The sequence below is a fragment of the Coregonus lavaretus genome (genome assembly GCF_964263955.1).
Source record: "Coregonus lavaretus genome assembly, chromosome: 38".
Lineage (NCBI taxonomy): Eukaryota > Metazoa > Chordata > Actinopteri > Salmoniformes > Salmonidae > Coregonus > Coregonus lavaretus.
In genome coordinates this window covers 22,580,159-22,652,247 of record NC_140025.1, presented here as the reverse complement: position 1 = coordinate 22,652,247, position 72,089 = coordinate 22,580,159, and the positions used below count along the sequence as shown (strand labels likewise).

The 72,089-nt window shown below is 41.6% G+C and overlaps 2 protein-coding genes across 4 annotated transcripts; both read right to left on the bottom strand.

The window, feature by feature from the left end:
- Window positions 1–12,376: 12,376 nt before the first annotated feature.
- Window positions 12,377–40,937, bottom strand: gucy1b1 (guanylate cyclase 1 soluble subunit beta 1). 2 transcript variants are annotated; one of them, XM_084155696.1, is made up of 13 exons: window positions 40,825–40,937; window positions 40,394–40,467; window positions 38,574–38,674; window positions 38,251–38,369; window positions 37,600–37,797; window positions 35,911–36,141; window positions 35,556–35,672; window positions 34,992–35,125; window positions 32,365–32,562; window positions 27,001–27,238; window positions 19,805–19,945; window positions 14,103–14,257; window positions 12,377–13,856 (listed from the first exon to the last, which is right to left on the bottom strand). In XM_084155696.1, exons 1-13 carry the CDS (start codon window positions 40,825–40,827, stop codon window positions 13,724–13,726), a joined length of 1,842 nt encoding a protein of 613 aa, XP_084011822.1. In that variant the 5' UTR covers window positions 40,828–40,937; the 3' UTR covers window positions 12,377–13,723. The 2 variants fall into 2 exon arrangements, with proteins under 2 accessions (XP_084011822.1, XP_084011823.1); XM_084155697.1 differs by lacking the exon at window positions 38,574–38,674 and having other exon boundaries at window positions 40,825–40,914.
- An 8,389-nt stretch (window positions 40,938–49,326) lies between these two features.
- On the bottom strand, window positions 49,327–63,911 carry gucy1a1 (guanylate cyclase 1 soluble subunit alpha 1). Of its 2 annotated transcripts, none has more exons than XM_084155398.1 (8): window positions 63,855–63,911; window positions 63,009–63,070; window positions 62,532–62,626; window positions 61,487–62,277; window positions 56,889–57,374; window positions 54,158–54,301; window positions 53,102–53,256; window positions 49,327–50,292 (listed from the first exon to the last, which is right to left on the bottom strand). In XM_084155398.1, the coding sequence occupies exons 2-8, from the start codon at window positions 63,038–63,040 to the stop codon at window positions 50,097–50,099; spliced, it is 1,899 nt and encodes a 632-aa protein (XP_084011524.1). In that variant the 5' UTR covers window positions 63,041–63,070; window positions 63,855–63,911; the 3' UTR covers window positions 49,327–50,096. The 2 variants fall into 2 exon arrangements, with proteins under 2 accessions (XP_084011524.1, XP_084011523.1); XM_084155397.1 differs by lacking the exon at window positions 63,855–63,911 and adding an exon at window positions 63,344–63,841.
- Window positions 63,912–72,089: the final 8,178 nt, after the last annotated feature.

Here is a 72,089-nt window from a genome sequence, read left to right as displayed (position 1 = left end):
TTATTATTTGGATTTCATGTAATAGACATACACAAAATAAACCAAATTGGTGAAGTGAAATGAAAAGAAGAACTTGTTTCAAAGAATTCTAAAAATAATAAAGTGGTGCGTGCATATGTATTCACCCCCTTTGCTATGAAGCCCCTAAATAAGATATGGTGCAACCAATTACCTTCAGAAGTCACATAATTAGTTAAATAAAGTCCACCTGTGTGCAATCTAAGTGTCACATGATCTCAGTATATATACACCTGTACTGAAAGGCCCCAGAGTCTGCAACACCACTAAGCAAGGGGCACCACCAAGCAAGCGGCACCATGAAGACCAAGGAGCTCTCCAAACAAGTCAGGGATAAAGTTGTGGAGAAGTACAGATCAGGGTTGGATTATTTAAAAAAATATCAGAAACTTTGAACATCCCACGGAGCACCATTAAATCCATTATAAAAAAATTGAAAGAATATGGCACCACAACAAACCTGCCAAGAGAGGGCCGCCCACCAAAACTCACGGACCAGGCAAGGAGGGCATTAATCAGAGAGGCAACAAAGAGACCAAAGATAACCCTGAAGGAGCTGCAAAGCTCCACCGCGGAGATTGGAGTATCTGTCCATAGGACCACTTTAAGCCGTACACTCCACAGAGCTGGGCTTTACGGAAGAGTGGCCAGAAAAAAGCCATTGCTTAAAGAAAGAAATAAGCAAACACGTTTGGTGTTCGCCAAAAGGCATGTGGGAGACTCCCTAAACATATGGAAGAAGGTACTCTGGTCAGATGAGACTAACATTTTTGGCGAGTCTCCCACATGCTATGTCTGGCGCAAACCCAACACCTCTCATCACCCAGAGAACACCATCCCCACAGTGAAGCATGGTGGTGGCAGCATCATGCTTTGGGGATGTTTTTCATCGGCAGGGACTGGGAAACTGGTCAGAATTGAAGGAATGATGGATGGCGCTAAATACAGGGAAATTCTTGAGGGAAACCTGTTTCAGTCTTCCAGAGATTTGAGACCTGGACGGAGGTTAACCTTCCAGCAGGACAATGACCCTAAGCATACTGCTAAAGCAACACTAAGGGGAAACATTTAAATGTCTTGGAATGGCCTAGTCAAAGCCCAGACCTCAATCCAATTGAGAATCTGTGGTATGACTTAAAGATTGCTGTACACCAGCGGAACCCATCCAACTTGAAGGAGCTGGAGCAGTTTTGCCTTGAGGAATGGGCAGAAATCCCAGTGGCTAGATGTGTCAAGCTTATAGAGACATACCCCAAGAGACTTGCAGCTGTAATTTCTGCAAAAGGTGGCTCTACAAAGTATTGACTTTGGGGGGGGGGGGGGGGGGGGGTGAATAATTATGCAGGCTTATGTTTTCAGTTTTTTTGTCTTATTTCTTGTTTGTTTCACAATAACAAATATATTGTATCTTCAAAGTGGTAGGCATGTTGTGTAAATCAAATGATACAAACCCCCCAAAAATCAATTTTAATTCCAGGTTGTAAGGCAACAAAATAGGAAAAATGCCAAGGGGGGTGAATACTTTCGCAAGCCACTGTAAGTATTTCATCCATAAACTAATAAATAACAGTTCATAAACTACATTTAAACCCCTTTATAAATGTTTTTTTTTTTCAATCAAGTAAACCTTAAAATGAACTGTTTCCAATCGCCTCAAATTATTTAATTTAATATTTTACTATTTCTTCCTAATCATGTATATTTATTCAAAAGCACAATGTGCTGTATATATATATATATATATTATGTATTTATTTTACATTATGTATTGTTTATATTGTCTCTTTGGTTTGTATTGTATGTAGTGGGCTGTCACCCTGCCTGCAGATCAAATGTACCTAAATATATGATGACTCTATATAACTAAAATACTTCCTCAATGGGTCTCCTTGTTGTGTGTGAAATTTGGCGTTAGTTATTATCAAGGTACCATGTCACAATAGAGCACTTCCCAATACTGCCCATTCTGGCCCGATATACCCCAAAATTCCTAATGTATCAACTTTACCCTGTGGGGCCCATGGAGAATTCATTACCATTCCAATTGTTTCATACCTTATTTTGTGTTGTATTATGACTTATCAATACCTTATTTTGAGAAGATTGTTGTCTTATAATAAAACATTTCATTTCATACCCTTAATCCTGTTGAAACAAATAACCGCATTGGGGTCATAACATTAATGCAGTGATAACCACAATTTAGCTACCTCCGAAAAGTGGTTATCATACTAAAATATAACCCACAGACATTGACCTCAATAAAAAATATTTTTAGACTTTGGCCGCCCAGAGTGGACCAATATGTGAAATGTTCCCCTCTGGCCCAATGACTATGGAACAATAAAGATAAATGTAACCTTCATGAACTTGAAATTGTTCTTGTCTTTTGCTCGTGTGTAGCCAAAACATAACCCATAGACATGGACCTTAATGAAACTCATCATTAGACTATGCCATCCCAGAGTGGACCAATATGTGAAATGTGGCCCTCTGGCCCATGTCTTATAAGGGACAATAAAGATCAACATAAACTTTCACCATGAACTTGACGTCATTCTTGCCTTTTGCTCGTGCGTAGATAGCGCTGCCTATTTTTCCTTTTGTCTATGGACGTCAGATTCTTTTCCCACTGGTTCTCTGTGGCAGACCACCTAAACTGAGGGCACTTTAAGAAGCACATCTGCTATTCTCCTATAGGACAGTAAAGATGTCATGATAAGGACAGTTATCTGTTAGGGACTAGTTCACATCGGTGGCCTTGGATCTTAACCATTGTCTCTCTCTTGCCTATCTGAATCATCTGCATCTCTGATAAAGTTTGGTTCTATTAAGACTTTAACCTTAGTCTTCCCACTACTTGACCGATACATGAGGACCTTTGTAGTTGTCAGTTAATATTGCACAGGGATAGTGTAAGCCCTAACAGATCAATTATTGTGACATCTTTACTGTCCCATAGGAGAATAGCAGATGCTCTTTTCCGTTAAAGTGCCCTCAGTTTAGGTAGTCTGCCACAAAAAGAGCCATTGAGATTTATTTTTTGTACCTTTATTAAACTAGGCAAGTCAGTTAAGAACAAATTCTTATTTACAATGACGGCCTACACCGGCCAAACACGGACGACGCTGGGCCAATTGTGCGCCGCCCTATGGGACTCCCAATCACGGCCGGTTTTGATACAGCCTGGAATCGAACCAGGGAGTCTGTAGTGACGCCTCAAGCACTGAGATGCAGTGCCTTAGACCGCTGCGCCACTCGGGAGCCCTAATCTGACGTGTAGGAGAACATTGGCTGTAATGAATGGATTGGTTTTTGTGTGCCACTTGGGTGCTGTGTTTCTACTGTTCATTTCTACAAATTTGTGTAGCTTTCTTTAAAATGAAAATATAGGTTAATAGATGGAAAAATTATTCCATATCTAGCACCATTTCAACTTTTTATGCTACCTACAGTATGTCAGGTTTTTTCCCACTAAAGAATTGTACCATATTCACCATGGTACACAATGATTCATTCCAGAAGTCTCGAAATGAATTAATTAATGAATTAATGTGTACTGTGCAGTGTGCAGACATGACACAACTGTCATCCTAAGAGATCCTTCTGGACACCGTTTGCCATTAGCAAACTTCACATGACCTTTACATACACCTCAAAGAAGCTACTGTAGCTCCAATGTTGACTTTGGAAGATGCCTTTCTATTTTAGCTGTAGTGATGTAATCAATCAAGGGAACATTACTCAACAACGTAGATGTGGGAGGTTAATCATTAACAGCATTATACTCAGTAGTAGTGATAGGCATCAATGTGGAAAGGCCATATCGATATCTGTAAAAAAAAAAAAAAATTACAAATGATTTGATATCAAGCATCCAATTGCATTTGAGCACGGCACATCAAAAAGCTCAGAAGAAAGGTCAAGAGGACGCCACGTAGGCTAAACTTGAATAAAATAAGCCATACTAGCAAGAACAGTGTGCTGGTTTCTATTTTCTTTTAAGTGAACGAATTACTCCCATGAAAACCTACAACGAGATAAGTGTGAGTGCTTTTTAAAATTGTGAATCACAGCACATTAAAAATTAAATTGCAACATTCATAACATAATCATACTTCACATGAATGTTTGTAAAGCTGATAAAACTGCACATCTGGTGAAAAACATTTTACTCTTTTGGTGAATGGAGAAAATACTAAGGTCACTATTCAATCCGATCGCGCTTTTTCGACAACGCGCAATTTAAAGGTATTTTCCGATTGTGCCAACATATGCAGAATTGACCGTGAATGTGGTCTCTGCAAATGCGGGAACATTTTCTTTAAAGGGTTCATTGTCGACAAGGCACGATCGGAATGAATCATAGCCTGAGTTACATTATAAAAGTATTCCTATTTGAAATTCGGGCCTGCCATCTTGATGTGCATCCTCTAAAGAAGAGAAAGTAAACCTGCTAGACTAAAGGCTAAGCAATATGACTGAGACTGAGAGACCACTCAGGCTCTCTTTACTTGCTAATGGATAACATCAGATACTCAACTTCAGGGTCACAACCTGAGTCACACATCAGCAGGGCTAAAATATGTGACCCCTTTCAGAAAGGCCCCTCTATTTCTATATGTACAGTGCATTCGGAAAGTATTCAGACCCCTTGACTTTCTCCACATTTTGTTCTGTTTCAGCCTTATTCTAAAATTGATTAAATGTTTTCCTCATAAATCTACACACAATACCCCATAATGACAAAGCGAAAGCATATTTAAAAAAAAACTTATTTACAAAAGCATTCAGACCCTTTGCTATGAGACTCGAAATTGAGCTCAGGTGTATCCTGTTTCCACTGATCATCTGTCACGATCATTCATAGACGGGTCAGACCAAGGCGCAGCGTGATATGCATACATGTTTATTTAAACTTAATAAACACTCAACAAAACAATAAACGAAACGTGAAGTCCAAGGTAGACACAAACAACATACCTTATACGGAACAAGATCCCACAACTCAATAGTGCCAATAGGCTGCCTAAGTATGGTCCCCAATCAGAGACAACGAGCGACAGCTGCCTCTGATTGGGAACCACACCGGCCAACATAGAAATACCCATACTAGATAGAAAACATAGAACTACACAACATAGAATATACACACCCTGACTCAACAGATAAGCGTCCCCTGAGTCAGGGCGTGACAGTACCCCCCCCAAAGGTGCGGACTCCGACCGCACAACATAAACATAACAGGGTAGGGGCCGGGTGGGCATTCCGCCTCGGAGGCGTATCCGGCTCAGGGCGTGACGACCTCTCACTCTTCGCCTCCCTGTTTCGCCCCTGGTCTGGTCTAGACCTCGGCGCGTTGCTTCCCCTCTCCTTCCTCCCACGATACGCCAGGCCCAGTCTGGACCCTGGTGTGGGAGACCCCGAACCTGGAGAGGGGCTGACATCATGGTCTGGACTGGAGCCGCTGACCGGAGCTGGACTGGGCACCGGTGGAGCGGACTGCTATTTCCTCAAGGCTACACAAGTCACCACTGTGTAGTGCCAATAGCTGTGATTGGATATAATGGGAGTTGTCCCTTCAATGATCATACAATATGCAAGGGTATTGTTCCGACATCCTTTGCCCTTTACTATCACATAGTTATTTGTGGTTGCAGATCTGTTTACAAGGGCTGTGCTTCGGATGTACAGGATAGTTCCTTTGTTATAAAAAATTAGTCACTGATTTCCATCTATTTAGTAGAGCAGTACTGCTGCTGCTCCTACTCCTACTAGAAGTAGTAGTAGTAGTAGTAGTAGACAAGTAGTAATAGTAGTAGTAGTAGTAGTAGTAGTAGTTGTAGTTGTAGTTGTAGTAGTAGTAGTAGTAGTAGCAGCAGCAGCAGCAGCAGCAGCAGTAGTAGTAGTAGTAGTAGTAGTATTAGTAGTAGTAGTAGTAGTAGAGTAGTAGTAGCAGAGCTCAGTAATTTAACACCTGGGAATCATCTGATCACAACCTCTGAAAAACAAACATCAGATATTAGTTACAATTATGTGTGTGTGTGTGTGTCTCCAAACCCCACTTTCTCACTCTCTCGCTCTCTTTTAGATCTGAAAAGCAGATCTTGCCTCTTCCCTGCCCCACTTCTCTCTCTCTCTCTCTCTCTCTCTCTCTCTCTCTCTCTCTCTCTCTCTGTTTCTGTCTCCTACTCTCTCTCTCTCTCTCTCTCTCTCTCTCTCTCTCTCTCTCTCTCGCTCTCTCTCTCTCTCTCTCACACACTCTTTTAGGGTCTGTTGGTTATTTGTGCTGAAAGGGGTCTAAAGTGAGAGATGAGCAATTGAAAATTGAAAATGTGTGGGACTAACTTTCAGAAAGGAGTCAAATCATTATATGTTTGGTTATATGTATATCATTATATACTGAACAAAAATATAAACGCAACATGCAGCAATTTCAAAGATTACAGTTACAGTTCATATGAAGAAATCAGTCAATTTAAATAAATTCATTAGGCCCTAATCTATGGATTTCACATGACTGGGCATACAGAAATGCATCTGTTGGTCACAGATACCTTTAAAAAATGGGCCTCACAATGGGCCTCTGGATCTTATTATCTTATAATAATAATAATAATAATAATATGCCATTTAGCAGACGCTTTTATCCAAAGCGACTTACAGTCATGCGTGCATACATTTTTGTGTATGGGTGGTCCTTATCAATTTGACATCAGCAAACCGCTCGCCCACACGACGCCATACACGTGGTCTGCGGTTGTGAGGCTGGTTGGACATACTGCCAAATTCCCTAAAACGACATTATGGTAAAGAAATGAACATTCAATTCTCTGGCAACAGCTCTGGTGGACATTCCTGTAATCAGCATGCCAATTGCACGCTCCCTCAAAACTTGAGACATTACAAATGATTTGATATCAAGCATCCAATTGCATTTGAGCACGGCACATCAAAAAGCTCAGAAGAAAGGTCAAGAGGACGCCACGTAGGCTAAACTTGAATAAAATAAGCCATACTAGCAAGAACAGTGTGCTGGTTTCTATTTTCTTTTAAGTGAACAAATTACTCCCATGATAACCTACAACGAGATAACTCAGAAGTGTGAATTTTCCGATTGTGCCAACATATGCAGAATTGACCGTGAATGTGGTCTCTGCAAATGCGGGAACATTTTCTTTAAAGGGTTCATTGTCGACAAGGCACGATCGGAATGAATCATAGCCTGAGTTACACTATAAAAGTATTCCTATTTGGAATTCGGGCCTGCCATCTTGATGTGCATCCTCTAAAGAAGAGAAACTTAACCTGCTAGGCTAAAGGCTAAGCAATATGACTGAGACTGAGAGACCACTCAGGCTCTCTTTACTTGCTAATGGATAACATCAGATACTCAACTTCAGGGTCACAACCTGAGTCACACATCAGCAGGGCTAAAATATGTGACCCCTTTCAGAAAGGCCCCTCTATTTCTATATGTACAGTGCATTCGGAAAGTATTCAGACCCCTTGACTTTCTCTACATTTTGTTCTGTTTCAGCCTTATTCTAAAATTGATTAAATTAAATGTTTTCCTCATCAATCTACACACAATACCCCATAATGACAAAGCGAAAGCATTTTTAAAAAAAAACGTATTTACAAAAGCATTCAGACCCTTTGCTATGAGACTCGAAATTGAGCTCAGGTGTATCCTGTTTCCACTGATCATCCATGCCATGTTTCTACAACTTGATTGGAGTCCACCTGTCGTAAATTCAATTGATGGGACAGGATTTGGAAAGGGACACACCTGTCTATATAAGGTTCCACAGTTGACAGTGCATGTCAGAGCAAAAACCAAGCCATGAGGTCGAAGGAATTGTCCGTAGAGCTCCGAGATCAGGATTGTGTCGAGGCACAGATCTGGGGAAGGGTACCAAAAAATGTCTGCAGCATTGAAGGTCCCCAAGAACACAGTGGCCTCCATCGTTCTTAAATGGAAGAAGTTTGAAACCACTTAAACTCTTCCTAGAGCTGGCTGCCCAGCCAAACTGAGCAATCGGGGGAGGTGACCAAGAACCCGATGGTCACTCTGACAGAGCTTCAGAGTTCCTTCCAGAAGGACAACCATCTCTGCAGCACTCCACCAATCAGGCCTCTATGGTAGAGTGGCCAGACGGAAGCCACTCCTCAGTAAAAGAAACATGACAGCCCGCTTGGAGTTGGACAAAAGGACTCTCAGACCATGACAAACAAGATTCTCTGGTCTGATTAAACCAAGATTGAACTCTTTGGCCTGAATGCCAAGCATCACGTCTGGATGAAACCTGGCACCATCCCTACGGTGAAGCATGGTGGTGGCAGCATCATGCTGTGGGGATGTTTTTCAGTAGCAGGGACTGGGAGACTAGTGAGGTTGAGGGAAAGATGAACGGAGCAAAGTCAAATCAAATCAAATCAAATTGTATTTGTCACATGCGCCGAATACAACAGGTGTAGACCATACAGTGAAATGCTTACTTACAAGCCCTTAACCAACAATGCAGTTTTAAGAAACAATACCACAAAAAAATCACAAAAAAATACAATATAAAATAATACGAAATAAAAGTAACAAATAATTAAAGAGCAGCAGTAAAAATAACAATAGCAAGGCTATACACAGGGGGTACCGGTACCGAGTCAATGTGCCGGGGCACCGGTTAGTCGAGGTAATTGTGGTAATATGTACATGTTGGTAGAGTTATTAAAATGACTATGCATTGATAATAAACAGAGAGTAGCAGCAGTGTAAAAGAAGCCTCTTGGACCTAGACTTGGCGTGATCGGTCCTCTTCTTTTTCCTGTAGTCTACAATTATCTCCTTTGTCTTGATCACGTTGAGGGAGAGGTTGTTGTCCTGGCACCACATGGCCAGGTCTCTGACCTCCTCCCTATAGGCTGTCTCGTCGTTGTCGGTGATCAGGCCTACTACTGTTGTGTCATCGGCAAACTTAAGGATGGTGTTGGAGTCATGCCTGGCCATGCAGTCATGCGTGAACAGGGAGTACAGGAGGGGACTGAGCACGCACCCCTGAGGGGCCCCCGTGTTGAGGATCAGCGTGGCGGATGTGATGTTACCTACCCTTACCACCTGGGGGCGGCCCGTCAGGAAGTCCAGGATCCAGTTGCAGGGGTAGGTGTTTAGTCCCAGGATCCTTAGCTTAGTGATGAGCTTTGAGGGCACTATGGTGTTGAACGTTGAGCTGTAGTCAATGAATAGCATTCTCAAATAGGTGTTCCTTTTGTCCAGGTGTGAAAGGGCAGTGTGGAGCGCAATAGAGATTGCATCATCTGTGGATCTGTTGGGGCGGTATGCAAATTGGAGTGGGTCTAGGGTTTGTTGGATAATGGTGTTGATGTGAGCCATGACTAGCCTTACAAAGCACTTCATGGCTACAGACGTGAGTGCTCTGGGTCGGTAGTCATTTAGGCAGGTTACCTTAGTGTTCTTGGGCACAGGGACTATGGTGGTCTGCTTGAAACATGTTGGTATTACAGACACTTGCCAGTTGGTCAGCGCATGCTCGGAGTACACGTCCTGGTAATCCGTTTGGCCCTGCGGCCTTTTGAATGTTGACCTGTTTAAAGGTCTTACTCACATCAGCTACGGAGAGTGTGATCACACAGTCGTCCGGAACAGCTGATACTCTCATGCATGTTTCAGTGTTATTTGCCTCGAAGCAAGCATAGATGTAATTTAGCTCATCTGGTAGGCTCGTGTCACTGCACAGCTCGCGGCTGTGCTTCCCTTTGTAGTCTGTAATAATTTGCAAGCCCTGCCACATCCGACGAGCGTCAGAGCCTGTGTAGCACGATTCGATCTTAGTCCTGTATTGACTTTTTGCCTGTTTGATGGTTCATCAGAGGGCATAGCGGGATTTCTTATAAGCTTCCGGGTTAGAGAAAGCGGCAGCTCTACCCTTTAGCTCAGTGAGGATGTTGCCTGTAATCCATGGCTTCTGGTTCGGGTATGTACGTACATTCACTGTGGGGACGATGTCATCAATGCACTTATTGATGAAGCCAGTGACTGATGTGGTGTACTCCTCAATGCCACCAGAAGAATCCCGGAACATATTCCAGTCTGTGCTAGCAAAACAGTCCTGTAGCTTAGCATCTGCTTCATCTGACAACTTTTTTATTGACCGAGTCACTGGTGCTTCCTGCTTTAGTTTTTGCTTGTAAGCAGGAATCAGGAGGATATAATTATTATCAGATTTGCCAAATGGAGGGCAAGGGAGAGCTTTGTTTGTGTCTCTGTGTGTGGAGTAAAGGTGGTCTAGAGTTTTTTTCCCCTCTGGTTGCACATTTAACATGCTGGTAGAAATGAGGTAAAATGGATTTAAGTTTCCCTGCATTAAAGTCCCCGTCCACTAGGAGCGCCGCCTCTGGATGAGCGTTTTCCTGTTTGCTTATGGCCGTATACAGTTCATTGAGTGCGGTGTTAGTGCCAGCATCGGTTTGTGGTGGTAAATAGACAGCTACAAAGAATATAGATGAAAACTCTCTTGGTAGATAGTGTGGTCTACAGCTTATCGTGAGATACTCTACCTCAGGCGAGCAAAACCACGAGATATCGTGCACCAGCTGTTGTTTACAAATATACATAGACTGCCACCCCTTGACTTACCAGAGGCTGCTGTTCTATCCTTCCGAGAGATCCTTGATGAAAATCTGCTCCAGAGCGCTCAGAACCTCAGACTGGAGTGAAGGTTTACCTTCCAACAGGACAACAACCCTAAGCACACAGCCAAGACAATGCAGGAGTGGCTTCGGGTCAAGTATCTGAATGTCCTTGAGTGGCCCAGCCAGAGCCCGGACTTGAACCAAATCTAACATCTCTGGAGAGACCTGGAAATAGCTGTGCAGCGACTCTCCTCATCCAACCTGACAGATCTTGAGAGGATCTTCAGAGAAGAATGGGAGAAACTCCCCAAATACAGGTGTGCCAAGCTTGTAGCGTCATACCCAAGAATACTTGAGGCTGTAATCACAGCCAAATGTACTTCAACAAAGTTCTGAGTAAAGGTTCTGAATACTTATATAAATGTGATATTTCAGTTTTTTTGTGTGTGTAGATTATTGAGGGGAAAAACAAAACAATTGAATCCATTTTAGAATAAGGCTGTAACGTAACAAAATGTGGAAAAAGTCAAGCGGTCTGAATACTTTCCGAATGCACTGTACCAGGCATGTTATTACACACTTCAAAGTGATACAAAGAAGTCACTATACTAATGCCAAACTGGCTAAATTCTACTCCCAAGTTGACCCCTTAATGTCGAAGATGCCAGCATACCACTGCAACTCCTGCGCATATGTTTTGGTTTGCACATATAGCAGACTATTGGGATGCTATTTTTTATGCACTATCATATATAACACAGGTACTTACTGTATAAGTCATGACCCACTGATAGCTATCTTTGGGACAATCTCTGGTAGTCCAGGAATAGCAAAGGCAGAAACAAATGCCTTGGCATATGTCTGTCTGATTGCCAGAAACTTGGAACACTGGAAAAAGCCAAACCCACCATCTTACAATCAATGGGTTAATAGCATGTTACAAAGTCTCACTTTGGAGAAAATGAAATACACAGTAGGTGCATACACAACCTTATTTTTTGTGTGTATTGTTAGGTATTCCTGCACTGTTGGAGCTAGAGACATAAGCATTTCACCACACCTGCGATAACATCTGCAGAATATGTGTACACAACCAATAAAATTAGATTAGATTTATTTTATAGGATATGGCTAGCTTTAATTTATTTTGTTGTCTGATTGATTATGTACCTGAGTTTTCATTTGTATTGATGTGTGTAGATATCTATATGATATGTACCTCAATACTAGGATAGAAAGAAAAGAAAATCATTGAGGATGTAAAAATGTATTTCCTTTTTTGTGTACTCTGTTATTTCAACAAATTAAAGCTATGGAGTGAAGGCTCTGATCTGTCAGTAAGTATCAACAGTTCTACAACTGGCCGCTTGAGGGCGCATTAACCAAGGATGACTTCCTCTGCCTCTGCAAGGTTGACTATTTCAGTTGCGAACAGTGACTTTGTTCAAAATGCATGAACTGTTTTCTAATTCCTCTGCTCAGTTGGTACAGTAGTGTATGTACAGTAGAATTACCTCTTGCCTCACGTATTCCTTGGCAGTCTACCCCTATTCAAATATTTGATACATTTCTCCTATTATTGTCCCAACTATCTAGCCTGGTGGAAGCAGCCCGATCTCTGCTGGTTCCACCAGGCTACCAACAATCCCCATTACATGCCAGCGTGGAAATAAGGAATAAAAAACTAACAAATATACAATACCACAGATCTGGTAGCCTCTTTTTATTCAATAAAAATCATCAATGAAACAAACAGTGAATTAATGTAGGCAAAAACAATAGTCTTCTCCTGCGCAATAGCATGCCACGTTGTGAGGCACTTGCACATTAACACGATTTTTTGGGTGAGTGCAGTTCAAAATAAATGTTACTTCCAGAACAATGTATTGGCAGTGTTCGGGAAGCTACTCTGAAAATATAGTTTACCAAGCTACCAATAGTTTACCAAGCCACCAATTACTTCACACTGGAAGAAGTTAAGCTACACTAAAGCTACCCTTAAGAAAAATATAGTTTACTTAACTAAAGTCTCTTTGAAAAAGTAGTTCTCTACATCCAAATCGTGAAAATTATGATATGTAAATCTGAAATGTCATAGACTACAAAAAGAAAGAAAGGAAATGATTGCCTACTTCACCCATATTTTATTTTATTTTTGCAAAAAGAGTAGTGTTTAGTTCCAGTAGTTAGCTACAGCACTACATGGCAAAGAAAGTCATTAATTACTGAAAACAGGACCTAGATTTAAATTGAGTACATCTACCACATAGCTACTGCAAAATGTACTTAAATTACTAGTTGAACTACATGTAGTTCACTACTCCACAACACTGCATATTGGTGTTAAAATTTATTTGGATGGTTAAGTGAAATCTTTCATGTGTTTAATACATTATACCAAACGTTCAGTGTGTCCTACAGAATATGGAATTCACAGTTGAGATTATGATTTGGCCTATACATTTTGGCCTATACATGTATATTATACCACAAATTAAAATAATAAATAAAATCAGTGCACAGATACAACATTAGTGAATAAATACATAGAATACAGAATACCTTGAGGGTAAAATACTACTTCAAATGCTGGAATGGATAGAGAAAAAAAATACAGAACATTGGATTACAATACATGCCCGTACCTACAGTTTATCCATAAAAATAGGTTCTTCATCTGTGTCATATCATACTAAATTAAACCTATAATCGACCTTATTTGTCACTTGAAACAAACATACATACCAACAATAAAAATAACTGTTGGTGAAGGAGAGAACAAGGTATATTTCTAGATCGTAAAATGGTTATGTCTTCAGATACAGCAGCTTCTTGAAACTGACAAGTGACCCAGTGAGCAAAATTGGTCAGGCATAGGTTATGGCCCGGTTTTATACTGATTGTAAAATGTATTTTTAGCGACCAGAAAATGACATCTTCTCTTGGTTCTAATTTGGTTATCTGACATCTCTTCAACCCCCAAAAAACAAATTAGAACCCAAAAATTACACCTTTATGCATTTTGCCCACTGGGGAAAGGGGAAAACTTTTATGATCAAACGTCGCTTTCAGTACTTTTGCGAGACAGAAAGTACACATTCATGGGCTCCTTCTTGCCTTTCATGGTGATGGGTCCTCGGTACTCCAAATGAAACTGGGGGTCAGCATTCTCTGCCGACTGCAAACACCTGAAATCAAAGGTATTTCCCACATTTTCACAGAATTCAACAATTTGTTGTTTCCAAAGGCTGCTTCAAAAGAAGAAGACGTTTTTTTTTTTTTTGCCCAACCCCCAAGACACACACACATACGGAGAGGTTGAAGGACAGGATCAGCAACAGTAATATACCATGCCATGTACGATCTTACAAAGAATGGATCAGCACTTCACAGCAATGTCTCATTCATCTAAATAAAGCCATTATTATCCTTACCTGTAAGTATATTCTGAAATGTTGATTTTTCCCTTCTCTCCTGTGGTTTCTGTACGGCTGGTGAGGTTGACAGTATTTCCAAACAGGCAGTAGCGGGGCATCCTTTGACCTATGACCCCAGTTACCACCTCTCCTGTGTGGATCCCAATGGTTATCTAGAGAGAGAAGGGGATGCTCAAGAAAACGGGGTTTCCCATACAGAGCCACGGTCGAGTAAGTAACACTCCTGGACAGCATATGTACATGCCGCCCCACTGGAGACCAGGGTTTGATCCCCATTTCAACCCTACCTGCCTGTGTCCCACCATCTGTTTTATGTCTGTCTAATAAAGCATGAAACATACTAAAGGAAGAGCGGGATTAACCTCTGTTTAAAAAAACTTTTTTTAAATCCCTGGATTCCCATAATATTGGCACATGCTGAACAGTGTGCATGAATCTATCGACTTCATCAAGCTGTTTGGACTTTTCAGTGGCTGATCACCTGCCATGTAATAACCCATTATGCATCAGATAATTCACACAACATTCCTACCATTATAACTTCCATATAGCTAACCATTTTGGAACCGACTGTCTATAGTAAATGTACTGTTTACATACGAGGCCGATACACCCACAATGACATTTACATCTTTGTAACCAAATGTTAAGCCAACGTTAAACAATAGACAGGGTTGATGATTTGTGTTCCACAAAGACATGGATAAACACCAGAGACAAGATAACTAGTCGTTGGTCATGGAATGTTTAACAATGTATCTGCTGTAATGTTGTTGTTTTTAACATCTCTGCCATGTGTCTAAATGTGAGCAGGTTGAAACAACTGCGACCATTGTTTTTCTGGAACATTAGTTTGGAGGTGTTACAAGGTCAAGCTTTCTCAGGATCTCTACAGTTCTCTACAGCTCTATGGGACTCAGGGCCGGACTACCACATCTGGGGCCCCGGGGCACCTACTTCCAGTGGGCAAATGTTTTTTGAAGGGGGGGGCTAACGTCCTGCAATTCTACACACTTGCTATGGTGCAGAGAAAAATGTGCAGTTTTATAGCTAATGTCATTCTACCCATTTTGCCATGAGGCTGAGGAAATTCTGCAGTTTTAAAGATAATCTCCTGCAATTCCAGACATTTTGCCATGGCTAATAACGTGTTCATATGCTATCTAGGGGGGGCCCGACTTCCAGGGGGCCCCCAACCCTGTGCCCTGTGTGCCCGTTAGGTAATCCGTCCCTGATGGGACTGTGCCCATAGAATTAGGAATTGAGTGTACCAGTCAAATTGCCGTGGTCTGAGTATATTAGTATATTTATATGACTGTGCCAGCCCCCTCCACCCCTTATTGCGCGAGGATCCATTTCATTTGACAAATAAGAAGTCTTTACACTGTTTAAAAGTGGCACTGGCTCTGTGTGCCTAGCCAGATGAGCTCATGAAAAGAGAGAACATGACATACCTTCAATAACTGGTGCCATGATTGAAATTGTTACACTAGTGTAAATACATGTCATTTGTTTACATATGCCTACATAATGTAATGAATTAAAATTCCTCTGCAGTTGGCGGTTGGTGTTTGTCACCTTACGTTGTTTTTTTTACATTTAAAACTATGTGTAAGGTGAAAGGACACGTACAATGAGATGAAATATTTCAACTCTAAATCAAATAACAAACCCATAAACATTCTCGTGAATGTAGCAGACGCTCTACTCGTGTCCCTTACGGTTTCAAGACCTTCAGTGCTCGAACAGTGAGAACACAAGCTGAACACTAAATGTTTAGGATGAAGTGCAATGGGGACCTATTTTTAACCTCAGGCAGTGAGATGATTGGAGGTTGTTTCTACTGCCAAACTGGGATCCTCTCCACCCCATGCCATATGTCTGATAAACAATGTTTTGTTAGCCAGATGTGATTTTCCAATGCCAAGTCTCCAAGAGTCACTGATACAATAACAAACTCAATCCGTCAGTTAAACAAAAAGTCTGCTGTGTAACATCAAAGTTACAGCTCTTACAATGTCTTATGTGGACGGTGGCTTTTTTGAAGAAGAGTTGACAAAGACTTGATGCTTAAAAATACTAGGGGGTAAAGCGACCAAAATAAATCATTCACTAATTTCTGAGACGGGACGATAAAATAGAGATGATTAAATTAGAGACAATATATCTCAATATTCTTATAATTTTTTTTTATGTAATATGATATATTTTGTGAATGAAATATGCTTATGATTTCATGAATGAAATCTGATTATAATTTCCTGGATTTATGATTTGTGATATCAAGTATCTTGCATCATATCCTTACTATTTACTTATCTCACTTTCTTATTAACAGGACTAACAAAACCAAACATAGACATATATCTACAAACTTGCACATCTCCACATTACAACTTTAGCCCTGACAACTGTAGCTTGTTTCGGCCTGCCTAGTCAGTGAGTCAGTGAGTCAGTTGAATGAGAAAGCCAACTGAAAACTGAAGAGAGAAGCACCAGATAAACAGATTATTTTAAATGTTATCATCACAGTGAGCGAGTTATAAGCATAGGAAATGAAACACCAAGTTAAGTGGAGTGCCATTATATCATTGTTATTTTTTATAATGTTTTGATAGTTTAATGAATTTAAAAAAATACCATTAGCATAGAAGATAACGTCAGCTAAAGTTAGCGCCAGTCAAGATAGCCTGTCATAGTCATGGCGACAATGAATGTTCACACACAGAGTGTAAACAAAGGGAAACATTGTAACTTGCTGTTGTTATGGATATGTTGAGAATTGATGAAAATGTATTTATAAGATAAGATGATAATTAATACTATTTTACAAATAGTTTTTTAGTACAGTATGTTGGCTATTTAGAAATGCATAAGAGTAGCCTAGTCAGTTGAATGAGAGAGAGTCAACTGAAAACTGTATTGAAGAAAGAAGCACCAGATAAACTAATTATTTTAAATCTTCAAGGTTTCAGAATCCATTCATTCTTCTCACCATACACTATCCAGGTCCCAAAGTTTAAGAGGGTGCACAACACTACTTTTTTTTTCATTGTACTCCCATAGTTAATTTTTGTACCATGGTAGCTAGTACAACGAAAAAAATGTTTTGTCACTACCATGGCAGGAAAATACCATGGCACTGGTGCAAATACCATGATATTTTCCTGCCATGGTAGTACAATGAAAAAAATACCATGGTACTATCATGTTTTTTTGGTCACTACCATGGCAGGAAAATACCATGGTATTTGCACCAGTACCATGGTATTGGTAAAAAAACAAACATTTGGAAGGTGCATTGAAACAATTAGTTGGATAACTAGCATGGTTATTTATTTTCTACCACTGATAGCTAGCAAGCTTGATGCACTAAAGTTACTCTAGGGGATCACTAATGGTATGTGGCTATTCAAAAACAAGGGGATTATCTGAAAGCATGTCATCAGACTATATAGTGTGACATCATATGTACAATACATTTACATTTACATTTACAATAGAACATTTTGTTACACGTTTTTTGTTGGGTCGAGAGCAGGTCTCTCTGTCTATCTGTCTGTCTGTTTAGGAGTTCCAGATGTGGCTGCAGGAGAGTAGTGGCGGACAACACTGGAGGGCATCTTCACAGAACAATGAACACATGTAGCACTAGCCCAATATGTTCTCTTAAGGAGCCTACCGTTACTTCTTACGTTTGAAGTGAGCTCCAAAAGTATTGGGACATTGACAATTTTGTTGTTGTTTTGGCTCTGTACTCCAGCACTTTGAAATTATACAATGACTATGAGTTTAACGTGCAGACTGTCAGCTTTAATTTGAGGGTATTTCATCCATATCGGGTGAACCGTTTAGAAATTATATCACTTTTTTTTTACATAGTCCCCACATTTTAGGGGACCAAAAGTATTGTGACAAATTCACTTACACTGTATATGTGTATTAAAGTAGTCAAAAGTTAAGTATTTGGTCCCATATTCATAGCATGCCATGACTACATCAAGCTTGTGACTACAAAGTTGTTGGAATCATTTGCTGTTTGTTTTAGTTGTGTTTCAGATTTGTTTGTGATTATTGTGTGTGTAAATAATTTATTGTGTCATTTTTGAGTCACTTTCATTGTAAATAAGAATAGAATATGTTTCTAAACACTTCTACATTAATGTGGATGTTACCATGATTACGAATAATCCTGAATGAATCGTGAATAATCATGAGTGAGAAAGTTACAGATGCACAAATATCATGGTAGCATCCACATTAATGTAAAGTGTTTCGAAACCTATTCTATTCGTATTTACAATAAAAGTTACTCCAAAATGACACAATACATTATTTACCATTCATTTCTATTGAGCACAAAATAATCTGAAACACAACCAAAACAAACAGCAAATGCATCTAACAAGTTTGTAGAGTCACAAGCTTGATGCAATCATTGTGTGCTAGGAATATGAGACCAAAATGAAAACTTGTAACTACTTTAATACACATAAGTGACAGCCCGCTAGGAGTTTGCCAAAAGGCACCTAAAGACCCTCAGACCATGAGAAACAAGATTCTCTGGTCTGATGAAACCAAGATTAAACTCTTTGGGCTGAATGCCAAGCGTCATGTCTGGAGGAAACCTGGCACCATCCCTACTGTGAAGCATGGTGGTGGCAGCATCATGCTGTGGAGATGTTTTTCAGTGGCAGGGACTGGGAAAAGTTATTGTATGTGACATTTTGTTTATTGCAAGTCAAGCTTTCATTTGCATGCCAGTAAATATTGTCTACGTTACAGTATTTAATTATTATATCCCGCAAGGGACAGTATCAGAGACTCTGTAAGGGGGCAGATGATCTATGATATGGGCTGGAATCAGTCTGATTCTTATGAGTTCCTGTTGTCTGATTTGAAGGCTACAAAAGTTATTTTTAAAAGAAAAGCCTTTTCTATATTAGCTCATTTGCCCCAGACCTGACAGTGTGGCTTTCAACTAATCTATTTTGTGTTCCAACCCTGAGGAAACTATGATGTCATTGCTGTGTATGGGCAACCCCAGCAGCTCCTCCAGCAGAAGTTGCCCTCTCCTGCCTTCCAGATGCTGCTGACCAAGCTGCCCACCATCAGACAGGTCAGGATCCTTTCTTCCAATGATCTGCACTCGGCTACTCCCCTTCATGGACTAAGAGCAATGGATTTGTACAATTGATTAGTCTAGTTCAGTGTTCCTCTTTCTTGCCTAATGGGCAACAACGTGAACATTGTCATCCCTACCTGTACTATAACACCTCATTGAACTACTCAATAATTTACTAGAGTAAATTTAGTGAATTAATGATTGGTTATAAAAAGGCCATAACATCGGTGCATCCTTTTGGATTAAAAAAACGATCACATCTAAAACCAGATAGAAAGTATGTAGAAAGATAATGGCCCTATATACTTTGAAATAACTGCAATTTTTCTGGCACCCAAATTGATTTGAACAAACAAATTGGTCCTCAAAAAACTGTGTGGCCCTCAGTTGAATTTCAAAATCCCAATGTGGCCCTCAAGCCAAAATTATTGCCCACCCCTCATCTAGGGCCTAGGGGTTGTTTCTGGACAAGGCTGCTGATATGGTTCAGCCAGCACCAGAATTTCACGTTTGCTGCCTTTCTCAATTGATTCTGGTCAAAATGTTGGAAAAAGGAAACATATCCCATCCTCACCTGTACTGGCTCTTCATCCACTTTGACCTGTCCAGCAATCTCCATCATGTCCAGGGCCAGGTGACAGACAGACTGAGCGTGGTGGGTACATGGTTCTGGCAGCCCACTGACCGTCATGTACTTATCACCCACTGTCTCCACCTACAAAAAGAGAGACATTTTGGTTGTTAGGCAGAACGTTATATCAGAAAATGCTGTGTGATGTAAGTGGTTATATGTTAAAAGGACGTGAGGTCTAGAAAACACTGACATTTTTAACAATATTATTTTTGACACTTTTATATCACTCACTGTTTCCACCTATAGGTAGAGAGAGCTATTTCGGTTACTATGCAGAATTTGATATCACACAATATTATTTAAATCGTTAGAATGAAAAGGATCTTTGGACTTCAATAGTTCATCAAACTCCCGAGTGGCGCAGTGGTCTATAGCACTGCATCTCAGAGCTTGAGGCGTCACTACAGACCCCCTGGTTTGATTCCAGGCTGTATCACAACCGGCCGTGATTGGGAGTCCCATAGGGCAGCGCACAGTTGTCCGGGTTTGGCCGGTGTAGGCCGTCATTGTACATAAGAATTTGTTCTTAACTGACTTGCCTGGTTAAATAAAAATAATAAAGTGCCACTTGAGGTCACAAACCATCAAATAAATCTCTAACCAATCAATTGGGATATACAGGTAAATGAGTGATACAAAGTATACTTAATTAAGCAATTAAAACATCCAGTCATGTATAAAAATGCCTAGTTGCCCATTATTTTGGCTAACATGGCTAGAAGAAGAGTTCTCAGTGACTTTGAAAGAGGGGTCTCTGTATATGCATTCGGAAAGTATTCAGACCCCTTGACTTTTTACACATTTTGTTACGTTACAGCCTTATTCTAAAATGGATTAAATCGATTTTTTCCCCCTCATCAATCTACACACAATACCCCATAATAACAAAGCAAAAATCTGTTTTTAGAAATGTTTGCAAATGTATTGAAAATTATATACAGAAATATCTAATTTACATAAGTATTCACACCCCTGAGTCAATACTTTGTAGAAGCACCTTTGGCAGCGATTACAGCTGTGAGTCTTTCTGGGTAAGTTTCTAAGAGCTTTCCAAACCTGGATTGTGCAACATTTACCCATTTATTCATTTAAAAATTATTCAAGCTCTGTCAAATTGGTTGTTGATCATTGCTAGACAACACAGGAGGTTGATGGCACTCTAATTATGGAGAACAGGCTTGTGTTAATGGTTTCCAAGTGTTTGATGCCATTCCATTTGTTCCGTTCCGGCCATTATTATGAGCAGTTCTCCCCTCAGCAGCCTCCTGTGCTAGACAACCATTTTCAGGTCTTGCCATAGATTTTAAAGTAGATTTAAGTCAAAACTGTAGCTCTGTCACTCAGGAACATTCACTCTCTTCTTGGTAAGCAACTCCAGAGTTTTGGCCTTGTGTTTTAGGTTATTGTCCTGCTGAAAGGTGAATTCATATTCCAGTGTCTGGTGGAACCAGGTTTTCCTCTAGGATTTTGCCTGTGTTTGGCTCCATTCCATTTCTTTTTTATCATGTCCTTAACAATTACAAGCATACCCACAACATGATGCAGCCACCACCATGCTTGAAAATATAAAGAGTGGTACACAGTGATGTGTTGTGTTGGATTTGCACCAAACATAACGCTTTGTATTCAGGACAAAAAGTTAATTTCTTTGCCACATTTCTAGCAGTACTGCCTTGTTGCAAACAGGATGCATGTTTTGGAATATTTTTTATTCGGTACAGGCTTCCTTCTTTTCACTCTGTCATTTAGGTTAATATTGTGGAGTATCTAAAATGTTGTTGATCCATTCTCAGTTTTCTCATATTACAACCATTAAACTCTGTAACTGTTTTAAAATCACCATTAGCCTCATGGTGAAATCCCGGAGCGGTTAGGAAGGACACATGTATTTTTGTAGTGACTGGGTGTATTGATACACCATCCAATGTATAATTAATAACTTCATCATGCTCAAAGGAATATTCAATGTCTGCTTTTTATTTTCTACCCATCTACCAATAGGTGCCCTTATTTGCGAGGCATTGGAAAACCTCCCTGGTCTTTGTGGTTGAATCTGTGTTTGAAATTCACTGCTCGACTGAGGGACCTTACAGATAATTGTATGTGTGGGGTATAGAGATGAGGCAATCATTCAAAAATCATGTTAAACACTATTATAGCACACAGAGTGAGTCCATGCAACTTATTATGTGACATGTTAAGCACATTTTTTATCCTGAATTTATTTAGGCTTGTCATAACAAAGGAGCTTTTCATTTTTTATTAATTTGTAAAAGGTTGGAAAAACTTTGAAATTATGGGGTATAACGTAGGCCAGTGACAAAAAATCTAAATTTAATCAATTTTAAATTCAAAATGGAAAATGTGGAAAAAGTCACTGTATATATCTCAAACCAATTGAACACTTATGGGAGATTCTGGAGTGGCGCCTGAGACAGTGTTTTCCACCACCATCAAATGATGGAATTTCTCATGAAAGAATGGTATCGCATCCCTCCAATAGAGTTCCAGACACTTGTAGAATCTATGCCAAAGCGCATTGAAGCTGTTCTGGCGACTCGTGGTGGCCCAACGCCCTACTAAGACACTTCATGTTGGTGTTTCCTTATTTTGGCAGTTACCTGTATGTTAGTGGGTATTTGTGTTAAAAGGATGTGAGGTGTTTAAAATAATACTACACTCATTATTGTAATCTTTTAGTAAGTCCACTGTTAATACAATCCTCAAAAGTGTGCATGTCAATAGTCAAGTTTTCAAGATAAAGCACTTTCAGTACAGAGCAAAATCTGTCATGATAGTGCAATTTGCAGTAGTAAGACACTACCCTTTTGGGCTCATCTAGCCCAACTCAGACCCCTTCAGGAGCAGACCGTGATAATGGCAGTTCTTTTAACTTCAGGCAAATGCCCTGCAGTTGAAACATCTCGACACAAACACTTAAACACTTACGTCAGCTTATAGACATGCAAGGCTCTTCGGAGCCAGATAACAACTTGGACCACCTAGTCATTGAGGATGGTAGCGTAAATATTACTTATTTTGGTGACCCAGTGCTGAAGTCCTTTCCTTGGATGTAGTAAGGTTTGTTTGACTTCTTAAAGTACATTCTTGTCTGAAAGCCTAAAGTGCCCAGTGACGACGACTATAAAACCTTGCTCGAAAACAAAATGGGGTTTTAAAGTGGAGTTTACCCAGTGAGGCTTTTGAATAGAGAAACATCCAAATGAATCAATTCTACAGTACATCACACTTGTGTGACAATACGACATTCGAAAAAGGTTGAATTGGTGCTCCTATTAAAGGAGCAATCTGCAGTTCGAACAAAAACACACCGCCACTGATTTGGTAAACAGCTGAGGGATGGGGCTGGAGAAATGTAACCACTCTCAAACTCATGGACAGAGCTATGGATACAAGGACTGACTATCCATGTCACGCCCTGGCTCTGGGGACTATGTTATGTTGAGCCAGGGTGTGTAAGTCTATGTTTTGTATATCTATGTTGGCCTGAGTGACTCCCAATCAGAGGCAACGAGTGTCAGCTGGTTGTCTCTGATTGGGAGCCATATTTAACTATCGGTCTTTTCACTTTGTGTTGTGGTTTCTTGTTCCTTTTGGTTTGTGTGTATCGAAGGACTTCACGTTTCGTTCGTTGTTTTGATCGGGTGATCTGTTTAATAAATAATATGTACGCATTCAACGCTGCGCATTGGTCCTCCTCCTTAAGCGAACGTGACAGAAGAAACCACCAAGACAGGACCAAGCAGCGTGAAGAGGAGAGTGGATGGACCTGGGATCAGTGGAGTAGGAGTCTCAACTGGGCCCAGCCAAGCGAAGAGCAGAAAGGTTGGACTTTGAAGCAGTGGAGTGAGAGTCTGGCGAGAACTAGGGAGGCCTGGTCCACGGGAAGGAGAGAACCCCAGAAAATTTTTAGGGGGGGGCTCACGACGTGGACGACGGGGCAGCCGGAGGCCGCGATGGAGCGGTCCAGCGGGTGTGCAGAGGAGGCCGCCAGGTTAAGGGGGCCACTGGTCACAGAGGAGAGGGAAAGTGTGGAGGCACGGCGAGAGGTACTGGGGTGTATTACCAGTCCGGTCCGGCCCGTTCCTGATCCCTGCATAGGGCCAGTGGCGTGTGTCCCCAGTACGGTTCGGCCTGTTCCTGCCTCTCGCACCGAGCCTGTGGTGCGCGTCGTCAGCCCTGTCCGGCCCGTTCCTGCTCTCCGTACCAAGTCGGTGGTGCGCGTCGCCAGCCCGGTCCGGCCCATTCCTGCTCTCCGCACCAAGTCTGTGGTGCGCGTCGCCAGCCCAGTCCGGCCCATCCAAGCTTCCCGCACCAAGCCAGTGGTGTGCGTCGTCAGTCCGGCACGGCCCGTTCCTGCTCTCCGCAACAAGTCTGTGGTGCGCGTCGCCAGCCCAGTCCGGCCCATCCAAGCTTCCCGCACCAAGCCAGTGGTGTGCGTCGTCAGTCCGGCACGGCCCGTGCCTGCTCTCCGCACCAAGTCTATGGTGCGTTTCGTCAGCCCTGTCCGGCCCGTTCCTGCTCTCCGCACCAAGTCTGTGGTGCGCGTCGCCAGCCCAGTCCGGCCCATCCAAGCTCCCCGCACCAGGTCAGTGGTGCGCGTCGTCAGCCCGGTCCGGCTCATTCCTGCTCCCCGCACCAAGTCAGGGGTGCGCTTCGTCAGCCCGGTCCGGCCCGTTCCTCCTCCACGCATCAAGCCAGGGGTGTGCGTCGTCAGTCCAGCACAACCCGTGCCTGGGTCATGTCCGGAGCCGGATCCGCCGCCGAGGCGGAGTGCCCACCCGGTCCCTCCCCTGTTGTGGTTGTTTGGCGCGGCCGGAGTCCGCGCCTTTGGGGGGGGGTACTGTCACGCCCTGGCTCTGGGGACTATGTTATGTTGAGCCAGGGTGTGTAAGTCTATGTTTTGTATATCTATGTTGGCCTGAGTGACTCCCAATCAGAGGCAACGAGTGTCAGCTGGTTGTCTCTGATTGGGAGCCATATTTAACTATCGGTCTTTTCACTTTGTGTTGTGGTTTCTTGTTCCTTTTGGTTTGTGTGTATCGAAGGACTTCACGTTTCGTTCGTTGTTTTGATCGGGTGATCTGTTTAATAAATAATATGTACGCATTCAACGCTGCGCATTGGTCCTCCTCCTTAAGCGAACGTGACAATCCATTATAGCAACATTATAGTTTTAACCATGTTTTAAGGCTATACAGTATTTTTTCACATTTACATTCTTTACAAACAAAGGAGTAAAACAAGCTTATATTTTGGATTCTGATGGGGTACGACAATTGAACTAAGCTCCTGAGGAATCTGTAAGCTAAATTCTTCAAGAATCAACAGACTATGGGAGGAGCACAGTACTACATAGAGCCATGACTACATGGAACTCTATTCCACATCGGGTAATTGATGCAAGCAGTAGAATCAGATTTTAAAAACTGGTAGAAATACACCTTATGGAACAACAGGGACTGTGAAGAGACACACACGAGGGTATAGACACATGCATACGCACACACTGTGATATTGTTGTATGGTGGTATTGAACATTTTGTATTGTAGATAGGTAGTGGTGTAATAATGTCATATGATATACTGTTTTATATTTTGTTTTATATGTAATGTAAATACTTTAATATGTTGGTCCTCTGTAGCTCAGCTGGTAGAGCACGGCGCTTGTAACGCCAAGGTAGTGGGTTCGATCCCCGGGACCACCCATACACAATAATGTATGCATGCATGACTGTAAGTCGCTTTGGATAAAAGCGTCTGCTAAATGGCATATTATATTATTAATATAAAAGTCTAAAAATGGATGCAGCAACTGCAGATTGCCCTTTTTAGTTGATATAATCTCAACCAACCATTCTGCAACATAAACTGAAGCTTAAAATGGACTTGATTTACATAATGAAAGCATATCTTTAATGTAAATGTTTATAGAACATTCCATTTTTCATACAGCCTGGCTTTTATACTGTAAAGTCTTGACATACAAAAAAATTACATTGTTTAGTATCTAAAAGTAATTTAACCCTTAGCCTACAATTTCCACGCCCCCGGAAATCTAATTAACATAAACAAATCTCCATCAAAATCCTTCTGTTTAAGCTAGAGATACCTGTTTTTTGCATGGACTGCATCTCAATCCACCGCATCCGCCAAGATTGCTTTTCCGCATCTGCGGTGAAAGGTGGCAGAGCTAGATGGTGTTTATTATCAGACCATGAGACATCCCGAAAATCTGTCTTCTCATGAAAACGTCTGTAGCGTCCGAATGGTTTGGGCTACACACTAATATGACACCTCTGCTGAGACTCTCACGAACACGATGGTGTTCTCTAGGACACACACAAGACTCGTCTGAAGATCCCCGGTACCAGTAAAATAAAATATGGTAGTATATATGGAGATAGTTTAGTGCCTAAAATAAGGGGATAAATACATTTTTATATAGTTTCCTGATCTTTCAGATATAGGACAGACACTTCAGAACAAACTTCCTTTAGATTTTTTGGGGGACTATCTGTTGTTCCATGTAGTGAATCTGTTATTCAATGCGTTTCTATTGGCTACCGGCTTAGACAGGGCTTAGACTCTAGAGGGTTAAGAGATTTTGATGTACAGTACATATCAGAAGATATGGGTAACAGTTTTCAAAAGCCAATTGGTATAATGCTTTATTTATTTTGTACATAAGCATGTTATAGCCCTCATAATGTCTTATACCTGTTGGCTTTCAGTAGTGTGTTGTCCAACAAACAGACTTGCTAGTTTAGCTAACCAAACCATCAGTCCTAGCTTGCTATTATGAAAATCGAAATCAACAATACTGATACGGTTTTCAATTTGACTTTTGTTTTCTAAAGCAGCTCAAACAAAACATGTAAAAATGAACTATAGCCATTGAATTCTACCGTGCAAATATACAGTGCGTTATAGGGAAATAATGCACGCTCTAGAATGCCCTTCAAGCCAATCAGAAAGGAGTATTCAACAATGCCATGGTATAAGGTGAGATAATGGTGCAATGCATCTGACTGTTGCACATTCAATGTCAATGTTTTAATTTGATCTGTAAATAAAAGAGTAGAGAAAAAGAATAAGAAAACATCCCTTCAAACCTTGTATACGTAGGGGTTCTTTCTCGAGTCGGTCAGGATGTCAAATCGGGTGTAGACGTCGTTGAGCAGGTTGACTATCTTGATGGCACCCTCGGCTGATGCGTGTTTGCTGCAGAAGGTATTGAATCCCACAATGCCGCTGAAGAGGATGGTCACATTGTCGTAGCGTTTGGCCGGGACTGGACGCTTGTGGCGCAACTCATTGGCCACCGACGGTGGCAGGACTGAATAGAGCAATCTAAAGAAAAGTGAAAAGAAAACATCTAGATATAGATTATTTTGTCTTCTGGAGATATGTGTTTTTATTCCCACATTTTTCTTTCCATGACATAGACTAACCAGGTGAAAGCTATGATCCCTTATTGATGTCAATCAGTCTAGATGAAGGGGAGGAGACAGGTTAAAGAAGGATTCTTGAGACAAATGAGACATGGATTGTGTATTTGTGACATTCAGAATGGGCAAGACAAAAGATTTAAGTGCATTTGAACGGGGTATGGTAGGTGCACTGGTTTGTGTCAAGAACAGAAACGCTACAGGGTTTTTCACGCTCAACAGTTTCCCGTGTGTATCAAGAATGGTCCACCACTCAAAGGACATCATTGGAGTTAACATGGGCCAGCATCACTGTGGAACGCTTTCGACATCTTGTAAGAGTCCATGCCCAAACGAGCATGCGCAGACCAGCTGGCTGGAGTGTTAACTGACATATTCAATCTCTTCCTATCCCAGTCTGCTGTCCCCACTTGCTTCAATATGTCCACCATTGTTCCTGTACCCAAGAAAGTGACGGTAACTGAACTAAATTACTATCACCCCGTAAAACTCCCTCTGTAATCATGAAGTGCTTTGAGAGGTTAGTTAAGGATCATATCACCCGCCCCAATAGATCCAAGGATGATGCAATCGCCATCGCACTGCACACTGCCCTATCCCATCTGGACAAGAGGAATACCTATGTAAGAATGCTGTTCATTGACTACAGCTCAACCTTCAACACCATAGTACCCTCCAAGCTCATCATTAAGCTTGGGGCCCTGGGTCTGAACCCCGCCCTGCGCAACTGGGTCCTGGACTTCCTGACGTCCCGCCCCCAGGTGATGAAGGTAGGCAACAACCCCTCCAATACGCTGATCCTCAACACAGGGGCCCCGCAATGGTGCGTGCTAAGCCCCCTCCTGTTCTCCCTGTTCACCCATGACTGCGTAGCCATGCACGCCTCCAACTCAATCATTAAGACAGCCTACAGGGAGGAGGTGAGGGCCCTGGCGGAGTGGTGCCAGGAAAATAACCTCTCCCTCAACATCAACAAAATGAAGGAGCTGATCGTGGACTTCAGGAGACAGCAGAAGGAGCACGCCCCCATCCACATCGACTGGGCCGCAGTGGAGAAGGTAAGAAGCTTAAAGTTCCTCGACGTACACATCACTGACAATCTTAAATGGTCCAACCTCAGGAGGCTGAAGAAATTTGGCCTGGCCCCTAAGACCCTCATTAACTTTTACAGACGCACCATTGAGAGCATCCTGTCAGGCTGTGTCACTGCCTGGTACGGCAACTGCACCGTCCGCAACTGCAAGGCTCTCCAGAGGGTTGTGCGGTCTGCCCAACGCATCACTACATCCCATCTCACACACACACACATATATACTACGGACTCCGACATTGCTCGTCCTAATATTTCTATATTTATTAATTCCATTCTTTTACTTTTAGATATGTGTGTTTTGTTGTGTATTGTTAGATATTACGGCACTGTTGGCGCTAGGAACACAAACATTTCGCTACACCCACAATAACATCAGCTAAATATGTGTATGCGACCAATTCAATTTGATTTGAGGCTGTTCTGAGGGCAAAAGGGGGTGGTGCAACTCAATATTAGGAAGGTCTTCTTAGTGTTTTGTACACTCAGTGTATATTATTATGCTTTTAAATGACAAGATAACTGTCTTTGGCTTCTTGTATTGTATTTTAGGTCATTGGTAGCTGAGCAACAAAAAATGAACAATTGTATCAGTTTAGTAGGCCTATATTCTCCTGTTTTAGGTCTGTAAATGTTTATAATGAAGTAACTAAGGACTAAATAAATTAAATAAACAGTACGTATATGAAAAACATAAATATACTGCATAATTGTACATAATATACAGGCTATGAGTACCCCATTGATGTTTTTAATGGTCTCCCATTACACTTTGCACATCACCTCATACTCCCTTTGGTAACCTCACCCTTTTCAGTCAAGTCTTTATACAAGCTGGTCTCGAACGGGCAGGGTGTGGTAGCCATGGTAACTGACTAAAGCGTTACCATCTGTGTCTACCAATGGGAAATGTCATAAATGATGTATCAGCATGGCAGGGCACAAGGTGCATACAGATACCTCTTTACACTGGCACTCTAAAAGTATTCTCTGAAACACCAGAAAACAAGTAAAGCAACCCAGGGATATGTCAAAAGCAGGGGTGTCATACTAATTTAGCCCTGGAGCCACATTCGGTCTTCGCCGAGGTCCGGAAGGATGCACTGCTGTGCCGTGCCATGAAAAGTAGAGGGGAAAAAATGACTTAATCTATCATTTTCTCATTTTTTGCAATATCTGATATCTTTCTGATGCAGTCAAAATCCGCAAAATCATCCGCAAAAACCTCTTTCCATCATTTTAAATGTTCTATGATAACTTTCTAGCTTTTAGTTAAGTAGTTTGTATATTACCTAGACATAATTAAATCGTCTTTCTATTATATACAGTAGTCTAATAAGACATTGTTTGCAACATATTTCAAAGGCCAAATTGTACGTCATATACTTTTATCACCACCAGACTACACACATCTAAAACGTGCTTTGAGAAAACAATCAGTGTACACTACATTACAGTCTACCAAAATTAGAGAGGAGCTTTGAATTCTAATCAAACGTAGTGGACCTGAGTCCTCTCCTGAGGCACACTCAGACCTCAGAACTACATGAAGAATATTAATGAAACACCGCCACAGCCAAGAGAGAAAGCATTTCCCAATAAGAAGATAGGGTGCTACAGAGGGCCGGATTACCGAACGGGCACGCAGGGCACGTGCCCCGGGGCCCCGACCTCCAGACAGCATATGATAGCAAAATGGGTAGAATTGCAGGAAATTAGCTTTAAAACTGCAACACGTAGACTTAACAGTGTGTACGTGTGTGTGTGTGTATGTATCCTTAAGCTTAAGGTTTAGGTTTAGGGTTTTAGGGTTAAGGTTAGGTTTAGGTTTAGGGTTTTTGGGGTTAAGGTTAGGGTTAGGTTAAGGGTTAGGTTTAAGGTTATGGGTTAAGGTTTAAGGTTATGGGTTAGGGAAAATAAAACTCCAGAAATTTCACAAACATAAAGCTGTGTGGGTGTGTGTAAGCACGTGTATATGTGTGTTAGAGGCCGTGACTGTATGTGTGCGTCAATGCGCATGTGCGCCTGTGCGAAACCTAACTCCAACCGAGGGAACTTTAAGCACGGTTCGCTAGCACAAACAGCTGCCAGTGTTTACTGTACGGACATGCGGCTGTCTGTCTGACTGAGGTCGACGTTCCTGACCTCTGACCTTTTTACCTTTCACCCCCCTCCCAAAGCACTTTAAAACGCAGTCAGAGCTGCTGGAGGCATTCTCTCTCTCTCTCTGGGAGATATAGTGGCGTGGGGGATGGGTGAACAATAATATATGGGCCCTTTGCACTGAGTAAACAGCTGCCACCGAGGGAGCTGTGTTTGGGTTATAGTGAAAGGTTGTTGAGCCACCGAGTAGAGAAGCAAATTATACAAAAGGGGAACTACCAGACAGAACGTCCATTGGGGAGAAGTAGCCTAGTAGGTACAAATATGACATTTGTTTGTAGTTTGACATAGAGGTCTTCACAGATCTACACAAACCCGATTACCCGAGATCCGACCCGGTATCCAAACAGGTCGGATACAAAATTCAGTAGTTGACCCTCGGAAGCCAGATTGGATCATGCTCGGTGGACACGGCCCTCGGATCTGTCTGAAAATATGTGATATACCGACCAGATCCTAAATTATATTTGAAGAAGAAAATATCCTGAGGAAAATAAATACCCTCTATAAATCACATTTGCTACGCAGGTTCAGTCCATAGCATTAATCTCTTAATGCTCTGCCTGTCTGCCTCTCATGGTCTGGCTTGAGCTCTCGCAATAGCAAATTTGCAACATTGTTTCAACTGGGCGCTCACTGTTTCCCACGCCAATGAGCTCAGAACAGACACAGCTGTATTTGCACAAGGGAGGTGTGTTCAGGTAGCCTATTTGATGATGTTTCCTCTGGAGATATGGGATCAGCAATATGTTGCTATAGCACACCGAGGTGCAGTGGTTACTCAGGCCTATCGGGAAGGAGAGTGTTGGAAAGATTTTTCAAATACAGTGAGGAACTATTGTCATTCGCAATGGATGTAAAACACTCTGTTGATTGTGTGACGTGATGAAAAACAATACTATCAGACATTCCCGAATGGGAACTTTTATAGGCCTACATTTGTGCACATCAGGCCAGGTACATCTATGCGTGCTCAAGCAAAATAAACATTAACAAAAAAAGGGCAAACAATTCAGAAAATGAAACAAGGAATACGCACGAACTAGCAGGAGACAGAGAGCGCATTCTGGAGAGAGACGCCCCTATAATGCGTCTTCGTCACACACCCCTTCCCTTCTTCTTGTGTTGACATTTTAAATTAGGGATGTCATTTATGAAAATACTAAGTTGTAGTGTAGACCATAACTACATTATTTTAGATAGGCCTACAACAGAAAATACATGAGATACGTTAACGTTCACTGCCTGCCAGATAAGTCAAAACAATTCTACTGGCTTGCACATCAATAAAGCTGCATTTTTTATCTTTCGGATCCATTTGGGATCCAATTTGTGAAGAGGCGACTCCGAGATGTCCGGGATGATCATTCTGATTTTCAATGGAGGGGTGCAGAAGTTCCTTCTGAGGCAATCTGCACTACTGAGCAGATTGGTGCTACTGCGCTCAAAGTTCAAACAATTAGTGGTTAATTAGGTTTTACATTATTCACAAAAGGCATTTTTGCTCAATTTAAATAAATGTGTAAGTATTTGATCATTTTTGACAGTACAGTAGGAAGTTAAAGAGGGAGATAGACACAGAGAGGAAAGTGGCCACAACAGGGCTCGAACCCCAGTAGCCAGGGTTGGAGTTTAGACCACTACACCAAAGACTCCGACACTGCTCAATTTCTATTTGGAGTGGACCATCCCTTTAAGTAAATCAAAATGGAAACGGGTGAAGGAGGCTGATTCTATCAAACTATGATGGCGATGGGGGTCGGGAGTCTACGAACCTGTCCGTCTTCTTCTTCTCATCCTCCAGGGCCCGGAGGGTGTGCTGCAGACGGTCAGTCAGGATCTCCAATTCCTGGGTCAGCTTGTACTCCTCACGGAACTGTTCTCCCAGCAGCACCAGGTCACGTGTGGCATCATGCAGCGGGATGTCGCTCAGGTACAGGCCTCTCCGCGTCAGGTCGTCCAGGTTCATCACACTGAACACACAGTGTTGGTGACGCGTCAGAGGCTGAACACTGAACAGTGGCTGAACACAACTCAGCAGGGGCCGTGTTCAGTAGGGCACAATGTCTAATGCATTATGATTAGCATGTATGCCCCTCTTATAATAACTATCATAACTATCATCTTATAATGATTGACTAAATAACAGTCACTAGGGTCAGTTGAAAATGTTACACATAAAGACACATCATAAGGGCTTGTCCTCTTATGAACGCAGGAGGGTTAGCGACGTTATTTCTCTATCGCTTTGTCCAGTATCGAGAGCTCAATTCTCTCATCACAATCAACTTCAATAAACTTCAATCAAACACAATTCAATGAAAGATCTAACACACACAATGTACTCTAGATGCCACGCTCTCTGATCTAGACATAATATTCTGCTGTAATGATTTGCTTGACTGGCTGCACAGGGCTAAACTGATACAATCGCTGATGAAAAAGTCAAGTGTCTTTCCTTCCGTAAACAACAACACCAATGTTGTTTCACCACCTTCTGGCACCATGCAGGGACACTACTTCCTCTAGAATGATTATCCCTTGATAGAAATAAGGTTTCACCAGGTACATGGGGTGCGTCCCAATTATCTCCCCAAGTGTTAACTTGTTCACTATGCCCTTCATTGATTTGAAAGTACATCGAGCCCATGCCAACCAATGCTTTTGGTTGGCATGGGAAAATATTTTCATGTTGCACACCTTTTAGTTTTCTTATTAAATGCTTTCAATATTTTACATGAATTTGTACAATTTATAGTTGGTTTGAGGTTTTTACGTCACTAAAATATGGAACTATTGAAATGTGAAAATATTGTCCCATATACATTGTGTAATTTATTGACGGCCCCATAGATCTCCAACATCTAACTAACTTTACCATGGTCAGTGTGCATTCCAAGAGAGAATTTACGAACAAATACCCACGTGTTTGTGGGCATAACTTACAATCAAACCCAAACCTCTGACGTTCTCGTTTTGGAAAAAAACTGACTTTATGACTTAAGTTATCCTATTTACACTTTTTAGTCACTTCTGGGACTAGAAATTGTGTAATTGACTACTACCAATAGGCCGTTTTCAACCAGAACATTAGTTTTTTAAACTAAATCTACTGCATTGTTAGACTTGTCATGAGCCTGCCTCATAAGATGCTCATAATGATGTGGACTAAATACAGTAAGTAACAGACCATTTTAGATATATTATAAGCCTCGATATAAGACATTATAAATGGATGCTTTAAGTAAAGTGTTACCAAAGATTGTTTAAAGGAGCAATTTGTAGTTGCTACATCCAATTAATGAAGAATATCACCTATAAAAGTTAAACTGTGACATCCTGTCAGAAACCAAATAGAACCTTGTTTTACTCCAATGTTAGTAAACATGGCAAATGTAAACAAACACTGTATAGCCTCAAAACATGGTTATACCTATAATTTTGATATCATGGATGGTCAGTCATTGCATCCATAGCTCTGTATATGAATTTGAGAGTAGTTCAATTTCTCCAGTCCCATCCCTCAGCTTTTTACCAAAACAGAGGCGTGGTGTCACTTTGTTATTGTTTCAACTCTGGATTGGCCCTTTAAGGCCAGACCATCTGCTGTACTACAGCAGCTGTGGTTTTGAATCCAATTAGGTTTCACACACCAACCAAGAGACATCCACCCCACGGCATCCATCCAGCCCAGACATCCACCCCAAGGCTAGGACTACATCCCAAATGGCACCCTATTCCCGACATATTGCACTACTTTTGACCAGAGCCCTATGGGCCCATTTGGGACGCAGCCTACAACTGCACATTGTTTTTGTCTAACGCCACAGCAGCAGGAAGGCAGAGCTACCTGGGAGAATGTCAAAAGTAGTGCCATTTGTGATTGGGACGCAACCTCGGACAGCACATTGTTATTCTTTTTTTTTGTTTTTAGTTTTATATATTTTTACCCCTTTTTCTCCCCAATTTCGTGGTATCCAATTGGTAGTTACAGTCTTGTCCCATCGCTGCAACTCCCGTACGGACTCGGGAAAAGCGAAGGTCGAGAGCTGTGCGTCCTCCGAAACACAACCCAACCCAGCCGCACCTGTTCTTGACACAATGCCCGCTTAACCCGGAAGCCAGCCGCACCAATGTGTCGGAGGAAACACCGTACACCTGGCAACCGTGTCAGCGTGCACTGCGCCCGGCCCGCCACAGGAGTTGCTAGTGCGCGATGGGACAAGAACATCCCTGCCGGCCAAACCCTCCCCTAACCTGGACGACGCTGGGACAATTGTGCGCCGCCCCATGGGTCTCCCGGTCGCGGCCGGCTGCAACAGAGCCTGGACTCGAACCAGTCTCTCTAGTGGCACAGCTAGCACTGCAGCACATTGTTATTCTAACGCCACATCGGCAGAACCTGGGAGAACAGAGAAAGAGGATGTTCTCCGCCTCTGGCAGGTAGATCATCTGTCCCTTCAGCCTCAGGCAGCTGATCTCAGCGCCAGTCAGCTCGTCCTCATTCTCCGAAGTCTCCACGTTCAGCAAGCCCTCCTGGAAGGACGTAATACACATGCACACACACACACCACAAACACACACAGAGACACATGCACATGTATGTATGCATGCACACAAGCATGCACACGCAAGCAAAGACAGACAGACAGACAGACAGAGACAGACAGACAGACAGACAGACAGACAGACAGACAGACAGACAGACAGACAGACAGACAGACAGACAGACAGACAGACAGACAGACAGACAGACAGACAGACAGACAGACAGACAGACAGACAGACAGACAGACAGACAGACAGACACACACGCATGGACACACAAGCAGCCAGGACACACAGAAAATATGAATGTAGCTTTCTATCCAGTTTTCTCTTTTCTTTTTTACTATTATTTTTATGATGTAATTTTAACATTAAATTAAAACGCGAAATGTTTCATTAGTGAGTATTCTTGGCGTACCTTGCTTCGAAGAACGAAGACAGTGTTGATGTGGGAGAGCATGCCTTGGAAGCTGAAGTCTATGTGTGGACGCACCAGAGAGAACACGGAGGGCAGGTTACAGATGCCCGGCTGGAGCTAAGGAATACAACAGCAAAACACTTCATAAGGGGGTCATACATGCTTATGACAAGTCTTACAATACATTAGAACTACATCATCATGCATTATAATTGCAGGCTACCTGTGAAGCCCATATCTACAATGTATTATAAACAAACTCATACTGACTTATAATGCAGTCATAGCGCAGTATAAGAGTCGTTCTTTACACACATAAAATGTCATAACGTCCTATAGCTAAATAGACACAGACCTGCGGCAGCACACGGAAGATGGCGTTGCCGCACTGCGTGAGCATCAGGTCCCTGTCGAACATGAGGTGGAAGGGGAAGGCCTTGCAGAAGGTGTAGGGGCTGATCCGGGTCTCCTGAGTGCCGTTCTCCTCGAAGCCGTCCAGATCCTCATAGAAGGCCTCCTCCTCTGAGTCCTTCTCCTCGATCAGGAACTTGATGTGGTCACACTCCTCACTCTTGTGCTGGATCACCTGGTGAAGAAAGAATGGATTCCATAAAGGGAGGAAGGTACAACCATGAAATTAGAATAAGTGCATGCTATGATTCCTGTGTTTACATCTTGCTTTACTTCTATGGGGACACTCAAAATGGCCACCAGTCCACCCACTATGGCAAGAGATAATGTAAGAGATACTGTTGGGTGGTAAACGCATAGACCTTGAAATACTCGATGTCTTTATGTAAATGTCTAAGGTTTGGTGTGATAGTTTGTAAACACAGTGATGTTGTTGTGATGGTTACTGCCTGGCCACAAGTCCTTTTTAGTCTATACACTGACGTCAATGGCTTGACTCTGACGCACACGGCTGCCGTGGCAACTCCGGATAACATTTCCAGAATATCAGGTATCACATTTGGAGGGTCTGTCAATTCAGTTCCCCCATTTAATTTTACGCTGAGCCTGGGAGAGAAAAAATACATAGTGACATCGCTATCTCTGCGATATGATTAGGTTTGATAGTAGAGTTGGCTTTCTCTGAAAATGAGGAGGTAACCTAAGTGCTCAAAGACAAGATTTTTGAAAGGACTATCCAAGTCTATACCAATGTTGTATACCAATTCCACCTGGTGTTTGCTGCATGGACTACTTTGCTATAAAGAAGGTACATAACTTATTCACATATTCACCCTAGCTTTAAAATTAGAATGACAGATATCAATAACTTATTCACATATTCCTAGCTTTAAAACTATCATGACATTTATATCTGTCAAATAATGGTTAGACACTTTAAAATACAGTATCTTACACTATAACTACTAGCTATTAGGCCATTGCATTATGTCACCTTCTGAGTGTACTAACATTCTGCCCCTTTCATACACATCTGACCCAAGTCAACAGAGACCCACCAGCATCTCAGATCATAAAATGCTCACTATGAGTGACCAACACTAGCAGTTGTTCAGACCCAAACAACTCCTGAATGGAGGGGGCATTTAAAAGTCGACCACTGTCCCATTTTGGACTGAAGGCAAGATCCGCAAGCGGCACAGAATCCGAATAGCTACAAAGGCAAACAAAAAAACAGTGCCAGAGTTAGGTCTAGCAGTAGTGCAGCCTAGCCTACACATTCCCCCAGAGGCGCGGGCTCAATCCCTAGGGTCCACCACTTGCCACTTTCATCTCTGTCTCCAACTCTCATCTGTCTTCCACTCTAATTCTTACCTACGTCTATCCTAGTAAAATATGAAAGGAGAGTGCTATTCTGCTAGCAGATACCGATAGACTTCCAGTCATTGCGCTAACGCTAGTTAGCACTGGCTCGCAAAATTACCTCTAACTTCCTTCATACTGAACACAGAGACATAAAAATGGTATCCATGAGTTCATCTGACTCTGGGGAAGTAGATAAAGGGCATCATTGCCAAAATCCCGAACTATCCCTTTAAGTAATAGTATACTTATTTTCTTTAAAACAGCATACCTTCATTTCTATTTCCGTGCCGTGGATCTGTTGGGCCACCGTCTTGATGATGCCGATCACGATGTCCTGGAGCCCCTCCCTCTCCGAGTAGTAGTGCAGGATCAGATTGTTGCCCTTCTCCGCGTCAGTGCAGCGAAAGGACGGCGCCCTCATCCCGGGGTAGATGGTACCTAGGTGGTCGTGGAGGGCATCCAGATTCTGTATGGGGATGGCATAAATGATTGAAACAGGAGTTTCTCTCCATTAAGATTCCTCTTAGACTGGTCCCATATCAGTTTGTAATGCCAAACACCATAGGCGTTGGCTACACAGCATAAACAGATCTTGGAGCAGGCAAGGTTTCTTTAGATCAAAGTTGCATAACTCCAGTCCTCACTCCTTTATCTCTGTTTCAACCCAAACTGATGCCCTACATTTTGTGTTTGTAAACAGAGGGTTCAGTCATGGCAAATCTAACTGCCACTGTCCTATTTTAATTATATGGTCACCTCCCCCAAATCCAAAGATGAGGGGGCCCACACACAGAATTCTTTTGGCAATTATAGGTAATATTCAACTTACGTTGAAGCATTCATCACATTGAAGAGGACATTGTTTTACATTGGTTTCTGTTAACTGAAGAAAGATTAAGAAGGGAACTGGAGTGCTTACCTGCAAAAATTCACGGACATTGGACCCTAAAACACGCAGGATGGTGTCATACCCTGATTCTTGGCAAAACTCAAAAAACATCTTCCCAAACATCTGCAGGATACACCCTGCATCAATCTCTGCAAGACAAAAAATAAAAATAATACACTTGTTGCATACACCATCTCACAACATATTGGTATGAGTCCCATTGGTAACACTGTACAAAAAGTTATCCTTTATAAAGGGTACCATATTTTATAGTGTTGCCGTACCATTATGTTATGAATAAACTGGTTCAAATAAAGTACCTTGTATCTCAAAACATGATTAAAAAAACGTACTGAGAACTTTGCTTGCAGCAGCAACAAGGTCGTATGTTTTGGCATCTTCATATATGATTCTGACAAGGAACTGACCCTCTACATCGAGTTGAGCCTCCCTCCTGATAACAAGTAACAAGAAAATATAATTATTATATATCATATTAACATGTGATTATTACCTATGTAATAAAGAGGCAGTTGACAAGAGCATATGACAACATATTTGCTTGTCCTCTATAGCTTCATAACATTGTATGCCGTTGTTTATGCCTATGACTGATGTTATAACATCTTATGTAGTTGTTATAAAGGCTTAATGAATGCATACATAAGGGACCTTCAGTAAAGTGATACCTACACTTATTGGGTCCAAACAAAAACAATCAGTAACACTTTACGTTAGGCATTCATAACACCGTTATGAAACCAGTCATGACACCTTCATGAATGTTGCAGTACCATTCAGCTACCTTTGAGCATTAACTGCATCATAGGATTATCTATATTTAGAAGTTACAATGAGAAAATGTATTTGGCATGCTAATAAATAAGCCTGTTATATATCCTAATGAGGTCTATTTGACCTGATTACCGAGTTGATCTGAGAAAACAATACTGATTTGCTGTGCTGGCTAGCAACCACTTTCTCTGAGCATGTGATCAGCTGAACAAACACACCAAGCAACTAAAAATGTAGTGAAATAAGAATTCATTTTTCAATTGCTCTGAGTTGCAAGATCTGAAAATAAAACCTAGCTTGAATAATTAGGCATGTAATAATATTGATTTACGTCAGCCGAGATAAGGTTGAGATAACATTAAGATAACATTGAGATAACATTGTGCTGCAATATTTATTGGGAGATAAAAAATGACCAGATTCCTCAAAACACATTTTTCAGAGAGGCAGCCGTGCCTCTGGTCCTGGAACAGCGAAGACTGAGGAAGAAAAATAAACGTGGATCTTGCCAAATATTTGAGCACTTTGAAAAGAGGGGATTGTTATCATAATGCAACGACATTCACAACCTCTCTTTATCACCACTATTAAAAGGCTAATGAAAATGAAATTATTTAGTAAAAATATGGCTCGCTTTCTCATAAGACTGGTGTAATTTAATGATGAATTGATTCATTATATGTTGTTTTCTTTTATGTTTGCTGGTGATTTATGGTCACATGGTTTAAATTACAGATAGGCCCACTATAGCTGCTGGTCATGTATCATCAGTGGAATAACATGACATGGCCATTTGTTATCCACTCTGTCTAGCAATAGGGGGAGATTATTGATTTCAAAACTATAATATGGTTAATGGACATATTTTTGTATTATTATCCAGGTTACATAAAGTTGTGGTCAAGACAATGTAGTAAACAAAATGAAAGTGTAATAACAATGTAAAGTAACAGTAATTGTTATTACATAGTTTTTACATGGTAATTACATAGGCAGTAGTGTCATTTGTATTTTGTTTTTTTGTATTTATTAAGCAACATTAAGGCAGTTATATACAAATTAAAATATTACATGACATTACATTTCATAACACTTTTCACAACACATTAAGTGTCTGCCCTCAGGCCACTACTCTCCTACCACATATCTACAATACAAAATCCATGTGTTCGTGTGTACAGTGTGTTACTACATAGTTATAGGAGCAACTTAAAGTGAAGCGTTACCAACATATCTATCTAATGAACATATCTGCTAATTCCTTGTTTTGCTTTGGCAACATGGCCACATTTGGTTTTTATTTTCATTTTCTGCTTTGAATTATGATAAGCAAATACCCTGTGTCATTCACAAATACAAAACAGATCTTTGAACTCACTTGATGTCTTCCCACACTTCTTCGCCATAATTTCTTAATACAAGTAGTTCCAAGGCGTGGTTGACAAAACCATACTAAAATGGGTATAAAACAGAATACAGAAATAATAGAGAAACATAAATCATAAAATACTGGGCATAACAAGTTCCTTAGAGTGATGATAGTGTTATGATTCCATTGTAATTGCAAGGAAAGGATGCTTAAATTGTACAACAGCAAATAATGTTGTCATGATGCAACATGACTATTATAACGATAAAATCGCAGTCGCATCACGAATTTCGGTGGTAATTTACAGTTAGCATGGTGAACCGATACTGTAGCCATAGGCTGATAGCTCATTCTCATACGGGAAAACACACCACTACACATCAAAATAGCTAAGGCAATCAAATGTCGCCGTGAAATCTAATATGTCGATGTTTACATACCATTTTTACGACCAGTTCTTCACGATTCCCTATCAATGTAAGCTGTTAATGCTAAATTATCACGGCACCTTCACAGTTTGCAGATGTTACGTTACGCCTCCATTTCTGAAAACATTCTCCATCAAATTGATGTCGAATGTGTCCAATGGGAGCTCAAGGACAAAAATACTCACTCGGCAACCGACCACTGAGGAAGAAGTGAGGGTTGCCGGTTGAGGATAGCATTGTTTATGAAAACAGTCCCGTCAAACGTTTTATTTATACACTGCAAAAGAAAGACTACACAACGAAACCAACCTATTTAAATTCCACAACCAAATTATTCAACAAATCTTAGGTAGAATAGATTTTAAACTGGGTGGTTCGAGCCCTGAATGCTGATTGGTTGAAAGCGGTGGTATATCAGACCATATACCATGGGTATGACAAACATTAATTTTTACTGCTCTAATTAAGTTGGTAGCCAGTTTAAAATAGCAATAAGGCACCTTAAAGGGTTTGTGGTATATTGCCAATATACCACGGCTAAGGGCTGAATCCAGGCACTCCGCGTTGCGTTGTGTGTAAGAACAGCACCTAGCCGTGGTATATTGGCCATATACCACACTTCCTCAGGCCTTATTGCTTAATTATATCATGGCATTGTTGAATACTCGTTTCTGATTGGCTTGAAGGGAATTCTAGAGCGTGCATTATTAACATATAATGCACAGTATACTCCTAGTCGATATTCACGTAATAATAAGGAATTCCCCTCAACCAAATCAAATCACATTTTATTTGTCATATGCGCCGAATACAACAGGTGTAGACCTTACCGTGAAATGCTTACTTACAAGCCCTTAACCAACATTGCAGTTCAAGAAATAGAGTTAAGAAAATATTTGCTAAATAAACTAAAGTAAAAAATATTAAAAAGTAACACAATAAGATTACATAACAATAACAAGGCTATATACACGGGGTACCGGTACCGAGACAATGTGCGGGGGTACAGGTTAGTCGAGGTAATTTGTACATGTAGGGGTGGGGGGTCAGAGTGGCCATTTTATTAATTGTTCAGCAGTCTTATAGCTTGGGGGTAGAAGCTGAGTCTTTTGGACCTAGACTTGGCGCTCCGGTACCGCTTGCAGTATGGTAGCAGAGAGAACAGTCTATGACTTGGGTGACTGGTCTTTGACAATTTTTTGGGCCTTCCTTTGACACCGCCTAGTACAGTGGGGAAAAAATATTTAGTCAGCCACCAATTGTGCATGTTCTTCCACTTAAAAAGATGAGAGAGGCCTGTAATTTTCATCATAGGTACACGTCAACTATGACAGACAAATTGAGGAAAAAAAATCCAGAAAATCACATTGTAGGATTTTTGATGAATTTATTTGCAATTTATGGTGGAAAATAAGTATTTGGTCACCTACAAACAAGCAAGATTTCTGGCTCTCACAGACCTGTAACTTCTTCTTTAAGAGGCTCCTCTGTCCTCCACTCGTTACCTGTATTAATGGCACCTGTTTGAACTTGTTATCAGTATAAAAGACACCTGTCCACAACCTCAAACAGTCACACTCCAAACTCCACTATGGCCAAGACCAAAGAGCTGTCAAAGGACACCAGAAACAAAATTGTAGACCTGCACCAGGCTGGGAAGACTGAATCTGCAATAGGTAAGTAAGCAGCTTGGTTTGAAGAAATCAACTGTGGGAGCAATTATTAGGAAATGGAAGACATACAAGACCACTGATAATCTCCCTCGATCTGGGGCTCCACGCAAGATCTCACCCCGTGGGGTCAAAATGATCACAAGAACGGTGAGCAAAAATCCCAGAACCACACGGGGGGACCTAGTGAATGACCTGCAGAGAGCTGGGACCAAAGTAACAAAGCCTACCATCAGTAACACACTACGCCGCCAGGGACTCAAATCCTGCAGTGCCAGACGTGTCCCCCTGCTTAAGCCAGGACATGTCCAGGCCCGTCTGAAGTTTGCTAGAGTGCATTTGGATGATCTAGAAGAGGATTGGGAGAATGTCATATGGTCAGATGAAACCAAAATAGAACTTTTTGGTAAAAACTCAACTCGTCGTGTTTGGAGGACAAAGAATGCTGAGTTGCATCCAAAGAACACCATACCTACTGTGAAGCATGGGGGTGGAAACATCATGCTTTGGGGCAGTTTTTCTGCAAAGGGACCAGGACGACTGATCCGTGTAAAGGAAAGAATGAATGGGGCCATATATCGTGAGATTTTGAGTGAAAACCTCCTTCTATCAGCAAGGGCATTGAAGATGAAATGTGGCTGGGACTTTCAACATGACAATGATCCCAAACACACTGCCCGGGCAACGAAGGTGTGGCTTCGTAAGAAGCATTTCAAGGTCCTGGAGTGGCCTAGCCAGTCTCCAGATCTCAACCCCATAGAAAATCTTTGGAGGGAGTTGAAAGTCCGTGTTGCCCAGCGACAGCCCCAAAACATCACTGCTCTAGAGGAGATCTGCATGGAGGAATGGGCCAAAATACCAGCAACAGTGTGTGAAAACCTTGTGAAGACTTACAGAAAACGTTTGACCTGTGTCATTGCCAACAAAGGGTATATAACAAAGTATTGAAAAACTTTTGTTATAGACCAAATACTTATTTTCCACCATAATTTGCAAATAAATTCATAAAAAATCCTACAATGTGATTTTCTGGAATTTTTTTCTCATTTTGTCTGTCATAGTTGACGTGCACCTATGATGAAAATTACAGGCCTCTCTCATCTTTTTAAGTGGGAGAACTTGCACAATTGGTGGCTGACTAAATACTTTTTTCCCCCACTGTAAATAGGTCCCGGGGATGTATTGGGCAGAACGCACTACCCTCTGTAGCTCCTCACGGTCGGATGCCGAGCAGTTGCCATACCAGGCGGTGATGCAACCGGTCAGAATGCTCTCGATGGTGCAGCTGTATAACTTTTTGAGGATCTGGGGACCCATAACAAATCTTTTCAGTCTACTAAGGTGAAAAAGGTGTTGTTGTGCCCTCTTCACAACTGTCTTGGTGTGTTTGAACCATGATAGTTTGTTGGTGATGTGGACACCAAGGAACTTGAAACTCTCGACCCGCTCCACTGCAGCCCCATCGATGTTAATGGGGGCCTGTTCGGCCCTCCTTTTCCTGTAGTCCACGATCATCTCCTTTGTCTTGCTCACATTGAGGGAGAGGATGTCTTCCTGGCACCACACTGCCAGGTCTCTGACCTCCTCCCTATAGGCTGTCTCATCGTTGTCGGTGATCAGGCCTACCACTGTTGTGTCGTCAGCAAACGTAATGATGGTGTTGGAGTCGTGCTTGGCCACGCAGTCATGGGTGAACAGGGAGTACAGGAGGGGACTAAGCATGCACCCCTGAGGGGCCCCGGTGTTGAGGATCAGCGTGGCAGATGTATTGTTGCCTACCCTTACCACCTGGGGGCGGCCCGTCAGGAAGTCCAGGAACCAGTTGCAGAAGGAGGTGTTTAGTCCCAGGGTCCTTAGCTTAGTGATGAGCTTTGTGGGCACTATGGTGTTGAACGCTAAGCTGTAGTCAATGAATAGCATTCTCACATAGGTGTTCCTTTTGTCCAGGTGGGAAAGGGCAGTGTGGAGTGTGATTGAGATTGCGTCATCTGTGGATCTGTTGGGGCGGTATGTGAATTGGAGTGGGTCTAGGGTTTCTGGGATGATGGTATTGATGTGAGCCATGACCTGCCTTTCAAAGCCCTTCATGGTTACCGACCTGAGTGTTACGGGGCTGTAGTCATTTAGGCAGGTTACCTTCGCATTCTTGGGCACATAGACTATGGTGGCCTGCTTGAAACATGTAGTTATTACAGACTCGGTCAGGGAGAGGTTGAAAATGTCAGTGAAGACACTTGCCAGTTGGTCCATGCATGCTCTGAGTACACGCCCTGGTAATCCGTCTGGCCCCGCAGCCTTGTGAATGTTGTCCGGAACAGCTGGTGCTCTCATGCATGGTTCAGTGTTGCTTGCCTCGAAGTGAGCATAAAAGGCATTTAGCTCATCTGGTAGGCTCGCGTCACTGGGCAGCTCGCGGCTGGGTTTCCCTTTTTGTAGTCCGTAATAGTTTGCAAGCCCTGCCACATCCGATGAGCGTCAGAGCTGGTGTAGTAGGATTCAATCTTAGTCCTGTATTGACAACTTTGCCTGTTTGATGGTTCATCTGAGGGCATAGCTCAATTTCTTTTAAGCATCCGGATTAGTGTCCCGCTCCTTGAAAGCGGCAGATCTAGCCTTTAGCTTGGTGCGGATGTTGCATGTAATCCATGGCTTCTGGTTGGGATATGTACGTACGGTCACTGTGGGGACGACGTCGTCGATGCACTTATTAATGAAGCCGGTGACTGAGGTGGTATACTCCTCAATGCCAAGGCTTTTGAAACCACACCCACAAATTGTGGAAAACAAACTTTCTTTCTTATTGACCCCCATTGTAAAAGAGCCAACTCTTTTACAATGGTTTTTAGTTATACAGAAATAACAAAACATGCCGAAAAGCTGCTGTGTTGTTCAATGTACATGGTCTTGGCTAGCTTAATGTTCTGGTCAGTAGCTAGCTAACACTTACTCACGTGGCTGCTAGCTCCATCATGAAAAGGGGTATGAGGGAAGCCCTACAATATTACGTTTTTCTAAGTAGTGAGAATGCTCGGGAGCAGGCAATGTTGAAAAGTAATCTTTAGACATGTTGTATTTGACTTAAATGTAGTTTTGTAATTTACTAAAACAAGCAGACTTGAAAATGTCATTTGAAAAAGGTCAAGTATTTGCTGTGAGCCAATGGAGTAACCTAGGTAACCACAGTTTACTTTCCCCACAGGCAGGCGGGGCCGCGACCTTCTTTCTAATTTGGACTGGGACTCTATCAGCATGGTAGAATTCAATGGCTATAGTTCATTCTTACATTTTCTATGTTTGAGCTGCTTTTGAAAGCAAAAGTCGAATTGAAAACATTATTGCTATTGTTAAATTAGAATTTCATAATGGCAAGCTAGGACTGATGTTTGGTTAGCTAAACTAGTAAGTCTGTTTGGTTACCAAGGCAACTACTGTAGCTTTATAGTAGACTTACTTGCTAGCTACACTATATATACAAAAGTATGTGAACACCCCTTCAAATTGGTGGATTCCGCTATTTCAGCCACACCTGTTGTTGACAGGTGTATAAAATCCAGCGCACTGCCATGCAATCTCCATAGACAAACATTGGCAGTAGTATGGCTTTACTGAAGAGCTCAGTGACTTTCAACGTGGCACCATCGCCACCTTTCCAACAAGTCAGTTTGTCATATTTCTGCCCTGCTAGAGCTGCCCCGGTCAACTGAAAGTGCTGTTATTGTGAAGTGGAAACGTCTAGCAGCAACAACGGCTCAGCTGCGAAGTGGTAGGCCACACAAGCTCACAGAACGGGACCGCCGAGTCCTGAAGCGTGTAGCGTGTAAAAAACACTCACTACCGAGTTCTGTCTCTGGAAGCAACGTCAGCACAAGAACTGTTCGTTGGGAGCTTCATGAAATGGGTTTCCATGGCCGAGCAGCTGCACACAAGCCTAAGATCACCATGCGCAATGCCAAGCGTCGGCTGGAGTGGTGTAAAGTTCGCCGCCATTGGACTCTGGAGCAGTGGAAACGCATTCTCTGGAGTGATGAATCACGCTTCACCATCTGGCAGCCAGACGGATTAATCTGGGTTTGGCGGATGCGAGGAGAACGCTACCTGCCCGAATGCATAGTGCCGTAAAGTTTGGTGGAGGAGGAATAATGGTCTGGGGCTGTTTTTCAGGGTTCGGGCTAGGTCCCTTAGTTCCAGTGAAGGGAAATCTTAACGCTACAGCATACAAGGACATTCTTGACAATTCTGTGCTTCTAACTTTGTGGCAACAATTTGGAGAAGGCCCTTTCCTATTTCAGCATGACAATGCCCTTGTGCACAAAGTGAGGTCCATACAGAAATGGTTTGTCGAGATCGGTGTGAACTTGACTGGCCTGCACAGAGCCCTGACTTCAACCCCATCGAACACCTTTAGGATGAATTGGATCGCCGACTGCGAGCCAAGCCTAATCGCCCAACATCAGTGCCCGACCTCACTAATGCTCTTGTGGCTGAATGGGAGTCCCAGCAGTCCCAGCAGCAATGTTCCAACATCTAGTGGAAAGCCTTCCCAGAAGAGTGGAGGCTGTTATAGCAGCAAAGGGGGGACCAACTCCATATTAATGCACATGATTTTGGAATGAGATGTTTGACGAGCAAGTGTCCACATACCTTTGGTCACGTAGGTCCCATGTAGCTCAGTTGGTAGAGCATAGCGTTTGCAACGCCAGGGTTGTGGGTTCGATTCCCACGGGGGGCCAGTATGAAAAAGTTCGAAAATGTATGTACTCACTAACTGTAACTCGCTCTGGATAAAAGCGTCTGCTAAATGACTTAAATGTAAAAATGTAGTGTACCTCAGTGGATGTTGAACACATTTCTACCGGCAAATGAACATTTCTAGCTGAAAATGTGTTAAATCATAGCCATGGTATAAAAGGGATATGCGTTCTCTGGATAATAATGCAACTCCGTGGAAGGTTAGTTCAACTCCGCTAGCACTTTGTGGAACACACCTTCCACGTCGTTCATTATTTTCCATAGACTGCATAGCCCCTCATTAATTATCCCTTACATAGATGCCAATTAGTAAGTCTTCAAATTCTCAACAAAATCTGCCTAATGTTTACATCTATCTTTCTACAATGTGAAAGGAGTTCAGTAACATATGATGTGCTTTGCATAGCACAGCCTATACCCCAGAAAGTTGTGGACTTTTAACTACATATGGACCACTGTAAATATATTGGCATAGCTGATACTGTATATTCTATTAATCTAAGTTTTTATCTAATGTTTATGTCTATTTATCTAATGTAAAACTATATACATGTAGATATATTTGTCTAATGTTTAGATATAAGCCTATACTTATCATGTCACATGTCCTCTTTTAATCAAACATTTGATAAAATTTCCACTAATAAAAGCATTTATTACTGTTTTGAGATAGCTCTATGATGTTCCAAAAAGGACAAAGAAAGGACACATAATCCCCTTCGTTTAGTCAAAGCTGCTGTGCTGTTGCACTGGTTTTGACCCACAGGTCAACTTGGATGGGCCTTGTAGTTTCAGGACAGTGCACAAAACTAGTGCACTATATAGGTAATGGGGTGCTGCTTGGGACGCAATCAATGTTTCTGTAGTTTTTGTTTTGTTTTTTGAGGGGTGACAAGTTTTACCTGCTGTTTACTGATACAATATGTTTCGAGTTGTGCAGCCTATAATGACCTTGGCTACATGATTGTAATAATAGAAAATAACTAAATAAATGTTTTCTTCCTTACCTTTTTCTCTTGACCCCCATCCACTCTATTAATATAGGCCGAATTGCATCTGATCTCCTCCTTTAGGCCTACCATCACAGCTGTCACAACCAAGTCTGTGTCTGAAATGGCAACCTATTCTGTATGCACTACTTTTGTCCAGGTCCACTAGTGGCAGGTAGCCTAGCGGTTAGGCGCATTGGCCAGTAACCGAAAGGTCGCTGTTTCGAATCCCTGAGCTGGCAAGGTGGAAAAATATGTTGTTCTGCCCTTGAGGAAGGCAGTTAACCCACAACAACAACTGGTTGCCATCGGTTAAGGCAGATACTTAATTACACACACCTGGTGTCCCAGGTCTAAATCAGTCCCTGTTTAGAATGAAAAAACTGGCTTTGAGTTCCAGAGAGGGAATACAGTGCCATTTTGGACACTATTTCCTTTGTGTGAAAATGCAAAACAAACTTTGAGCAAATATTTGATCCTCACATGGTTGCAGTGTAATGTCAATCTACAGGTAACTGCCAAAATAATGGAAACTCTTGAGTAAATAAGGGATACAAAGTATATTGAAAGTAGGTGCTTTCACACAGGTGTGGTTCCTGAGTTAATTAAGCAATTAACATCCCATCACGCTTAAGGTCATGTATAGAAATGCTGGGCAGGCCATTACTTTGGCTACCATGGCTATGCCCCATAGGATGACAATGCCTCCATCCACAGGGTAGGACTGGTCACTGAATGGTTTGATGAGCATGAAAACTATGTAAACCATATGCTCAGTCACCAGATCTCAACCCAATTGAACACTTACGGGAGATTCTGGAGTGGCGCCTGAGACAACGTTTTCCACCATCATCAACAAAACATCAAATTATTAAATTTCTTGTGAAAGAATGGTGTTGCATCCCTCCGATAGAGTTTCCAGACACTTGCAGAATCTATGCCAAGGTGCATTGAAGATGTTCTGGCTGGTGGTGGCCCAACGCCCTATTAAGACATTTTATGTTGGTGTTTCCTTTATTTTGGCAATTACCTGTACTATGACTATGCTCGCAGGAAAACTGAAAATATATTCCAAACATCAGAGTAGTAAAAGTGTAGACACACAAAACTGTTAATCACAATATTTATTGTCACTTAGACAATACAAAAATGATCACAGTAATAAATGTTAATTAGAATGGAAGCACATTCATTGTGTTCTAGCCATGCCGTGACATTAGTTATTTGGTAGTTCTCTTTAAAGGGATAGTTCACCCAAATTACAAAATACATATTGGTTTCCATGGCACTTAGCCTGTATGCAGTCTAAGGACAAGGTGAGAGGCGAAAAATGCAGGGATATTGACTTGCATTTGGAGACCTGTTAATCCAAACTAAAGCATGGATTGTTGTCTTACCTTGTCCATAGACTGCTTACAGGGTAAGGAAACCAATATGTCATTTTGTAATTTGGGTGACTATCCCTTTAAGTCCCAATGTGTGATTTATACCTATGTATTTAAATGGTAGTTACATAGGCAGTTGTAGTGTAATTACAGTGTAAGAAATTATGTGAATCTGGTGAGGTGAATAAACCAGTGAAAGCATAACAAAATTACATCTAGTGATTTTGTAAGAGAATAATCAACATTTCTACATCACCTAAAGAAATCTACAACAACGGGTGCAAGCTGTATTTAGACCTGGGTTCAAATATGACTTTTCTTTCAAATACTTTATCTCTGCTCGATTGAGCTTGCATGGCGCAATGGAACCAATGGAATATTGTTCAAAGTAAAAAACTCTGCCCATTTGGCACTCCAGGCAGGCTCAATCAAACGCTCAAAGATTTCAAATATTAATTGAACCCAGGTTTGGCTGTGTCTCCTCATACCATCTATGTTTGCTCAGCCATGAAGTTTGTATTGCTGTAGCATGGTTCATCGGTCTCACAGTCACTTGTGGTTTTGCCGGACCATTGATCAAAAGCCTCCAAGAAGTAACAAACACCAGGAATATCCGGCGGGAAGTTTGGCGGAAGATCCTGTCTGGTCCGGGGAATGAAGACGAACTCTGGACAATCTTTCAGCAATCTGGAAACCCAAAAGGACAAATGAACCATCATGAATGTAAATACAATGTTTTAATATGTACTGCAGATAGAAATGGGGGCTACGGGGCTCTCTATTCAATCAACATTGGGATCCTGTTTCCTGTGCAAGACCACATAAACAATTTATCTTGTACTGTGAGAATGTGTGTATGAATTTATTGTATAACACAGTTGCTGTCTGAAACCAAAAAGCAACTCAACTGGATAGGAAGTTAAACACGTTCTCTTGAAACACACAAACAATGTTGTTTTGCCTTCCTTACAAAAATTATACAGTAACATAATCAACCAGTTACACTGTAATTACACTAGTAATAACAATGTATTAACATCTTGTTACAGCTTATTTTAGTAACTGCATTATAATAATATAGAGCAATGCAGTTAATATGTAACAATGTTGTTAATTACAGTGTTATTAAACAGGTGCAAGAAGGACTTTATGGGAAGTGCTACCAAATACCCAGGTAATGTTTTGGCCACACTTTTCAGAGGCCCTATACCAGGGCTGTTTTATTACAGTCCGAGAGAACAACCATAGCCCTTCTGGTTTTCATTTTTCCTTCCAATCAGAGACGGATTCAGACTTGGGAAACCAGGTGGGTGAACTTTCTGGCCAATCAAGTATTTTGTGAAACTGTTTTCAACTGTGCCCCTAAATAGAGACCACACTGAACATCCAATAATGTTTGTAGTAAAGACCTTGGCTTTATTGACTATGACAAATGTTGGGTAGCCAAATTATGGTTCTAATTCCACGACCAACAATGGACGTAGCGTAAGAACGAAGAGTAAATAGTACAGATCCAGGCAAGACCTGTAGACACCATAGGGTTTAATGGTCTATCTTCTGATGAATGACAGTGCATCTTTCATTATCACAGTCAGTCAGGTAGCTTGTCATTTGAAGAACATCACACAAAACATAATTTACTGTGTGACTTTTGTGATATACAGTGTGATCCAAATGAATGAGACATTAAAATAAGACATTATAAATACATACAGTGGGGGAAAAAAGTATTTAGTCAGCCACCAATTGTGCAAGTTCTCCCACTTAAAAAGATGAGAGAGGCCTGTAATTTTCATCATAGGTACACGTCAACTATGACAGACAAAATGAGAAAAAAATTCCAGAAAATCACATTGTAGGATTTCTAATGAATTTATTTGCAAATTATGGTGGAAAATAAGTATTTGGTCAATAACAAAAGTTTCTCAATACTTTGTTATATACCCTTTGTTGGCAATGACACAGGTCAAACGTTTTCTGTAAGTCTTCACAAGGTTTTCACACACTGTTGCTGGTATTTTGGCCCATTCCTCCATGCAGATCTCCTCTAGAGCAGTGATGTTTTGGGGCTGTCGCTGGGCAACACGGACTTTCAACTCCCTCCAAAGATTTTCTATGGGGTTGAGATCTGGAGACTGGCTAGGCCACTCCAGGACCTTGAAATGCTTCTTTCGAAGCCACTCCTTCGTTGCCCGGGCGGTGTGTTTGGGATCATTGTCATGCTGAAAGACCCAGCCACGTTTCATCTTCAATGCCCTTGCTGATGGAAGGAGGTTTTCACTCAAAATCTCACGATACATGGCCTCATTCATTCTTTCCTTTACACGGATCAGTCGTCCTGGTCCCTTTGCAGAAAAACAGCCCCAAAGCATGATGTTTCCACCCCCATGCTTCACAGTAGGTATGGTGTTCTTTGGTTGCAACTCAGCATTCTTTGTCCTCCAAACACGACGAGTTGAGTTTTTACCAAAAAGTTCTATTTTGGTTTCATCTGACCATATGACATTCTCCCAATCCTCTTCTGGATCATCCAAATGCACTCTAGCAAACTTCAGACGGGCCTGGACATGTCCTGGCTTAAGCAGGGGGACACGTCTGGCACTGCAGGATTTGAGTCCCTGGCGGCGTAGTGTGTTACTGATGGTAGGCTTTGTTACTTTGGTCCCAGCTCTCTGCAGGTCATTCACTAGGTCCCCCCGTGTGGTTCTGGGATTTTTGCTCACCGTTCTTGTGATCATTTTGACCCCACGGGGTGAGATCTTGCGTGGAGCCCCAGATCGAGGGAGATTATCAGTGGTCTTGTATGTCTTCCATTTCCTAATAATTGCTCCCACAGTTGATTTCTTCAAACCAAGCTGCTTACCTATTGCAGATTCAGTCTTCCCAGCCTGGTGCAGGTCTACAATTTTGTTTCTGGTGTCCTTTGACAGCTCTTTGGTCTTGGCCATAGTGGAGTTTGGAGTGTGACTGTTTGAGGTTGTGGACAGGTGTCTTTCATACTGATAACAAGTTCAAACAGGTGCCATTAATACAGGTAATGAGTGGAGGACAGAGGATCCTCTTAAAGAAGAAGTTACAGGTCTGTGAGAGCCAGAAATCTTGCTTGTTTGTAGGTGACCAAATACTTATTTTCCACCATAATTTGCAAATAAATGTATTACAAATCCTACAATGTGATTTTCTAGATTTTTTTTCCTCAATTTGTCTGTCATAGTTGACGTGTACCTATGATGAAAATTACAGGCCTCTCTCATCTTTTTAAGTGGGAGAACTTACACAATTGGTGGCTGACTAAATATTTTTTTCCCCCACTGTACATGCTAATGACAAGACCAACGATGCATTATAACCACATCATAATGATACATGTGATCATCAATGTGTAAACACAAGACTCTTCAAAACAGAATATATTTTAGCTAGTGGCTGAGCTTAGGGAGATCTGGCAGTGAAATTGACTATAAAATATTTTCGAAGTGCAGAAGTGTTAAGTCACCTGTGGGTTGTGGGGCTAACGTTGATTCTTCTAGGTACGCTACAGGACTCAAACTTATTTGCCAATGTGACGTTGTTGCCAAACAGACAGTAGCGCGGCATCATCACGCCAACTACACCGGCCAGAACTGAGCCAGTGTGCAGGCCAATTCGCATCTGTAAATAAAAAAAGATAATTTGTATTGAGGGGAAAATACCACATTAAATCAAAGCTTCATTGATTATATATAGTTTTCCTTTGAAGCTATAAGGTGAAATCAACTAAAATCCAATATAAATCTTTGTATATTCGAAAAGTAAAGTTCACCAAGGTGACTTCAAGGAACAACAAATTGTGATTGTGGCTTTAAGGTTGTCATTGCAACTCCTATATTTTTGGGAAATCACATTTTGACTGTAGTAAATATAATTTAAATGTAATTTGTGATAATAATTCAAGAACATTTCCCTTGCTATCGGCTATGATATAATCTTCTGATTTTATCCACATGTTCTACTTCCGAATGGATTATTTTGCTAAATTATTATTTTGATTTATTAATTGAATTTATATGGCAATTTTCCAGATGCTCAAAGCACTTTCATAGTAGGGGGGAAACTCACCTCATCAATGTGTGGCACCCACTTTGGTCATGCAAGGCAACCATTTGTGCCGGAAGGCTCAGCACACATCAGAAAGCATGGTGTAGAGGTGAGGAGTGATATATGCCAATTAGGAATGACAGGGATGATTAGGTGGCTATGATGGAAATGGGGCCATCCCTACTCTTACGGTAAGTGCCATGACATTTTAATGACCACAGAGTCACCACAGAGTCAAGATATCCGTTTAATGTCCAATCTGAAGGAGGAGGGCAGTCCCATGAGAGACAGCAGAGAGCGTTGGATTCTAACCCATGCTCGCAGCGCTACATAGTAGCAGTAGAAAAGCCTGAAAATCAGTGTTGTGTACGAAACTCTCTTGTCCAGGCAACTTCCTGTGCTACTCAGTCCCATTCTGAAAATGACTTTCCATTGATGGTTTCACATTGTGAAGAAGGTAAGCCGTAACACTCACCTTGATTGGCTCGCCAGTGGGCGTCCTGACCTCATCGGACAGCTCCATCATCTTCAGCGCCATGAGGGCAATCTGCACTGCGTGAGTGTCGCTCTCCTTGTGCAAGCCACCGGCCACACAGTACGCGTCACCGATAGTCTCCACCTAGATACAGTAGAATAGAATAGTTTAATATCCCATAGGCAAAGTACATGGCATACAGTTAACTTCATCACAAGCATTTCGCTACACCCGCAATAACATCTGCTAAATATGTGTATATGACCAATACAATTTGATTTGATCACAAAACTTGTATAATATCAGATAGCATAGATCAGAGAGAGAGAGGGAACCATGAAACGTAATTTTTTTAAATGACGTGCCCCTTTGGTCTACCCTCTGTTCTTAATTTATACATTGACTGTACAGAGAGAGAATAATAGTTGTATGGTGTATGCATACAATAATTACAATATTGTTCATCTGAAAGAGAGCGACTCTCCATTTGGGCTGATCTGTGACACACTAGCAGCTCCCCGGTTAAGAGCGGAATGATGCAACCTCAGAGTTACACAGAAGGAATTTTATTTACACACACAGGCGGAGATGTACATGGGGATGAAGAATGGTAATGGTTCTGAAACAGGAGAAACATAGGTAATGAATCCACTGTACACAATACAATAAGGGTTCCCATTAATTATTGTTTATTGTGATAGCCTATATTAAATAGACCACCAGCTTTTATAATTTATTTGAGTATTTTATTATTTTGTTAAACTTGACGGACCAAGGACAATGTTGTTGTTTTGAAGCTCATTTCCTGCAATTCTACGTAGTTTAACAAAACTCATTACATCTTGTAGGTAGGCTATTTAATGATAATAATAATAATAATAATAATAATAATAATAATAATAATAATAATAATAATAATAATAATAATAATGGATATGGAACTCTAGACCCAATTTCCCAAAATGCTATTCCGCTACCAAATATGTTTTATTATGATAATTTACACGACTATTGATTTGATTTAGATTTGATTTAGTACTTTATGTTGAAGGATTGATTGTCTAGCCCTCTTAATTCCTTAATTTGTGCGTTAGACCATTCCAATTCATATACTCATAATGAGAAGCACAAGTAATGGAAAACACCTCAAATAAAGGGAGCAAAAACTACTGTACCTATTTTAATTTGTCACACAGTCTTCCCCCACGGGTAGAGATGTTGACACATTCGAACACAAACACATTTAAAAAATCAACAGGGCCAATTTAATCAGTGTGAATTAGCATCAAAATAGTTATTCTGGGAGCACTCGACAGTTGTGTGGTGGTGGTGAACAACGTGAGGTAAAAGTCGATGTCCCAAATGGCACTCTATTATAGTGAATTCTAGTGCACTATAAAGGGAATAGAGTGCCATTTGGAAAGCAGACAAAATCTATTTTTGGACCGGGAATGGAAACAGAGGTCCTGAAGGAACCTCTGACTTCCCAGTACTTTACGAAAGATCCGTCAGACATGCTGCTCTCCTCTGTTATACTTCAGTGACACACTGATTACATTAGCCAAACTCCCCGCAGATTACAGGACAGTTGGCTGAGAGCAGGCAAGTTTGGCCATGAGACAAGTACAGTCTGTTCTTTAAGAAATATTAAACCCAGATAAAATGGTGGAATTGTGTCATTTTTGTCCAAGACTTGTGGAATCTATGAGAGAACGCAACGAAAATAACTTTTCTACCATGAACTTAAAGTACTTTTGTGCCTAAATCACATGACAGTCTGGTCCTGACAAGGTCAAAAACAACCATGCTCTTTCCCCTTTTTGGAGCCTGTGCATCTGTTTTATATAGCAGACTCTTATTTTGGAGTAGACCTTTTAATTATTGATGGACTGTTAAGAATACACAACTATTATTCTCTCTAAATTGCTTTGGTCAAGACATAACTGTTAAGTATTGTCTATATTAATACATTGATGAATTATTGCTAAATTATGCAAAAGCATGAAGTAGACAAGCCTCCACTCTCAAATTATTCATATCAGTAAAAACACATTCTTATAAAACGCTATTGAAGAGCAACATAAGTCATATCTTACCTTAATACCTCCATGGCTAATTTAATTAAAATGAAGCCATATTCATGATGGGATCAACATAATATGGGAATGCCAGCATGGGTTTGCAGTCAACAACATAAATTGTTGTTCTAAAAATAATCTGTTGATATTAACATACAATTATATAGAGGGCCTTATCTATTCAATCCAAACCGGTAACAAGGGAATGAGACTAAAGCAACATTTTGGGCACATTTGGAGTCCATTTTCTCAATAATGCTAATTTTAGTTGTATAAAAAACCTCATCTTGCTTTCTTATACTGTAAGGCACTTTTTGCTGTTCCATTTCAACTGCTGTTTAACTGCTGTTTTACTGAGAAATTATATTATAACCTGGTACTTTCTGGTACTTAATTGCATGGAATTTCACACAATTGATAACTACATAGTACCAAATGGTGCGCAGTGTTTCAAATAATTAAATATATCCCCATAAACAAATGTATTCTGTGGTTATTATTATGAATTTAGTTTCACCTTTATCATTCCAAGTAATTACTAGGCACTTTGTAAATTAAAGCATAACCACTAAACAATGTTTAGTTGTATCCGGTAAATCCGGTTTTGATTGAGAAGTTCCCTGAGTTTCCTTGGGCCTTGCTGTAACACACACCTTGTATACATCCAGCTCCCCGCAGTGGTGGTCAAAGCGTGTGTACAGCTCGTTGAGCATGGTGACCACCTGCATAGGCGTGCAGCGTGAGCAAACGGCTGTGAAGCCCACGATGTCCGAGAAGAGCATGGTGACATGCTCAAACTCCCTGGCATCCACCGTGTGGCCTTGCCAAAGTTCCTGGGCCACCGTCCCCGGGAAAATGGTGAAAAGCAGATCCACCGTCCTCTTCTTCTCTTCCTCCAGGGCGAGGTGAGCGTGCTCCAGAGCCGCCTTGGCCTTGCCTAGGCGCTTCTTCAGGCCGTCCTGGGCCTTGGCCTGCTCGCCCACCAGGACCACGTCGCGCAGGGCGTTGTGGATGGGGATGTCAGACAGGTAGAGGCCGCGGCCAGTCAGCTCCTCCAGCTTGTCTACGCATGGCGAGCCCAGGAAGAGGATGGCATTGGACTCTGAGATGTAGATCATCTGGCCTTTCAGGTCCATGAGCTAGAAGAGAGGGAACAAGACATGAGATAAATGTCTTTGTCCGGGTTCTCCATGCTAAATGGTACATACACAGTCAGGTCCATTGGGCGGCAGGTAGCTTAGTGGTTAAGAGCGTAGTGCCAGTAACCGAAAGGTCGCTGGTTCTAATCCCTGAGCCAACTAAGTGAAAAATCTGTCTGTTCCCTTGAGCAAGGCACTTAACCCTAGTTGCTCTGGATAAGAGCGTTTGCTAAATGACTAAAATGTAAATGTATTATTGGCACACTTGACAAAGATTAGCAAAAAATACAAATACTGAGCTATATTGTATTCTGAAAGAGATTTTGTTTAACAAGTCACCCTCCCCTTCTGAGCATAACGGCATGGAGCCTTAATCTAAAATGTTTAATGAGATTGGAGAACACATTGGGAGGGATCTTAGACCATTCCTCCACACAGAATCTTTCCAGATCCTTGATATCCTACATCTGCTCTTATGGACTGCCCTCTTCAATTCAAACCACAGGTTTTCAATGGGGTCCAAGTATGGAGACTGAGATGGCCATTGCAAAATGTTGATTTTTTGGTCAGTTAACCATTTCTTTGTGGATTTTAGTGTGCTAGGGGTTATTGTCTTGCTGGAAGATCCACTTGCGGCCAAGTTTCAGCCTCCTGGGAGAGGCAACCAGGTTTTTGGCTAAAATGTCCTGGTACTTGGTAAAGTTCATGATGTCGTTGACCTTAACAAGGGCCCCAGGACCAGTGGACGAAAAATAGCCCCATAACATCAAGTTTGACTTGGCCTCAAGTGGATCTTCCAGCAAGACAATAACCCCTAGCACACATTAAAATCCACAAAGAAATGGTTAACTGACCACAAAATCAACATTTTGCAATGGCCATCTCAGTCTTTTGCAATGGCCATCTCAGGACATTAACCCCATTGGAAACCTGTGGCTTGAATTGAAGAGGGCAGTCCATAAGCGCAGACGAAGGATATCAAGGGTCTGGAAATATTCTGTATGGAGGAATGGTCTGAGGTCCCTCCCAATGTGTTCAATCTCATAAAACATTTAAGAAAAAGGCTCAGTAGCCGTTATCCTCGCAAGGGGAGGGTGGCGGAGTATGGGAAACAGTGTTGCCACTAATTTGGATCCCTATCTTTTTTAGATTTGTTTTAATTACTTGTTAAACAAAATGTATTTCTCTGAGCAATTGTATTAGTATAAAATAATATAATTTTCACAAAAACAATTCATACTCAGTATTATTTCTCTCAAATGTTGTGCACAAATTTGTTTACATCCCTGTTAGTGAGCATTTCTCCTTTGCCAACATAATCCATCCACTTGACAGGTGTGCTGGGGACAATAAAAGGCCACTCTAAAATGTGCAGTTTTGTCACACAACACATTGCCACAGATGTCTCAAGTTTTGAGCGAGCGTGCAATTGGCATGCTGACTGCAGGAATGTACACCAGAACTGTTGCCAGAGAATTGAATGTTCATTTTTCTACCATAAGCCACCACCAACGTCGTTTTAGAGAATTTGGCAGTACGTCCAACTGGCCTCACAACCACAGACCTCGTGTAATCACACCAGCCCAGGACCTCCACAACCGGCTTCTTCACCTGCGTGATTGTCTGATGAAACTATGGGTTTGCACAACCGAAGAATTTCTGCACAAACTGTCAGAAACCGTTTCAGGGAAGCTCATTTGCGTGCTCGTCATCCTCACCAGGGTCTTGACCTGACTGCAGTTTGGCATCGTAACCGACTTCAGTGGGCAAATGCTCACCTTCGATGGCCACTGGCACGCTGGAGAAGTGTGCTCTTTCTGGATTAATCCCGGTTTCAACTGTACTGGGGCAGATGGCAGACACGTGGGCAAGAGGTTTGCTGATGTCAACGTTGTGAACAGAGTGCCCCATGGTGGTGGTGGGGTTATGGTATGGGCAGGCATAAGCTACAGACAATGAACACAATTGCATTTTATCGATGGCTCTTTGAATGCACAGAGATACCGTGACGAGATCTTGAGGCCCATTGTCGTGCCATTCATCTGCCGCCATCACCTCATGTTTCAGCATGATAATGCACAGCCCCATGTCGCAAGGATCTGTACACAATTCCTGGAAGCTGAAAATGTCCCAGTTCTTCCATAGCCTGCATACTCAACAGACATGTCATCCAATGAGCATGTTTGGGATGCTCTGGGTTGACGTGTACAACAGCGTGTTCCAGTTCCCGCCAATATCCTTCAGCTTCGCACAGCCATTGAAGAGGAGTGGGACAACATTCCACAGGCCACAATCAACAGCCTAATCAACACTATGCGAAGGAGATGTGTCGCGCTGCATGAGGCAAATGGTCACACCAGATACTGACTGGTTTTCTGATCCATGCCCCTACCTTTTTTTTAAGGTATCTGTGACCGACAGATGCATATCTATATTCCTAGACATGTGAAATCCATAGATTAGGGCCTAATGAATTGATTTCAATTGACTGATTTTCTTATATGAACTCTAACTCAGTAAACTCTTTGAAATTGTTGCATGTTGCGTTTACATTTTTGTTCAGTGTATTTACATTATGCAATTTTGCTCATCTTTGTCAAGGGTGCCAATAATTTTTTGACCTGACTGTAAGTATTGTCTTTAGTTGTTTGGACTCTGGACACTACTACAAGGTACACAAAGCAAACAGATCTGATTAAATCATCTGACATTGAATGGCATATAATTGCCCAAATTACTTATCAAGGGTGACTTTGCCGAAAGCTTTATAGCTAATGTAGCGCTAAGTGAACTAAATTCTCCAATTGAAGTGCTTTTGGGGAAACACCCCGTGAAGAGTTAACTTTGTACATGTTCTGTCCTGACCTGAGTTTCTTTTTACTGCTCTCAATAGTTGACCATAAATAGAGGTTTTTACACGATTATATCAGCATCCTCGTGAGAGACTTTGATGGGTGAACTGATTTGACATTTTGCCTCCAATTCAATCTGGTCTCAGATTATACACGCCATTTAATATGATATGTTACGTTTCGTATGGTATGTATTCATTTGTCAATTTCCATCACCCACTTCGTATGATATGTTAAGAATTACAATTCGTATTATATGTTACGAATTTGAAAATTTTCAATATGTTATGAATTTGAAAAACGTACTAAATGTTACGAATTTGCTAAACGTATGATATGTTACGAATTCTAGCCAGGTGCCTAATATTTGCTAGTTGGCTAATATTAACTAGGCTAGGGGTTAGGGTTAGGGTTAGGGGTTAAGGCTAGTGTTCAGTTTAGTAGTTAGGTGAAAGGGTTAAGGTTTGGGTTAGGGGAAGGGTTAGCTAAAAGGATTATGGTTAGCGAAATGGTTAGCTAAAAGGGTTAAGGTTAGGGTTAGGGGAAGGGTTAGCTAACATGCTAAGTAGTTGCAAAGTAGCTAAAAGTTCTAACTAGAAAAGTTGCTAATTAGCTAAAGTTGTCCGTGATGAGATTTGAACTCGCAACCATCTGTCTTATGTAACCATACCAAACGTAACATGTCATACTAATTTACTTGTCCCGGATTTACTTTTACTATGTTACGTCTAGTCTATGAGACCAGGCTGTCCAATTCCATCCTGGGCTTATGTTGTTCTCTACCTCAGGGGGAGCATTCTGCTAATTAGCACATACTAATTAACAACACAGCATTTTGCCTTTCTGAAGGGCTACTTTTAACATCAAACCTGCATTTAGACAACCTTCGATACCTTGTTAGTCATTCCTCTCAACTCCAAGGGGTCATATCCAGCAGACCTGAGTTCAAATGGTATTGGAAGTCAAAGACTTTGAGCGTTTGCTTGAGCCCACTCCCTGCGGAGTCAACAGAAAGTGGATGTTTCAAGGGATACAGTATTTTCCACCTAATTTCTGTTTCCACTGGCGTCTTTCTACGGCTGCTACGTTAGGTTTGCTTGAGCCTGCCTGGAGTGCCGAATGGACAGGGTTTGCACTTTTGGGACTATTCCATTTGTTCCATTGAACCAGGCGAGCTCAATGAAGCATCACTCAAGTATTTGAAATACTTAAAATACTAGTTGAACCCAGGTCTGATATCCAGTCGAAATAGGGTCATACCTTCCCTGTGTCATCGGCCATGGAGCCCCCTTGGTGCTTTATCCGAATGATGAACTGTGTGTTCAGCATTGTCAAGATGCCTTGGAAGGTGCACCTAATCTGGGGCGTGATGATGGCAAAGTGCTCCTGGAAGGCAGCGGGCCGCCTCAGGCCGTCCTTCCGGCTAAGCCTCTTCCGGAGGCCGTCCCCGATTTGCAACAGGCCCAGGTCCTGATCCAGAAAAAGGTGGAAGGGGAAGGTGGAGGAGAAGAGTGAGGTGGGCATGGTCCCAACCGACGTGGCCCTCATGGGACTGGGGCTCAGGCTCTTGGCGTCCTTCACCACCACCGAGTAGAGCAGGCTGGGCTGCCGGGGCCCAGCCTGGACCTGCAAGGGGCCTACACACTCCTTGGTGCCTCCTTGAAGGTCCATCTCCATCTCCATGTCCATCAACACCTCCACGGTGGTGTCATAGAGCAGGCGGGCGGCCGCCTTGATGACCCCAGGGAAGAAGAGCTCCGTGGTCTGCCCGGGGTTGAAGTAGTGGACGGTGAGCAGACCCAGATCCTTGTCCAGGCACAGCACCGACGCTGCTTCGTTGTTTACATAATCTGTTCTCCTGTCTGGGTCGGCTTGCGGAGCGGCTGGTGCTGGCGGGTTTGGGGCGCTGCTCTGTTTCAACAAGACATTGAAGCTGTTCAGGAAGTCGCTGAGGGCTCCCCCCACCACCCGCAGAATATGGCCGTCCTCGTCGAAGCACGTTTGGAACAGCTCCTCGCCAAGGGAGACTTTCAAAGCGTCCATGCGAATACCTGGTCGTAAAAGGAGGGCAAAACACTTGTTCAATGTAATAGAATAGAATAACACTATGTAAATACAAAATAAAATACAATACTGTAGATTAGAATAGAAAATAATAGAATATAAAATGTGTATTGTCCACACAAGGTAAAACTATGCATTTTGTTTCACAGAGGCATGAATATAACAGACATTAAACACATCCACAATGGAATAAAAGCAACTCATGTTCAGTGTTGTTTGAATTCGATCAGCTTTACAATACCTGTTTTGAGAGAATAATTCTTCATGATCTCCAGTAAATGCTCTGGTCGATCAAAGGTCCTATCTTGACAGATGTCTGCGTAACACACAGATGGGCTGTGGACAGAAATTATATCAGTATTATATTAGTAAGCACTGCACTCACCACATGAATGAATGGTTCTAGATATGTATTCCTTGAAATCATCATGCATGTTATGAAAAACAGTTTCTAACCAAAGGTTTGCCTATTTTTCCTATTCCTTGTATTCCCTTCAAAGCCATCTTGCTGATTGATCATATACAGGTCGTGATACATGGGGCATCCATGCATTGCATGTAGTCAATAGGTCTTCAATAAGAATAATATTATGCATTCAATTGAACTGAACTGAACATTGTCATTTCTTATAATCATGACATTTGACAATAATTAAATATCAGGGCAGCATAGTTTAAATCATTAATTTCGCCAACATTTATTGGACTTATTTCTTACCATTTCTTGTCTAACGTATGCTGTTTCATCATTTGCAGAAAGGCAGTATGCAGTCTTTGAAACTGTAAACAACAAGTCCAGAAGTTTATTGACAAGATATTTGTATAAGAAAGTTTATAGTTTGGCTCATTGCAATCACATCAACACAACAGCAAACAAATCATTTGTTTCGAGATTATACTGCCAAAACAGACGGTTTTTAGTTCCGATTGGCTGCTGTACATGTTCCACGGTGTAAACTGCTCTCTTCTGAGACGACACTCAACAACAGTGCACGAGTCCATTCTGATGAATGTTTTGAAAAATTACTTTATTGTAGCACAATCTCAATTTACCTCGGGACATGCCAATTTGCGGATGCTCTCCCCTAATGAATGAAGATTGACTCTAGTCTTGCTTGTCTTCCTTTGAGGCAGCACCTCCGATACATTTCCATACACATCCTTGGAAATTGCCAGTACATCCCCGGTATGGTCCCTTGTACATTCCTCAAAGTCTCCGGGTTCCTCCATACGACCGATACCGGAGAACGGGCATTCTCCAGAGATTTTCAGGTCTTTCAATTTTGCGCAAAACATTCTTAGTGCTTATCCTCATCTCTTGGTTACAAGCAAATGTCTACATTTTGGATACGCAACTCATGTCTCAGTTGGAAACTCCATTGCCACATCATGGGATTCGCAAGGGAGCGAGGAGAATTTGATATTTTATTTTATGCGCATCGTGTCTTGTGGACACCTGTCTTTCTCCCTTTCGTATGTTAAAAATGATCCGCACCTATGCCAGCAACCACATACAATATTCATAGTAAATTACATTGGCAAAAGATGAGCGTAATACCATTACCACAAGCCAATGAAAACCGACAGAAGAGTCCACCTGGCCAATCGATGCACGAGTAGGTTGGGCTCTTAAAAAATATATCAGTATGAAATGCCTTGTAGGCTACTCCGCGCGTGCAGGGGACGGTTAAAGAGTTGGATGATGATTTGTGCGCAATACGGTTACGCACGAAGGACTAACTGTGAGTTGTCAGTGGTATTTTTGTTGTGACACACCGAAATACAGGCTTTTAATTCAGGCTTATAATTATTTTAAGAAAGGTATTTATATTGACGGACGGTGTTATGTTTCTTTTGTTTCTACAGGCGTGCGTGCAATCCCATATTCTAGGCCTACTCAAAGGAAATTACATGTTGATGTCAAGGGGGAAAATCGGGTTGGAGATACGTTTAACTTTATGTTCTTCCAGCACATATTTGCAAATCCATGGCTATCCATTTTACAAATTAAGGTAGTCCTATATACTATTTCTTTTACACCGTTTTTATTTTTATTTATTTTTTACAGAATTCCTATTTCCCATAGTAGGCTAAACATCCATCCCAAAAATGCTATAGTAGGCTAGACATGGCAGATGCATGTTACATAATAATTCCCATTACTGCCAAAGTGTAATAGCCTACTTCACTAATACTGCCCAGCCATGGTTTACTGAATTATTATTATTATTTAATGTGCCTATAATATTGTACCTGAAATAATACATAGGCTACTTTAATTGAATTGCTATTTGCTGGTAACCAAATGTGTGGTTACGTTGGCAGACTTGATGTTATAGAACAAAAACATACAATTACATTGCAAGGGTTGAACACCATTTGAAGTAGCCTATAGGCCTATATTTATTTCTCACAAAAATTATATTTATCTTGCTATGATATCACCCTCACTAACTTGTATCAGCAGGGAATCTGTTGTACCCAACAAATATCACTACATCTAGAATCCTACAGGGGAGAGCCTTATCAGTAAATTGCCAGCAATGATAGTAATCCAATGGTGTAGGCTACTTGTGATTCAAGGATAACTGTATTAGGACTCAAGACAGTAGACAGACAGTATTCAAATTAAGTCTCTAATCTCTTTCAATACTCTTTTTAAAGTCTATTTAAATAGGAATTCATTACGGTTTACAAAATAACATTCCTATTGTAAAGAATATGGTAATATATAATACACAATAACTCATATCTATCAATTAATCACTAACATGTAAGCTGTGGCGATGGCACACCATTTGGACTGTTTTACTTATTTCCCCGTAACTCTTTGCTATGTCGGTTTTGAATTACAGACCCTGGTTGCTGTGGAAACGCCAGCGAAACCCAGAGTTAATGTTAGAGTGAGAGAAGACAAGGCAGGACCAGAGAGAAGTGAGTCTTCCAAATTGGGCACACGATGGTTACTATTTCTTTTTACAAGCTCCATTCAACATCCCTTCTTTTTATCCATGTCTATTTCACCACAGGCTTAGGTCTTACCTATTTTCTTGGAAAACAGAATTACCAAGGATAAGAAGTAGGATATATACAGTGCATTAAGAAAGTATTCAGTCCCCTTGACTTTTTCCACATTTTGTTACGTTACAGCCTTATTCTAAAATTGATTAAATTGTTTTTTTCCCCCTCATCAATCTTCACACAATACTCCATAATGACAAAGCAAATACAGGTTTAAAAAAAATAAAAAATAAAAAATGAAGTATGACATTTACATAAGTATTCAGACCCATTACTCAGTACTTTGTTGAAGTAACCTTTGGCAGCGATTACAGTCTTCTTGTGTATGACGCCATAAGCTTGGCACACCTGTATTTGGGGAGTTTCTCTGCAGATCCTCTCAAGCTCTGTCAGGTTGGATGGGGAGTGTCGTGCACAGCTATTTTAAGGTCTCTCCAGAGATGTTCGATCGGGTTCAAGTCCGGGCTCTGGCTGGGCCACTCAAGCACATTCAGAGACTTGTCTTGGCTGTGTGCTTAGGGTCGTTGTCCTGTTGGAAGGTGAACCTTCACCCTAGTCTGAGGTCCTGAGTGCTCTGGAGCAGGTTTTCATCAAAGATCTCTCTGTACTTTGCTCCGTTCATCTTTCCCTCAATCCTGACTAGTCTCCTAGTCCCTGCCGCTGAAAAACATCCCCACAGCATGATGCTGCCACCACCATGCTTCAGAATAGGGATGGTGCCAGGTTTCCTCCAGATGTGACGCTTGGCATTCTGGCCAAAGAGTTCAATCTTGGTTTCATCAGACCAAAGAATCTTGTTTCTCATGGTCTGAGAGTCCTTTAGGTGCCTTTGGCAAACTCCAAGTGGGCTGTCATGTGCCTTTAACTGAGGAGTGGCTTCCGTCTGGCCAATCTACCATAAAGCCCTGATTGGTGGAGTGCTGCAGAGATGGTTGTCCTTCTGGAAGGTTCTCCCATCTCCACAGAGGAACTCTAGAGCTCTGTCAGAGTGACCAACAGGTTCTTGATCACCTCCCTGACCAAGCCCCTTCTCCCCGATTGCTCAGTTTGGCCGGGCGGCCAGCTCTAGGAAGAGTCTTAGTGGTTCCAAACTTCCTCCATTTAAGAATGATGGAGGCCACTGTGTTCTTGAGGACCTTCAATGCTGCAGAATTTTTTGGGTACTCTTCCCCAGATCTGTGCCTCGACACAATCCTGTCTCGGAGCTCTACAGACAATCCTTCAACCTCATGGCTTGGTGTTTGCTATGACATGCACTGTCAACTATGAGACCTTATATAGACATGTGTGTGCCTTTCCAAATCATGTCCAATAAATTGAATTGACCAAAGGTGGACTCCAATCAAGTTGTAGAAACATGTCAAGGATGATGAATGGAAACAAGATGCACCTGAGCTAAATTTTCGAGTCTCATTGCAAAAGGTCTGAATACTTATATAAATAAGGTATTTATGTTTTTAATTTGTAATACATTTGCTAAAATTTCTAAAAACCTGTTTTCGCTTTGTCATTATGGGGTATTGTGTGTAGATTGATGAGGATTTTTTATTTATTTAATATATTTTAGAATAAGGCTGTAACGCAACAAAATGTGGAAAAAGTCAAGGGGTCTGAATACTTTCCGAATGCACTCTACCTGTCTGCACTAACGGTACTGTGACATAGTGCATCATGTCCTAATTATTGTTTCCAGGTGCATCCCAACCCTCATAACAAGACACACCTGGATACAAATTAGGGTGGACGCTTTAATCTTATGCGATTTACAGTAGTGTGTGCATACATTTTCATACAGGTGGCCCCAGCAGGATTCGAACCCACAATCCTGACACTGCAAGCGCCATGCTTTGCCAACTGAGCCACATATTACATGTTCAAATGTATTTACATAATTACATAAATAATAATGTATCTCCCCTGGGTTAATGCCTAGCTATGTAGGCTATAATGAAGTGTTACTGTGAGCATCACCATTAGCGTTCTGCATGTGTATGCCGCCAATTTGTATTGGCACCGCAGTAACAACTCCCCATTTGCTAATGGAAAGCCCCTCCCACAATCTCCCCCTCCTAATCACACTTCTTATCTCCACTGCCAAGACTGCCAAGTCACACGCGCACTCGCACACACGCGCACACACGTCGACTCCCTAGCCAAGCCTGCCCCCTCCCCCTCATCATCTGCCCTTCTTGCATGTCCACTTTCATGCCCAAAATCTGTCTGAGAATCCCACAGCTATAGCCGACCCACTCCCACACACTATAGGCTGATTTCCTGGGCCAGATTACTCTTGGACTAAGAAGTATGTGCAATAGAGAATCTACATTGAAAATGCTTTTTAATCCAGGACTAGGCTTTATCTGTTTCCAGTGAACGGGACTTCATGGCCAATACATTGATTCATTCATTTATGCTATTGGAACATGCTTGGGCCTATTCACAACTGGACTGGTCAATATACTTTTTATACCATAGTGCTGCATGTGAAGGTTTTTAAGGAATCCAAAATGTAATGTAGCCCACACCACAGTCCAGTGTGTTTACATAGAGTAGGCTATATCCTTCTATTTCAACCGTTACCAGACTCAAACACTTCAGCAGACATAAGTGGCTGTTGGGTCCCGAAAATAGAGTTTAACTTAAAAAATTGTATCGCAATTTTACTTTTGGCAGATATACTGTGTAACATGATTACCTTACAAATGCTGTCATAAGCTCATATGTTTAAGATAACTGATGTCAAACTTAATGCTTATCATCTTGACATTATTCTTATCTTGTGTAACATTAGAGAGTCTAAACTGGTCAGATAAAGGTTGAATGATAATAACGGAGTGGCTGCGGTTCGGAATTCTCTGGAAGCCTCTTCTCTATAGCTAAAAATCAGTAGCTTGTGCGCATGTATGGGATTCCCTACTTTACAGACTGAGAAATGTGAAGGGAGGGTGGCCACAAAAATATGTGCGTAAAGTAGAGGTAACGCCTCGATCACACCAACAGCGTCATTGCACAAAATGGTATACAGCATCATCTGGATATGTGTGCAACAAAAGTTCAACATTCACCTTCTGCTACCATTTCTGTCAAGCCGTCTACGCATACAGTTTGACGAATACATCCGACAAATACAATGTATACACCACACAAAACGCACTGCAACTGCATCTACAACGCAATGCTGCAAGGCAAATGCAGTGTTCCATTGGAAATGAATGTACTTCTGGTGTACCAAAATGCAATGACGCTGTCGGTGTGATCGAGGCATAAAGAATTGCATGCACAGAATGTGATACTGATTTTTTGCTTTGGGGAAGAGGCTTCCATGGGGGCGAGACAAGGGCAAAAGAGGGGTTACTTTCGGAGCCGCAGCCTCCGCCTAATAATAATAATCATGCATTAGTTCTCACATTTTAAAATGTCAACCTACATCACTGCTTTACTGTCAAACCACCTTTTCCATGTATTTCATAACCTATGTCTGTATTTACAACATAACCTCCTAAAATGGACACTGACCAGTGGAATGTTGTGGGATACCTTAACCATCTTTCTCTATTACAGAGTCAAAATCATCACTCACTCAAAAACAAACAAGGTGTCGACTAGCCTACCACGCTAGCACATGGTCAAGATGATAAACAAACATATCCGCAGTGTTCAATAGTCCAAATAAAGCCAAACAGCAGCTACTAGACTCACAAACTTGTGTTTACATAAAGCCAGCTGTGAAAAGTTGTGATATTCTAAAATGTTTTACTTCCTTTTTTAATCTCAAAGTTTGTGTGGCACATATTCGTTGAAATTCACCAATCCCAGTTTTAATTTGAAAATGTATGTGTGCACACAGTCTGCCACATGATGGTGTATATAATTCAAAATTAGTTGGAATAGATTTTTGAGTTTAGTAGGGCCAAATCTCTCCTCTCCTTTACAGGAAAAAGATGGAATTGATCGAAGAAAGTATCTGGCCTCAAAATTGTGCTGATTAGATTTTGCTGGTGACTCCCTAAACTAAGCTGGTGTTGAGAAAACACAGAAGTATTGCTATATGGAATAGAAAATGAAATAGCCTGGCATTGTCGCTTAAAAAGCACTCTCACTTCCTCTGAAATAGCTTTTGCCCTAACACTCCAGCAATATGAGTGAGAGAGTGTTCTGTCTGTCTGTGCTTCAATAAGACTTTGCATGTCTGTTTCCCTCAGCAAATAATCTGCATATCACTTTCCCTATGTGCATAATGACATTGATTTTACAGTGAAGGTCATTCAATGGCATCAATGGTGAACAACCATCACAAAACTATGGAAACTCATTAGCTCTAAACTTGTGACACAACAACCGAGTCACTTGGAAAACCACATAGCTATCTTGACCTTTACGTTTCATCAAAGCAGCTGACCAAGATGGCCGCTGTTCTGCCATTTTGTGCTTGTCCACGCCAGGGTTTGTTCTGAGCATATCACAGTTGTGTACTGGGCCTGTGATCAAACAAAGGACTGTAACCTTTTCCGTTCTGTACCGAGGCCCCTGCACTCTGTGTGCCCCGGTCACACCTCGTTCCAGCTTCCAAATTGAACTTGAAAGATTAAGCCCAAGCGGAACAATTGAATAATACCTTGTAATTGCCCAGATTTAAGAAGGAGGTGACAGAAGTGAATTGCTGTAGCTTCCAGGTGAATGGACCCACTTAGTATAGGGACGATGATGTCAGAGAAAATGCATGCGGTTTTGGGGCCAATTTCTCAGAGTCCTTGACCTAGACTGAAAGAGCCAGCCAACTTCCTAAGTAGGACATTTTGTGCTGAACACCAACAAGGCAGAATATCATTCCCCTGTCTCTCCAGCCTTTTTTCCTGCTTCATTTAGGCTCTACATTTTAGGGATATGATTCTGTACACTGCAGCTAGGAATTGTGTGTGTGTGTGTGTGTGTGTGTGTGTGTGTGTGTGTGTGTGTGTGTGTGTGTGTGTGTGTGTGTGTGTGTGTCATGAATTATTCACAGCTGAACACCATAGCTACACACCATCCATAGGTAATGCCATTTACCGATGTCCAGCCAGCTTTGGCTCTGCATCTCAATTTTGAAATGACGAAAACCTTATTTTCTGTGGTGATGTGCCAGTCTATTATTTCAGGCTAACGGATTTAACGCTAAAACAGATAAAAAGTCTGGGTCAATATAGCGCAACGTATTAGGTTAATATTATTTTTCCAGTATAGTACGCTTCTGAATGTTTTGATACAATTTTCATGATATTAAATCCATGGTGAAACCATGGCTGGCGCCAGAACGAATCAGTTGGATGGGCATTTGATTTTTATAGGCGGGCCCGTTTTTTTCACAGGACCTCCTGTGGGTGTCAATGGGTGTCATAATAAAGACCATAGGCAGCTCGTGCGTTTCAAGTTTGGGGAAGCTTACAATTTATCCTACCATTTCTACCTATCTGCGTGCCAGTTATTACTATTTTTATATGCACATTTTCCTGGAACAGTTTCATTTCAATAATAACGTTTTTGTTTCTCAATTATTGTCACGTGGCATAAAAATACGAATGAAAATTATCAAAAATCTAAAAGTTAAAATTGAACTAATGCAAGAGCACCAGCCTTTGCCATATGGACACATTGATAGCCTACACTGTGATCCATTGGCGGCTAAATAAATGAGCGCATGGAACTCAGAGATATCCTATAGGCCAATGCAGAAGCCTATAACTTCCATCCTCAACTAAATAAAATACATAGGCCTAAAGCCTGTCTGCCTCCCTTTATATCTGTCTTGACTTGAGCTATCACTAGTGAAGTGCAACATTGTATCAACTCAGCAGGTTGGCATGCTCAGGCACGCTCCCTCAACATTATCAAGAAAGAGAAACCACACACATGCTCATTGATCACATGGAGCACTCCACTCCATAGCGGAATATATTGCCACTCCTATTTGCCATATTTTCAATTTAAGCCTACTAGAAAGTGTGTGCCCTCAGGCCTGGAGGGAAGCAAAAGTAATTCCGCTACCTAAGAATAGTAAAGCCCTCTTTACTGGCTCAAATAGCTGACCAATCAGCCTGTTACCAACCCGAGAAAATGTAGTTTGACCAGATACAATGCTATTTTACAGTAAACAAATTGACAACAGACTTTTAGCACGCTTATAGGGAAGGACATTCAACAAGCACAGCACTTACACAAATTACTGATGATTGGCTGAGAGAAATGTATGATAAAAATATTGTTGGGGCTGTTTTGTTAGACTTCAGTGCGGCTTTTGACATTATCGATCATAGTCTGCTGCTGGAAAAACATAGGTGTTATGGCTTTACACCCCCTGCTATATTGTGGATAAAGTATTGCCTGTCTAACAGAACACACAGGATGTTATTTAATGGAAGGAATTCCCCAGGGCAGCTGTCTAGGCCCCTTACTTTTTTCAATCTTTACTAACGACATGCCACTGGCTTTGAGTAAAGCCAGTGTGTCTATGTATGCGGATGACTCAACACTGTACACGTCAGCTACTACAGTGACTGAAATGACTGCAACACTTAACAAAGAGCTGCAGTTAGTTTCAGAATGGGTGGCAAGGAATAAGTTAGTCCTAAATATTTCAAAAAGTAAAAGCATTGTATTTGGGACAAATCATTCACTAAACCTCAACTAAATCTTGTAATGAATAATGTGGAAATTTAGCAAGTTGAGGTGACTAAACTGCTTGGAGTAACCCTGGATTGTAAATTGTCATGGTCAAAACGTATTGACACAACAGTAGCTAAGA

What these genes read in the sequence shown, in the direction of transcription:
- gucy1b1 (XM_084155696.1), bottom strand. An exon ending in CTCTTTCTCTGTTCTCCCAG is followed by an intron (nt 32,563 to 34,991) that starts GTTCTGCCGATG and finishes CTGTGTGTTCAG; the next exon opens with TGTGATGAACCTGGACGACC. An exon ending in GAGAAGAAGAAGACGGACAG is followed by an intron (nt 27,239 to 32,364) that starts GTTCGTAGACTC and finishes ACTTTTCTTTAG; the next exon opens with ATTGCTCTATTCAGTCCTGC.
- gucy1a1 (XM_084155397.1), bottom strand. Translation starts at nt 63,586, where the DNA reads ATGTTTTGCGCAAAATTGAAAGACCTGAAAATCTCTGGAGAATGCCCG. An exon ending in CATACGTTAGACAAGAAATG is followed by an intron (nt 62,627 to 63,008) that starts GTAAGAAATAAG and finishes TTCTGTCCACAG; the next exon opens with CCCATCTGTGTGTTACGCAG. An exon ending in CCACTGGCGAGCCAATCAAG is followed by an intron (nt 53,257 to 54,157) that starts GTGAGTGTTACG and finishes TTTTATTTACAG; the next exon opens with ATGCGAATTGGCCTGCACAC.